At 38.2% G+C, this 72,089-nt stretch overlaps 2 protein-coding genes, 1 long non-coding RNA gene and 1 pseudogene across 3 annotated transcripts; 3 read left to right on the forward strand and 1 right to left on the reverse strand.

Moving 5' to 3' along the window:
* Positions 1-12,755: 12,755 nt before the first annotated feature.
* Positions 12,756-14,247, forward strand: LOC148876738 (uncharacterized). Its single transcript, XR_016105803.1, has 2 exons — positions 12,756-12,862; positions 13,032-14,247. It is a non-coding gene; the product is annotated as an uncharacterized LOC148876738 (long non-coding RNA).
* Positions 14,248-26,871: 12,624 nt separating this feature from the next.
* Positions 26,872-45,863, forward strand: LOC148876739 (uncharacterized). The gene is made up of 4 exons (XM_088966697.1): positions 26,872-27,874; positions 41,591-41,732; positions 41,806-44,685; positions 45,270-45,863. Exons 1-4 carry the CDS (start codon positions 26,973-26,975, stop codon positions 45,660-45,662), a joined length of 4,317 nt encoding a protein of 1,438 aa, XP_088822823.1. The 5' UTR covers positions 26,872-26,972; the 3' UTR covers positions 45,663-45,863.
* On the reverse strand, positions 39,922-41,216 carry LOC148876740 (protein root UVB sensitive 1, chloroplastic pseudogene; annotated as a pseudogene).
* Positions 45,864-64,140: 18,277 nt separating the features above from the next.
* Positions 64,141-70,731, forward strand: LOC148876741 (5'-adenylylsulfate reductase-like 4). The gene is made up of 4 exons (XM_088966718.1): positions 64,141-64,796; positions 67,121-67,308; positions 67,402-67,526; positions 69,879-70,731. The coding sequence occupies exons 1-4, from the start codon at positions 64,596-64,598 to the stop codon at positions 70,322-70,324; spliced, it is 960 nt and encodes a 319-aa protein (XP_088822844.1). The 5' UTR covers positions 64,141-64,595; the 3' UTR covers positions 70,325-70,731.
* Positions 70,732-72,089: the final 1,358 nt, after the last annotated feature.

The raw sequence follows: 72,089 nt of genomic DNA on the forward strand, positions 1-72,089 counted from the left end.
GAAGTGTCCAAGAATATCCTGAATTGTTTGAGGACAATGTACGAAGAGCATAATAGTTCTACTTGGCAAAAGGACTTAAAGTTATTTATGACTACTAAAATGACTGATAGACAGATGGTTCATGACCATTGTTTTAAGATGATGGGTTACATTAATGAACTAGAGGCACTTGGGTCCGAGCTTAATCATGTCACTAAAGTTGATGCCATCCTAAGCTCTTTGCCTTCATCCTTCAATCAGTTTATCGTGAATTATAACATGAATAAACTAAAGGTTAGCCTTTAGGAACTCAATATGTTGCAGAGGGTTGAAGAACTGATAAAGAAAGATAAACCCCTAGCCATGCTTGTTGAATGTGGCAAGTCGGGCAAGAAGAAGAGGAAGGCAAAGAAAAAGCCTCAGAAGAAGGATAACAAGCCTAAAAAGTATAAGGACAATACGTCAGATGCCTGCCACTTCTGCAAACATGCCGACCATTGGAGACTTTTGCAACTCATGCATGTAACACATTGCAGGGGTTCAAGACAAGCAAAAGGCTGAGTAACGGAGAAGTTATGCTCTACTTGGAGACTTTTGCAACAGTTGCAGCTACAGCTATAGGAACTGTAGAGTTAGTTTTCAGAGAATGAATTGTTGTACTTAAAGATTGTCTTTATGTACCAAACTTAAGAAGAATTTTGATTTCTGTCTCAAAGTTGTGTGTGGATGGTTATTCTATTTTATTCAGTAATGTGATTACTATCAAACGGAATAACAAATTCCTCACTTACAGATAACTCAAGAATGGTCTCTATGTTCTTCATCCTTCTCTGGAAACAAACTTAACCGAAACTAAGTCGAAAATAATCTCCAAGAAGAGAACACGTGAAACAGTTAATCCCATGTGCCTGTGGCATTACCGACTTGGCCACATTAACATAAATCATATCACAAAGTTGGTAAAGGATGGTCTTTTGGATTTTCTAACTATAGAAAATCTTCCAACCTGTCAACCTTGCCTTTAGTGTAAGATGACGAAACGACCATTTATAGGTAAGCCTGAAAGATCTACAGGCACACTTGACCTAATACATACCGATGTATGTGGTCCCTTGAATGTTAGGACACAACCAACACATTTATTTCATAACTTTTACCCGTGATCACTCACGGTATGGTTGCGTGTACCTAATGAGACATAAGTCTGAATACTTTAAAATGTTCAAAGAGTTTAGACAAGAGGTTGAGAAACAATTGGGGAGACAGATCAAAGCCCTTCGATTAGATCGATGAAGTGAATATCTCTTTGACGAATTCAAGGACAATGGGATTGTTTCATAGTTAGCTCCTCCTGCTACACCACAATTAAATGGTGTGTTAGAGAGGAGGAACCAGACTTTATTGGATATAGTTTAATCACTTCTCGTACACGTGGAATTACCTACATCCTTTTGGGGGTACGCATTAGAGACTATGATATACATGCTGAACCGGGTTTCAACCAAATCAATTCCTGAAACTCCATATGAGCTATGGACCAATAAGAAACCAAGTGTAAGACACTTAAAGATTTGGGGTTGTCCAACACATGTTAAAAGAATAAGTGCTGACAAATTGGAATCCAAAATCAGTCATTGCCTATTTGTAGGCTACTCCAAAGGCTCTGTAGAATATTTATTCTATGACCTAAGAGAGCAGAAAGTGTTATGTAGTCGAAATGCCCATTTCTTGGAGGAAGATTACAACCTGAACAATCAAGATTAGGAATTTGTTCTTGATGATGAGAGCTTAGGGGTAGTGGGAGATGTCCCACAAGCTCCAGATAATAACCAACCTAGAAGGTCTACCCGGGTATTCAGGCTTCTAGTTCGTTATGGCTATGATCAAGAAAGTTACTTGGTAGAAGCCACAATCAATGAGGAGAATCCCATGACTTATGCGGAAGCTACGTCAGACATAGATTCCTTGAAGTGGGTAGATGCCATAAGAGCCGAGATGGACTCAATGAAGACTAATGGAATCTGAACTCTCATAGATCCACCCCCTAGGGTAAAAGCAATTGGTTACAAATGGATTTATAAGAGGAAGAAGGACCTTGATGGTAAGGTTGAGACCTACAAGGCTCATCTTGTGGCGAAAGGGTATACTCAGAAATAAAGAATTAACTATGAGGGAACCTTTTCGAATGTGGCCATGCTTAAATCCATTAGGATCCTGGTAACTGTAGCAACATACCATGACTACGAGATTTGGCAAATGGGTATCAAAACTACGTTCCTGAACGGAGATCTTACTGAAGATATCTACATGCAGCTACCGCAAGGATTCATTGCTACAGGTCAAGAATACATGGAATGTAAACTTAATCGATCCATATATGGACTTAAGCAAGCTTCTAGGATGTGGAACATCCGGTTTGACTTTGAGAAAAATCTAGATGAGCCTTGTGTTTACAGGAAGGCAATGGGAGATAAGGTTACTTTCTTGGTTCTGTATGTAGATGGCATTCTACTTATTAGGAATGATGTAAAAATGTTAACTATGGTGAAGGTACGACTTTCACAACAATTCTTCATGAAAGATCTTGGAGAAGCCTCTTATATCTTGGGTATTCGACTCTATAGAAATAGATCGAAGAGGATAATAGGATTATCCCAATCTGCTTACATTGATAAGATTGTCAAGAGATACAGCATGGAGAACTCCAAGAAAGGAAATGTTCCTTTCAGGCATGGAGTCACTCTTTTCAAGGGCATGTCTCTCAAGATTCCCGAGGAGAATGGGGGCATAAGAGAGGCTCCCTATACCTTAGCCATAGGAAGCATCATGTATGACATGTTGTGCACTCGGCCAGACATTGCTCAGGTCGTGAGTGTGGTAAGCAAATGCCAGTCTAACCCAGGACAATAGCATTAGACTGCTGTAAAGAACATACTTAAATACCTTTGAAGAACAAAAGAGTTTTGTTTGGTATTCGGTGGTACTTCACTATAGACCATAGGGTATACTAATGCCAATTTCCAGTCAGATCCAAATGATAGAAAGTCTACATCTGGTTACATCTTTACGATGGGGTCCTATGCAGTTAGCTGGAAAAGCTGCAAATAGGGGTCGACGGTAGATTCCACAACTGAAGCCGAGTACATTGCCACAAGTGAAGCTGCCAAGGAAGCTGTTTGGATGGAGAAGTTCATTCAAGAATTAGGAATATTCTCATCCAGCACATCACCCATTCCACTGTTGTGTGACAATACTGGAGCCATTACTCAAGCTAAGGAGCCACGGGCCCACTCGAAGTTAAAGCACATCGAGAGGAAGTACCATGTATTACAGAAGATTGTTGGTAAAGGGGACATCCAGATTCAGAAAGTAGCATCAACGAAAAATGTAGCAAACCCATTAACTAAGCCACTGACACAGAAAGTGTTTAAGAAACATGTGGAAAGTATGTGACTTCGGCTTGTACCCAATTGGACTTAAGTGCAAGTGGGAGCTGTTAGACAGTGTATGCCCTTAGCTCCAATCAGTTTAATGTACATTATGACATTTATTGTAAATGAATAAAATACATATTTGATTCATGTTATATTGGTGTGTTTCTTTGTAATACCCTTAAATTAAACACTTATGAGACTCGTGTTAGTTTAGAATCTTCACAGCTATTGTATAGATCTAGGGAGATTTATCTTGCCAAGGCTGACACTGATGTGTCGCCAAGTTGGTTAGGGTGGCTTGTCTCAACTGTCAGGGTGAGACCTGAGGTACATGTAGTGTGGGATTGCTTGAAACCTTGAACTAGACCAAATTCCAGTATTACCCTGGACTTTGGATACAGATGGGCAAAACTGGAATGTTACACCTGACCCCTAGACTCGATTATGGTACTGCACTAGGTGTCGGATTAGACTATCTTTAATATGCCAATCAGTGAGATCCTTAGATGGGGTCAAAACCTAGGTATGTTGGGGTAGCCCGAGAATTCACCTGAGTGAATGATCATAGTGACAGGATCAACCCCTTTATCGAACAAAATGATCGGGGAATGCACTCTCTCTAATGGAAACCTAAACTGCCAGCAATTGATTTCAAAGTGTTGAAATTTGTTTTGCAAATATGGATATATATATATATATATATATATATATATATATATATATATATATATATATATATATATATCGAACAAAATGATCGGGGAATGCACTCTCTCTAATGGAAACCTAAACTGCCAGCAATTGATTTCAAAGTGTTGAAATTTGTTTTGCAAATATGGATATATATATATATATATATATATATATATATATATATATATATATATATATATATATATATATATATATATATATATATCTACTCACATGGATCACGGGAATTAAAACCTATTGCAAACATTTTGTGAAACTGCATATATATTCACAAAATGTTTGCAATAGGTTTTAATTCCCGTGATCCATGTGAGTAGAGAGTGCAGCATTGTACCTTGCAGCCGCGGGAGAGGTCATCTCTTGTTGAGTAGTGTTTAATCATTATGAGCTGAGAGGTTAAGTGTAAGATCATTTAGGGATAATAAACTTGATGGGCTATTCTCACATCTGCTCATAGTCCTTGGGCCTTCATAAGATGGCTGAACCCAAAGACCATTTAGTGTAAATGTTGGGCCCATTAAGAACCCATAGTGATGGACTCAAGGGTTCACTGTATTCAGCAGTGAATTCGACCAAGCCTTGTAACAAATGATAGGCTGAACCCATGTGACTGATGTGGAGATCAATGATAGGGTCACACGCTATACAAAAAGAGTCAAACTAAACAACATTAAAAGAAAGCGAACCTGAAAGCTTAATGGGCCTAAAGCCCATTTCGAACTGGGCTAATTGGATTAATTAAATAGGAGTGAATCTAGGTAAGGATCAGTAGATAAGAATAAGACAATAACTCTTATCCACTTAAAGAGTCCAGATCCAAATAAATATTTGGATAAGGAAACTTCTAATTTGATTAGGAGTAGTTGATCTTGATCTGCAGATAAGGTAAGGGATTATCCTTATCACTTAAAGATTTTAGATCCAAATAAAGATTTGAATCAAGAAACTCTTAATCAAATTAGGAGATTAACTATTTAAGGGTTATATATAAAGAGAAAGGCAAACTAAAAATGTTACACAGCTTAACTGCTTTCTGCTTCTAATTCTCTCTCTTTGCTCTTGCCGCCTTACCCTATTCGATCTCCACTTCTTAGAGTGACCAAGATTCGATATTGATATTGTTTTTTTGGTGGAAGAAACAATTCTAAAGCTATGCTCACTACCCCATTTGATTCTTGCTGAAGAATTTGAGGTTCTTGGTGAAGAGCCACTTGTTGATCTTGCATTATCTTAGGTTGTGTCATCTTTAGTGAATGGAGGATTTGGTACTCTCTTTGGGCATTAACACCTACATTGGGAGGACTTTTTGCATGGATTTCGTATAAGGTATTCCTCTCCCTAATCTTGGTTTCAGATTTGATCCAACTTATTTCAAGAACGATCATTGAAAAATGCAGTTTTTCTAAATCAATGAATAAGATTCTCGAATGAGAGAAAAAAAAAATTTGAAATTTCACCCAACCACCTTGCATGGTTCAGCGATGCGAAATGAGACCCCTCTAGACAGGAAGAGAGCAACTTGCACAATTCACCTTGTTACAGCCTCTATTAGAACAGAGATTAACTAATAAAATTGTTTATTATTTAGCTTAACATGCCGTATCTTTTGATATATAGACCTTGCACATGGTCAATCTATCTATTGCACAGAGATTTAAACCGAGATGACTGAATTTGTGAAAAACAAAAGAGTTTTTGAATTAGACTTAAATTTGTCTTCTCACTTTTTTTATCCTTTATTTTCTGTCAAAATATACCCTCAAACTTTCAACTCACATTGGTGGTAGATTTATCCGAATACCACCACCAATGTGAGTCAATTTATAAGGCACATTTAAGTCAAAATATACCTCTCTTTCTTAAGGCACATTTAAGTCAATTATATTTATAAAAAGTTAAGACTGTTTGGATTGGAAGGAGTCAAATTGATGATAATCCGTCTCACCACCAACACCAAGGTCCAAGGGGGAAAACTTTTTACTTTTTGGGAAGTCACACTTGCTCCATTCTGAATCTGTATGGAAACAACATGGATGACACCAGGAGTCAGTATTTATCAAAAAATTGCATCGTTTTAACATACATTGTTATTTTTAAAAGAAAAAGTAGGAGATGAGAATGAGAAGCCTCCAAACAACAAAATGTTGAAACAAACAGGATAGCTTCAGCTTGCTCTTTATCTTGCCATCAAAAAATTTTCTGACCAGGCATAAAACATCATCCAACCCTGTTTTCTGTTTGTCACGGTACCTTCAGCCTTCAGCAGCTATAATTGAATTCTCAGATCTTCTATTTTGAAGCATTATTACAGGATGAACACAACATTTCACAAAGATTAATTGCTGTGATAAAGGGAAATTTGGAAAACTGGAAAGCTACTGTGTTTAAATAACACCTATTCTCAGGACATTGCAGCTGCACATTGAGAAGAACCATGAATGATAATATATAAAAATGGAAGATGTTCCCAATGTACAGCTCTAGTGTCCTGTGGGAAAGTGTGGGTAGATTGTTGGTAGGAGTCCGAGCTTGATAAACCAAATATCCAAGGTTTCGTTGGCTGGATTTTCGCTTGACAACTCTGGCCTGGCTAATTCTCGAGTTAGGCCAGGTCTCAAGTTACGGGCCCAACTGTTTTAGGGTTGGAACTAGTTTGTCGGCCAATCGAACCATTCGAAGTTATCGTTTTTTCTGATTTCATTCTTGCTGCAGATTATCGTTTTGCTAGAAAAGGAATGAAATTCAAATCTTTTCAGATTCCCTTTTGTCTGTCCAAGCTCAATTTCTGCAGGGAAAAAAGATGTTTTACTCCATGGCAACACTCACTCTGTCCTCTTAGATAATTTACTATATATCAATTCCGAGTTCTTGTTTCTAAATATTTTCCATGCTAATAGATCCTATAATCTGCCAGACAGGGGATCATTTTGGGGTCCGGTTCCTGAGTCCAACAGTTCAAATGGATGGCCCGTTTTGACAGAAAAATTAAAAAAATTAAAAAAAATGATCAAAAATCGTTATCCGGGTTGACAGTTTACTGACCAGATTAATGATTTTGGAGTAAAATGAAACCAATTAGATGACCAATTCCCAATTTTTCCGGTCTAACTGTCCATCTGATCCGATTTTAAAAAGTTCATAAAGTCGTAGGGGGAGGAGGAATTACTTATTCATTAGGAACCTCCTTCATTCTATATAATGTATTTTGCCCTGGTTGTTAATGTGGTTTGTTTGTTCAGGAAAAAAAAATCCAAGTTGCATCTTTAGTATAACCTTATATGATATTAAGATTATTTGTGGGTTGGGCTTGGGCTAGCCTAAGCCCACATGAGGATTGAATGTTGAAGTCCATGTTTGTGGCCCAAAAATATTTTGTCATTAGATTTTTAAAGCCTAGATAGAGCCATCTTGATTATAGAAATCCAATCCACGTTAAGAATGTGAGCCTGTGATTCATATTTCTAAATACTAGTGAAGAGTTTCATAACAATCCATTTTATCTATTTTTATGCCTTCTTTTATCCACTTCTCCAATACTGTAATAAAAAAGTTCGACTATAATATTAGAAAGGCATGATATTGGAAAATTTTAATGTCAATCAATCGGTATCATAAAAGAAATGATCAATCCGATGATTTTCATCAAAATTCACGAAGATGTTTTGAGTGGTCAAAAATTTTCTGCTATTATGTCTTTCCGGTATCATAGATTTTTCCAATAAAAGAATTCATCTAAATCAAAGTAAACCCTAATAAATGGTGAAGGGTAAAGGAGATTCGATGGACATGAAATTCTGATACAAAAACTTCAAAAAACAGCCATTCAGTTTGTTATTGTGAACATGATATATTATTAGAGACATCAAGGCACGAATTAAGTTATATAAAGTGATTTGATCAGTACAATTGGTTCTCTTTCTTTATAATGTTCTTGAGTGATGCTAAACCCATAGTCAAAGAATAGGCATTGATAAAAGATGCATGGTTTAATACTTTAATTAATCATCAATGGAGACAATAAATCATGCACATGGTGAAATTAGTTTAAGCATCATTCATTATCATTTTATGCGTCCTGAAGAGCCTTGGTGGATCGACCAGCCTGCCCCATATTAAAGAAATTGAATCTCCCCCTCCCCTCCTCTCCCCACCATGTAACCATAATTTGGAAATTTTTTTTTTTTTTATTTTGACATTTGAGAGGAAAATATGATAGATTTCGGTGATTTTTAGATGTTATTTTGGTCTTGAGGATTGGGACATCATCCGTGAAGATAAGGTGCTCTCTAGTACTGTTGATCAATGAAATGAGCCTCAGGGTTATTTTCCAAAACTATATCTCAGAGATATTTCATTATTAAGGATCTATCTATCTATATTAAAATATGGAAGTCTAGAAATATTTTCCTTTTTTTTTAATTTTTTATTATTTTTTAATTCCATGTTTGTTTGAAACAACCAATGATATGCACTTTCCCAATAACGTAAATAATCTCTTCTATTAAAATTTATCTAAAACTACCTCCCCTACTATCCCTCACTTTCTCTAAAATTATCTCTAATTCCTATTTATCTCCAAAATTATCTCTAATTTAATTGAGACTTTCTCTCCTAAATTATCTCTAATTCCTATTTATCCTCTACCCTATTTTTTATATATATTATCTAAAGAAAGTTTGGATTAAAAAATTAAGAATTATTTAAATATTCTAAAAAAATTATATAATAACTTTAAAATATTTATTAAAACACAAAATTAATTTTATATTTTTACAAAATATATCACAAAACTATGTACTAACAATTTAACTTATATTTTTTATGGATTATCATTTTAAATGTTTTTAAAATATTTAATAATATATAATAGCATTAAATAAATAAAATTCAAATAACAAAAAATTTTAAACATTTTATAGATTATTTAAATATTTAAATAACTAAATATTTATCACAACTAGATTATAAATAGTTAAAATAACGATATTATGTAATAAATTTAAAAATTTTCTTCAAAGTAGAAAAATAATTATAACATAATATTGAAATTAATAATAATTTAATATATTACAAAATTAAAAATTAAATTATGTAATAATAGTATAAATTATGATTTTATGGATAATTAAATTAAATAAATAATTAATAATTCAAAATTTAAATATTTTACATATTATTTAAGTATTTAAATAACTAAATATTTTAAATTACAAAATATTTAACATAACTAGATTTTAAATAGTTAAAATATAGAAATTATGTAATAAATTTATAAAAATCTGAAAAGTAGAAAAATAATTATAACATAATATTGAAATTAATAATAATTTAATATTTTTACATGATATTGTAAATAACTAATTTCACTTATATCAAGTAATACTTCGAAAAAATAACTTTCAAAAAAATTAATATTTATTAATAATAATTTAAACTTTTAATCTGTATTTATTGTATAATTATATATACTAGAATTTATATTTATTGTATTTTAGTAATTATTTATTATTTTTTGTGATAAATATATTTCCAATGATTATGTATAAATTTATTTTGTTTTGTTATTTAACAGAAAACTTTCAATAATAATTGGAGATTAAACTACTGTTATTGAAATTTTTAATTTAATTTAATTTTATTTATTGTATTTTTGTTATAACTTATTGATTAATATTTATTGGAGATAAAACTATTATTTGAGATTATACTGTTTATTGACTAATTTGATATATTTTTAGTGCTTATTATACTTTTGTAATTATTGTATTTTTTCATTATCAGTATATTTTCAATAATTGTCAATTTTTGCTATAAATTTTCAATAATTATTGGAGATTAAACTATTATTATTTATCAGAGATGAGACTAAATTTAGCTAAAATTATGAGTGTTCGTGAGTTAGTTCGGTTCGGTCATAGGCTATTTGGCCAACCAAATTGACCTGGTTAGGTTGGGGAGTTGGTCAATTGAAACCGAATGACCTTTTGTGAAAATCAACCCACTCAAGTTGTATCGGTTTGGGTTGATTTGTTTGGTCTAGTTAGTTAGTTCAAAACATTTAAACTTAAAATTAAATTTAATTTTAAAAACTACAGTGCAATTATTAAAAAATAAATTTGAAAATTAGATTTATGGTATAAAACATTTTAAACTAAGAAATATGGTAAATTTCCCACTTTTCCATATTAAAAAATATATTTAAAATATAAAATATTAATATGTATCCATGGTTAGGTTGTTTGGTTTTGGTTGGTTTACAAATGGTCAAAGTGAAAATGATCCAACTTGGTCGAATTGGTTATAGTCTTACAACTTTATCAAATTCGCATTTGAATCCATACTTATGAAATCTGATTGAATCGTCGGGTCAACTCTTAACAGTGTTAGACTGGATTTGAATATACCCTGATTCGGATCCAATCCGATCCATGTACATCTCTACAAATAACCATATTATACTTTAGAGGTGCAAGGTGCCAACCAACTAGTTGGTATAAGGTTCTTGCTGGTTGTAGTGATGACATGGGATCAAATCCCACCTTCACCTCAGTTAGAGAGTTATGGGTTAGCACCCGTTGTGTAGCCACCCTTCACAAGATATCAAAAAAAATGTTGTTCTTTAGAGGTGGGAAAATTTAGCCTCACACGCTTTGTTTAGCCACAAAGAGCCCTACCCCAAACTTCCAGATTCTAGCAGTTTCCCCCCTGAGCCACTAACACTATGGTGGAAATTACTAAATTATTACTTTATTAATTTATCCATTCAATTATTTTTGGAATAATAACAACAAATATCAAAATGATGAACATAATGAGCCCAAAATACAAATTGTTCCAAGGCATTCTCAAGATAAATTTTTTTGAAAGGAAATTTAGAGAAACATGTAAAAATTAGAATTATAGAAAAGATAAGTTAAATTAAGGGAAAAATCTATGCTGAACTTTAGGGGTTTTCTTGACATATGCATTTAAAACTCTTAAAAATGTCAAAATTATAGCTCAAAAGAATACATTATTCATTGTCTTCAACCTTGAAAGAAAACAATGTTCATTATCTTTTACGGCAGTTTATTTTGGAGTCGAAAGTGCCAAGCCAAACGTGGTGCTGGTTCTCATAGATTTGATCATCCTAACGGCCGTTGGAGAAAGTTCGTACATGAACCGGTCTATGTAGTCTATTCAACTTTAAAAAATATTATTTTGGAGTACCCACTTAGACAACGACAAGCCATTAAACCAAACCCATGTCGAGACTACTATCCTTGGGATAGAAAGAATGGATTTCGCCAGGATTTCGTGAAGCTGAACCCAACTCTCATCAGGGGTCGGACCCGAGTAGGGTCCACTGGTTTTGGCCGATCTAAGTATAGAGTTGGTCCCGATATAACGTAACACTATTTTGATTTTGTCTGGATTAGAACCTTCACACCCATGACATGTGGTGGATTGGTGTGCTGTAACTTGTAAGCCTATAACCAATCCATTTTTACCTTACTCATTTTCTGCATTCTGATTCTGCCGGTACAAGGCCCAAAAAAATTGGATTCTCTTCTTTTTCTTTTTTCTTGTTCACACGTGGATGTAGTGGTTGAATCTAGACTTGTTCATGAGTTGGGTCATGTTTTCATTCTGCATTAATAGATTTTTTTAAGGCTCGAGCCTAAATCCGGTCCGAGCATTGAACCTATAACTTGGGACTGAGTCCAACCCTCATAAAAAGCGCAATGCCCAGGCCTGGGCTTAGGCCCGAATCCAAAGTATATAACTCATGCTACTGCTAAAGCAACTGGATAGAGAGAGAAAAATTATAAAGAAAAAAATAAAAAATATATATTAAATCATTAATATATATATATATATATATTATAACAAATATTATATATTTTATGTTATATAAATGAGTCGGGCTGGGCTTTTTTGACAAATCCCAAGCCCAGCCCAACACACAATTGGGCTTAGTGTTTTGGGCCCAAGGTCAAGCCCATGGGCCTAATTACATATCCAAACCCAATTGGGATGCAGGCCGGGCCGTCGAGCTACCCAACCCATGAACAAGTCTAGTTAAATCCAAAAAATTTGCAAGAAATTCTCATAATTTCCGTTTATATGCAAAAACCCTTTTCCCCCTTACTATATAAAGCAAGACTTCTTTGGCTCTCCCACATTCCAATTCCATCCTACAAACTTGAGATCTTCTTATCTTTAATTAATTTGTTGCTTTGTCTTACAATTCATTGAATGTGAAACATGAAGAATCTAGGCAAACCCATTTCCACATTTGGCCTTCTTTCTCTTTTACTTATCATCTTGATGAATGCAACAGCTACCTCTCAGGAAATTGGTAACGGTAGATGCCTAATATCATGTCTCGTTACTTGTCATCCAGAAGAGAGCCTAATATTATGTCCCGCAAGGCCAAAGGAAAAAAGAAAGCATGTTGTAAAAATTCTTAAAAGATAATAAAATCAAAGGATAATTTTGATTTTTTTCAAAATTAATTAATATACTGTTAACGACAGGGGCTTATTAAACACATTTTAGAAATTCGAAATACTACGGATACGTTTTAAAGTTCGTTGACTGACTTAAAATAACCCTTAATATTCAAGATACCGATCAGGAGTCTTTTATATATATATATATATATATATAATTAAAGCAAAGGGATGCTTTCCGTTTGCCCTAAATCAATGACTTGCACGTATGAATAATTTCAGGGAAAAAATCTGACAAATGTCAATACTCCTCTTTTCTTCTTCGACCCTTCTTCCCACTCTTTTTATTCATCTTTTCGTTCTCGTTGTCCATCTATCTCTTCCTCTCTCGCTCAATTCCCATCCCTCTTTCTCTTTGTTCTTTCATAATAGCTTTCTCTACTGATGCAGTGTTTCATCTTTGTTATAGGGGAATACGGAATGGGTGAGGCGAGGCCAGAGTCGATGGAGCGGTCTGGTGAGCCAAGGCAGAGAATGAGTTGCCATGGCTGGAGGCGGCGTTGTGCGGTGCGTGGGAGGAAGGCAAGGGAGTGGAGGAGAACAACAGTTGCAGCCTCGATCCAGCCGTCGGCAAGGCGGCTGTGTTAACCATGGGAACCACGGTTCGCCACTCTCAAGATTGCCTCGGAAGCCGCTTTCCACCTGAAACATTCGGCTCTCCTTCCTTCAGACTTTGGTGGAACCCTAATGCTCTGCGTTCTGGCAGGCGAAAGCGCAGTCCGTCGGGGTTCCAGGAGAAGGAGAGCGGAACTAATCGATGCCAATCGAGCATCATCAAGCTTCCGACCAAAAATCTCGTCATGGGGCAAGTTACGATCTTGAAATGCGAAGAATAGTTGAAATCCGTGACAACCTGTGATGATGAGAAGCAGGCAAACATCGAGAGTGATATCGATTTGGATTTATGTTCGACAGAGCGGCTTGGTCCAGAGCTTGAGATGGTTCCGAAATAGATCCGTCTCACTCATTCGAAGTTCGTCGAGGGTGTGTTTGCGGGATCTACGTTTCTCGCATCTCTTCCCCCGCGTTCTCTCCCTTTCCCTGCCTTCACCAAAAAGGGCGTTCCTAACAAAAATAATGTGGCGACGACTGATCTTCGTCCATTGCTGCGGCTACATCTGTCTTGAGTTGGGTGTAGGATGATGTTTCTAGTCGGAGTTGGTGTCCTAATGCCAGATCTGTAACTCTGAAACTTTCGTTACTGTCGGTAGCTCTGCATATCGGTTTTCCTCTATTTTTTCAATAGGAATTCCGAATGATTGGAGGTTAACGAAGGTATCGAATGAAAAATTGCAGTATATCTTCTGCTTTCATGGCGACCAAGATCGCTTGCACAAATATTAGGTAGCTTTTTCATTTTGGCTTCAGCTTCTGAAATAGGAAGGTAGGTTAGAGTTCCATGTATAGCTCATGTAGTCCCGATTTACTGATGTAGTTCACTGACGTTTGATCAAAGAAGAAGATAGGGATGCTGTTTGATTTTAGTCTCATGTGGTTTAGGTTATGCAGGTTTATTGTATCTGAGTTGCGTTTGGGGGGTTGTATCTGAGAGATCTCTTTGTGCTCCTTTCTGTTGTTGAAATTGAATAAAAGTTGTAGTAATTTGTCTCTTGTTTATCCAAAAAGATGCAAATTTGGTCGTCTCCGAGTTGAACTAATCGAGAGATGCAAAGCTTCCTGTGGAAGGTGTCCTTTCCTATTCTTAGAAGGCTTCCATACTGAAAACCTTTTCTTGGTCTTGGGGTTGCGATGCCCCTATGCCAATGTAATGAAATTTCAAAGTTGTTCTACAAGCTCTCATGGTGACGGACTGAACACGCTTGCCTGGTAGCTATTTTCTCTGGTGCCCATGGTGGATTATGTTTGTAGACAGATTTGTACAATAATTGGTAGGATGATAGAGATGAATCTCTCATAACCAAGAAGATGAAGAAATAGTGTGATAATTGATGGCGGGATATGATGGGTGTTCTCTTATCAGCCGGAATATGGATGATATGCGGTTCATGTGTTGATGGCACTCGGTGATAGTACGCGATCTGGCTATTCCTAGTTGGAAGGCGATCCGAATTCTAATTGGGCGGCGAGTTGGACCGTTTTGCAAAACAGTGGATCAGAGAACTCGATGTAGCTAATCCGGCAAGGCCACTCCGATGCTTAAGTTAGTACTTATGCTATGAATGCGAGTTGAATGCTTGAAAATTTGAGTGCTAGTGAGTAAAATAATCACGTGTACTTTTGCCTTGAGGTTTCATGTCTTTATATACTGGAGTAGTCGTGGGCCTTACGAAAGATCTCCGAGATCTCCAAGTTGTGCAGATAAAGCTTGTTCTTTTTTTGATGGAGAGCAATATGTTGATAAGGTTTATCGTTTTACCTCCGATTCAGGCGGAGTTAGGACGAGTCTTATCTTGACCCCGAGAAATTCGAGGCCCGTTAGGGAGGCCTTTGGAGTTGATCATGTGACGATTCGGCTCTCTAGCCCCGAACTACCACTTCGATTCTTTAGTCCCGAATTTGATTGGGTGTCGAGGTGCATCTACACCGAGGTGGTTTTTTGGGCCGAGGTGACTAAATATTCGAGCTCCGAATGTTGCGAACTGGGTTCGCTTGGCTGAGTTGTCACCCTTCGATCAGATCGAGCCTACGTGTCCCCTTCTTGCCAAGTCGTGCCAAATCACCATTCATCAATTGCCCCCCACTCCCCGTGCCAGGGGTCCCAACCCGGTGCGGGGAGTTCATGGCAAGTCCAGGTGGATTTGGCACGAAGTCTAGATGACTTTAAGGGCGAACCATTGGTCAGGCCTGTTCAACCACCTGGCTCAATCATGAAATGACCCAGGTCGCGTCTCAACCACGCGCAAACGTCACACTGTTTATAAACTCTACGGACGTCAAAACACGTGCTAAATCGATTTCAACCTCGGGGTGTGCAACCGGTTTCGTTAGGGGAGCCATCGGATCGCGTTGATCTTAACGGTTGATTCCCGGATATACTAGCTATAAATAGGGGCCAAAGGGCCCATTTTCCTCGCCGCAAGTTCAAAAATCTACAATTTTTGAGGTTGCGCTCAAGTCATCTAGTTCGGTATCAGCCTTTTCTGGGTCCGAGGTCGCCTTCTTTTCTTCGGTCTTCCTTTTGGTGAGTCCACCTTCCTTTGCTTTTTCGTTTTGATTTGGTTGTCCTTTCCTTTAATATGTCTAGCCTTAGCTTAGATAGCCTTTTAGACAGAAGCGGCGAGTTCGCTAGGGCTGATGTGGATACCTCTGCTTAGACCGTGGATCCTCGTCCTACCAGGGTTGTCACTTCGGGACGGGACGGGGTGCTCAGTCCGCCCAGGGTGAACTCACCTCGGCAAGAGCGAGAGGCCTCTGGTAACTTGGCTTCCACCTCACACCGAGGTTGGCTACCAGACAACTTCGGCCCGTCGATAATGATGACGAACAGGCTCCTAGCCTTAGTAGCCCGGTACAGACTCTCTAACGACCTTATATATAGCATCCATTTAGGATACTTTCCTTGGGATCATGATCACAACGAAATCGTGATTTTCGAGGAGCAGCTTGTAGCCGATCTGCGTCTTCCACTTCACCCTCTTATAATCGAGATCGTTAAATTCTTTAACATTACCATAGACTAGCTACACCCGAACTCTATTCGTAATATCGTATCAGAGCCAAACGTCATGGGCGATATGGAGCAGCTGTCTTCCAAGGTCCATGAACTAGAACACCAACTTGCAGAGACCAGCATGGAGGTACGTGAGGTCAAAGATGATGTCCGGAAGCTTCGATGCTTGCTGGAGACATTCTTAGCCAATAGGGAAAGAAACTCAGAAGGGACCGCCACCAACAACAGCCGCAGTCTGGATTGGGCAGAGGCATCCAGCGAACAACAACTCGCTGCCCCTACAGCTGCAGTTATTTCCAAGGATCAACGCACGGAGGATGAAACTGTAAAGTCTTCTCCTTTGACCAGGGACAATGTCACGAACATTATAGTAGAACCTGCAAAATGCGCTCCTTTGACGGAGACAGGTGGGCTTGGCGATGTTGCTAGGGCTTTACCGAAGGCCTTGGTTCGGCATGGACATAGAGTTATAGTTGCGGCACCACAGTATGGTAACTATGCAGAAATCCAAGAAATAGGAGTGCGCAAGAGATGTAAGGTGGAGGGGCAGGATATAGAGGTAACTTTCTCTCAAGCTTATATTGATGGCATGGATTTTGTGTTCATAGACAGCCCTATGTTCCGCAATATTGAAAAAAATACATATGGGGAAGGCCGAGGGGATATTTTAAAACGCATGGTTCGCTTCTGTAAGTATACCCTGTGCGTTTCTGTGATCCACAACAAAGCACATCGGGGTTGTGGTCCAGTACAAGATTTTTGTTATGTGGATCTTCCACAAAACTACTTCAAACTATATGACCCAGGAGGCGGGGAACACTTCAATGTCCTTACGGCTGGACTAAATGCAGCAGATTGTGTAGTCACTGTAAGCCAGCGTTACACCTAGGAGATGGAAACTAAAGAAGGTGGCTGGGGTCTGCATCAAATAATCCAGCTTTATGCACTGAGATACGGGGCAGTCCCTGTTGTTCATATTGTTGGTGGACTGATAAATAGTGTGCAGCCGTTTGATCCATTCGCAAAGTCCTAAGCCATGTATCTGGAATACGAGCTTGAGGACAAGCTCGTAGTCCGGGAGGGGTGTAATATTATGGGTCACCATCCGGCAGTAGTCATAGGCAGAAGCACGCACAACAGGCCGCACAGCAGTGGCACCATGGCGTGCAGCACACACCGCCAGGCTGCAGCGCGCACTGCACGCACCGTGCACACGCCCGGCACCGCACGGCAGCGGCACCATGAGCTGCGCACACGCACTATGCGACAGCAGCACTGTGCGCACGCACCATGCAGTAGCGGCACCATGAGCCACGTGTACGCACCCAACAGCAGTAGCAGAGCGGGGCCCACACGACAGCTCACAGGGGTGGGCCCACCCTTATCTGGACACATCAAGCCAGCTCGCCGCCAGCTTATCTTATCCCTTATCCCTTATCTTATCTTATCCTTATCTTATTTTATCTTCTTAAGTAAGAGTTATGAGTTTTAGTTTGAGTTGGATTACCCTAGCCTAACCGAATCCAACAAGGAATTCTCTTATGTAATCTCCTATTTAAGGAGCTACGAATTGAAATAAAGGATTGAGTTTTCCAGTCAAGAAAAGAGTAAGGAGAGTTCGGGTGGTCTCTTGGACAAATCACCCCAAGGGAGAGTTCAGGTGGTCTCTTGGACAAATCACCCACTCGGTTTCCGCAATAGGGTCTGGACGCAAGGGAAGGCACAAGGGAAAGCAGGGCTTTTGCACCGTGGATTGACCCATGACTGGATCCTACGCATGGGACCATAACACTGACGAGGAAGAGGAGACCGGTGCTGGTGAGGACCGTATGGAGACAAATCCTCCTGCCGAAGTCTCCAATAAGGACGAAGAGCCCCGAAGTGATTGAAGCCTCTTTTCTTGGACCCCCCCTGTTTTTTGTAATGCTCAATATTCCAAGCCTCCAAGTTGGTCAATTTGTAATCTTTCTCTCTTTTTTTTTGTACTTGAAGTTCTATATCAATGAAATACAAGTGTTTTGCAATTTTTGTGTGCAAAATTTTCTAAGTATAGATTACTCCCGAGCTGGAAAACTAAATCAAATAAGAGTGAACTTTTTTCTAAGTATATGTTACTCCTGAGTTGGTGAGCTCAACACTAGTAGGAATGATCTAATTGTCATTGTATGCCAGGGCAAACAGACACTATAAAGTACATACCTGATTTGTCTATGCCTGGGTCACTCATTTGCCTAAGTGTTGGTTATCCCTAAGTGTCGAGCTAACGAGCTTGACTCCAGGTGGGATTAACCTTACATTTTTGTACGTCGAGGTGAATTAGACACCATAGGGTTTGCACCCGAGCTGTCTATGCCTCATATGCGTCTAAGACTTGTCTGCCTATGCCTCATAGGCGTCTAAGACTTGTCTACTTATGCCGAAGAGGCGACTAGGACTTGTCTGCCTATGTTGAAGAGGTGACTAGGACTTGTTTGCCTACGCTGAAGAGGAGACTAGGACTTGTCGTAGTGCCAAGGTCTTCTGTCAGCTCGACGCCATAGCCCTTAGGCTTCTAGGACTGACTCACAATCCTCTCTCCGGTCAGTCATCTTTTTCGACCAGTTCGGTGGTCACATAGACTTGAAGAAATTTTTCCTTGGAGTTACAAGTTCATAAGTAGTACCTTCTTAGGTGATCAATATTATATTACCTGCTTCCCTTCCAAAGTCTCAAGCTCATATGTGCCTTCCCCGAATACCCACTTTACTCGGTATGGACCTTCCCAATTCAGTTCGAGCTTACCAACGCCGGACTCAGGTACCATAACCTTCTGAAGAACCAAATCGCCGACGTGGAAGTGTCATTTTCTGACCCAGGCATTATACTACCGAGGTACTCTTTGTTGGTAAGATGTGGTCCGAGTGTAAGGCAGGTCTCGTACCTCCTCAACTAGGTCTTGGTTGGTACAGAGATCGTCATAGTTCGTTTCCTCATTATAAGCCCCCAATCATAATGTGGGCACCTCTATTTTCATCGAGATCACTGCTTTTGTACTATACGTGAGATTGAAAGGGATCTCACCCATCACGGTCTTAATAGTAGTTCAGTAGGCCCAAAGGACACTGACAGTTCGTCCACCCACAATCCCTTGGCTCGAGCTAAGCGAGCTTTCAATCCGCAAAGTATCGCTCTATTAGTTACATCTGCTTGCCCGTTCGCTTGGGGTGTTCCACCGAGGTAAAATTTTGTTGAATCCACATTTTGGCACACCAGTTTTGAAACTTAACATCTTCGAATTGCTTCCCATTATCGGATATCAGCACTCGAGGTAGTCCGAAGCAACATATTATGCTTTTCCAGAAGAAATTCTGTATGTTGCGGGTTGTGATCGTTACCAAGAGATTGGCTTCCATCCATTTCATAAAATAATCTACTACTACAACCAAGAACCTCCTCTGCTCTGTTGTTGACGGGAAAGGACCAAGAATGTCGATTCTCCACTACACAAAGGGCCACGGGCTGGTGAGGTATTTCAAATCAACAGCAAGTTGATGGTGAATGTTGGCATGCCTCTAACACTTGTCACACTTTTTGACGAGCTCGAGTACATCTCCTTCACCGTGGGCCAATAATAGCCTTGCCGCAACACTTTCTGTGTGAGAGATTTGCCCTCCAAGTGTCTACCACACAAGCCTTCATGGGTGTCGCGGAGTACATGCTCAGCTTCTGTGGGTCGCAAGCAGTGCAGGTAAGGGAGCGTGAAAGATCTTTTATGCAGTTGTCCATCCATGAGGACGTACTTAGCTTTCTGGCACTCTACCCTTAGGGTCGCGTTGTGTTCCGCAAGTAGGGTTCCATGGAGCAGATAACTCACGAGTGGGTCGATCCAGCTCGGTTCTGCTTGTGATGCGGAAGCGACCTCTTCTGCCCCCCTAGAGAATGTTGGGTCGAGGTAAGTCTTCTATGTACATAGTTCGCATGGTGTTGCTTCTTGTGCTATCTAGTCGCGACAAGGCATCAGCCTCAGCGTTCTCGGACCTTAGAATTTGTCTGATAAAGTTGGAGACGAAGCTGAGCATGATCTCTCTGACTTTGGCCAAGTAAGATGCCATAGTGGGGTCACGGGTTTCATACTCACCAGTGACTTGGTTAACCACTAGTTGTGAGTCACTGCATACGATGATGTGTTTTGCTTTCATTTTCCTTGCTAAGGTTAACCCGGAGAGCATATTCCAACTTCACTTCGCTTGGGCCGTATAGTATCAGTTCTGCACTGCTTCCCTGCTGGTTGGATGAGCCATCGACGTGGAGGATCCAGGGCTCCTCATCCCAGGTCGGTTCCACTCTGACTAGGATTGGCGCCGCACTGGTTGAAGCTCCCGTCGCGTAAGCAAGCTTGGTCAACTTAGGGGTCGCTGTGATGAATGTGCATTCTGCTACAAAATCAGCCAAGACTTGAGCTTTGATTGCTGGCCGAGGCTCATACTGGATATCGTATTTGCTCAGCTCAATGGACCACTTTTTTAATCTCCTAGACACCTCAGGTTTGAACAGAATCTGCCTCAGGGGTTTGTTGGTGAGAATGACGATAGTGTGGGCCTGGAAGTACGAGTGAAGTTTTTGGGCTGCTATGATTAGTGTATATGCTAATTTCTCGATCTTCGGATATCTAGTTTCTGCATCCTACAAAATTTTTCTAACATAGTAGATGGGTTGTTGGACCTGATCTACTTCTTTGATCAGTACCGAACTAACCACTTCATTACTCACAGAGAGGTATAGCTTTAACACGTCCCCTTCTTCAAGTCGAGTTAAAATTGGGGTGGTACCTAAGTATCTTTTCAGGTCGTCAAAAGCGAGCTAGAATTCTTCAGTCCATTCGAAGTCCTTACTCTTTTTTACGGCTTTAAAAAAGGGTAGGCACCGGTTTGCCGATTTGGACATGAAGTAGCTCAAGGCGGCTTTTCGGCCAGCTAGCCTCTAAACCTCTTTTATTTTCTGAGGTGGTTTCATATCTAGAATGACTTATTTTGTCTGGATTGGCCTCGATGCCACGTTGATTGACTATATAGCCTAGAAATTTACCTGAAGTGACTCCGAAGATGCACTTGTTTGGATTTAACTTAATGTTATATCTTCGTAAAATTTGAAAAACATCTTTAAATCATTCAACATAAATTTTGAAAATTGGGTCTTCACGACCATGTCATCAACATAAAATTCTACTTTATTGCCGATTAACGACTCAAAAATCTTATTTACAAGGCGCTGGAATATTGCCCCAACATTTTTCAATCCGGGCATGACCTTGTAACAATATAACCCGAGCTCAATTATTAAAGCAGTCTTCTCTTCGTCAGCAAGATCCATCCTAATCTGGTTGTAACCGGAATAGGTGTCCAGGAAGCTCAACAACTCATGCTCTGAGGTCGTGTCCACTAGGTGGTCGATCTTGGGTAGTGGGAAGCAATCATTCAAGCAGGCTCTGTTCTGGTCGATGTAGTCGACGCACATGCACCACTTGCCATTGGCTTTTTTCACCAGAACCGGGTTAGCCACCTATCTTGGGTAATGGACCTCCCTGATAAAGTCTGCCGTGAGGAGCTTCCCAACCTCTTCATCGACTACCCTCCAACAATCCAGGGTGAGGTTGCGCTTCTTCTGCCTTACTGGCCTAACTAAAGAATCGGTATTAATTTTGTGAGTTATAATGTTTGGGTCAATCCCAGGCATCTCTGTCGCGGATCAAACAAAAATATCTAAATTTTCAAGTAAGAAATTTACTAGTTGGGTTCGGAGTGGTTCGCTGATCGAGGCACCGATCTAAAGAGTCTTGGTTGGTTCGGCGGCAAAGACTAGTATGTGGACCGTCTCTTCTTTCGGGGCAGCTCATTCATTGGTATACTCCACTGGTCACTCAAGCTCGACATCCTCTACTAGCTTTGTTTTTCCTTTTAGGGCAACCACGTAGCACTTGCGTGATTTGAGCTGGTCACCTCGCACGACTCCCACTCCGTAATCAGTTGGGAATTTTATCGCTAAATAGTAGGTGGATACTATCGCATGTAGAACATGCGTGATGGGCCAACCTACTATGGCGTTGTAAGGGGAAGGAGTCATGACTACCAGGAACGTGTGCTCAAATTGCACAATGTTTGGCCACGTGCCAGCTTCCATGGGTACTATGATTCGACCAAGAGGTTTGACCTCCTCGCCGTTGAATCCAGCAAAGGAGTATCTGTTGGTTTCAAGTCGCTTTGCTATAACTATAGTTTATCAAAGGTCTCCTTGAAGAGTATATTTGTTGAGCTTCCTGAGTCTACCAAGATGTGTTTGACCTCGAAGTCCTTAATCCTTAGTTTCACCATTTAGGCATCATCGTAAGGGTACTGGATCCCGCGCGCATTGTTCTGAGTGAAGTAGATCGGTTCTTCGAGCCGAGGTCGCTTTGGCAGGTTCTCCCCTTCATTCTCTAACTCGCGAACCGAGGTCTTCCCAGCTGTTGATGTACATCCGGCGATGATGGACCCCAGATGATCATGGTAATTACCCCGCGGATCGGTCTTTCCTCTAGCAACTGTCGCGGTGGTTGCTCATTCTGCCTATTGACCTTAGGGCCATTTCTCCTCTGGTCCCCCTATCGATCTACCTGTCGGTCTGCTTGTCCCCTCTCTTCTCGCAATATGAAGTTCTTCAGGTACCCGTGGCAGATAAGTTCCTCGATCTCGTTGTGAAGATTCCCATAATTCTCCATGTTGTGTCCATGATCTCGATGGAAATGGCAATAGACATTCGGATTTCTTGTTGTCGGGTCTCCCCTTAGCTTGGGAGGCCATTTGACGAAGGAGAGTCCTTTATAGCCATTAAGATCTCTCCTCGCTTGGCGTTCAAAGGTGTGTAGCTTGTTCTCTCTATAGGTGGGGTCCTAGAGCGTTGACCTGACTTGCGGGTGCGCGAGGGGGACCGACTTCTTGACTTGCTTCTTCACCTGCTAGGGGACTTGCTTTTCTTCCTTTTTTGCCCACCATTGCTTGTTCCTTCATTCTCTCTCTTCCTCTTTTCCGGCGGTGGATTGTCGATCTTTTGGTTGATCTCCTCCTCGGTACCGATGAACTGATCTGCTAACTTAAGAAATTCAGTGATGTCCTTTGGTTTGTTAGCTACCACATGCCACTTTAACTCTTTATGGGTGATTCCCTTCATTGTTGTAGTGAGTCGTACCCCGGGTCGATGTCCAGTATCTGCAAGAAGTTATCGTTAAAGCGCTTTATATAGCTTCGAATCGATTCTCCCTCCCTCTGAACCACGTTCAGAAGGCTTTCTTGCAACTTTGAGCACTTCTTACTAGTAATGAAGTGTGTAGTAAACAGGTCGGCGAATTGGGACCAGCTTTTGATGGAGCCCGGCGCGAGGTTTCGATACCAAGTTCGGCTACCCCCTTAAATGTAGTGGAGAAGGCCACACACATGCAGGACTCATTAGCCCTAGCTAGTTGCATCTGAGACTGGAAAGAGTCCACATGGTCATTGGGGTCAAACGATCTGTCATACTTGTCTAATGGGGGCATCTTAAAATCTTTTGGCATTGGAGTTGCCAAGAGCTCGGGAGAGGGGATGACCGACAAAGTAGTGGAGGTGCAGTATTTGTAGCCACTAAGCTCACTTCTTCCTTTCCTTTGGCTTGCTCTTCTTGCTGGCCTGGCTTCGCCGGTGGGCTACCTCTGGCCGAGGGGCAGCGTGTCTTACGACGCTGTCATTGTTGCTTCTTCATTGGCTCAACGTTGGTACTGCTGACCTCAGTCTGGTCTGGTATTTCAGCATTATTGTGAGGTAGGTCCTGGTTCATTCTCATTGGATTCTCTTGGTTGTGGGGCTCTAACTGGCTATCGCGAGGGACAAAGAGGTCTTGTCTCGAGTTCGCACCTCGAAATCCAAACTGGTTATTATCCGCTCGCGAGCCATCATTTTTCTGCTAGGAGTACCGAGGCGGATTGGTCCTGTTGAGCTGACTATCCCCGGACCCGTTTCTGAGATTTCCTTGTGAGACTGGAGGAGTGTGTTCACCATTTCTCCTCCCACAGAGCGAAACCTAAACCCTGAGAGGAATCGATACTTGCGAGATCTCTTCACCCCAATGGGAAGATAGGCTGATGTTCTGGTTAGTTTTAGGCCGATTCGGGTTTTGGCTCTGACGGGGCCCTGGGTGCCAGGGTGGAACCGGCTGCTGGTTCGGCTATAGTAGAGGGAACTAGTGCTGATACTGCTGGTACAGATAGTACTGCTAGAACTGTTGGACCTGCTGCATCTGGATCTGAATTGCCCGAACGCATTGAACGAGGTCATTGAATTGAGTGCTAGTGAGTAGAATAATCACGCGTACCTTTGCCTTGAGGTTTCATGTCCTTATATACTGGAGTAGTGGTGGGCCTTACGAAAGATCTCCGAGATCTCCGGGCTGTGCAGATAAGGTTTGTTCTATTTTTGAAGGAGAGCAGTATGTTGATAAGATTTATCATTTTACCTTCGATTCAGGCGGAGCTAGGACGAGTCTTATTGTGATCCCGAGAAATTCGGGGCCCGTTGGGAGTCCTTTGGAGTCAATCATGTGACGTTTCGGCTCTCTAGCCCCAAACTACCACTTCAATTCTTTAGTCCCGAATTGGATTGCATGTTGAGGTGCATCTACACCGAGGTGGTTTTTTGGTCTATTGTGGCTGAATACCCGAGCTCTAGATGTTGCAAACTGAGTTTGCTTGGCTGAATTATCACCCCTCAATCAGATCGCACCTACGTATCACCTTCTTGCTAGATCGTGCCAAATGACCCTTGATCAGTTAGAATTCATCAAAGAATGTCAAAAGTCAAAACGCCATGGGACATGATTCCTAGACGAGGTGGGGTACGAAACCAAAAATGATAACATCTCAACTCAACAATGGCTCCTATTTTAGTTGAGAATAGAAAGCTGAAATGGAAATGGTGTCATTCCATGTGGTTTCTGAAGATGAAATTTTGTTCTTTAGCTTAGTGGTGTACTTCTGACAAGACTTCCCCAATTTGGAGCTTGTTTATTCCCTGTGCTTATTTTAGTTTTCCTACTCCCCAATTTCGTTTCTGGGTTGCAAATTTTCTGAGTTCTGAATCGAGAAAATGGCACAAGGCTATGGATTTGAGCTCTACTTTGACCATGCACTGGAAAATCAGGTCTTGAAGGCTTGGAATTTTGCTCGTCGCCAGATCAGCAGTACCCAGCTTATTGAGATGGAATCTCGACCACACATTACTCATTTCTCTAGCCCTACACTCGATCCTCCAAAACTGGAAAATGTCAGGAATAACTTTGCTTGGAAGCCAGAACCGTTGCCTTTGTCATTTCTATTATGGTAAGTGCTCCCTTGAAGATAGTTTCATATGTTGAAGACATTATTCCACAAAACTTGTTGGGTCACAAGATGAATAAGCATGTTTGATGACTTTGTTTGTAAGATGGTTTCATTATGATACATATAAAATTTGTATTTCTTTTGGGAATTATATGTTTAATAACTTTTAAGATCATTTCTGTACTCATGCATATAAAATTTGTATTTTCTTTCTTTGTTATATAATATATATTTTTCATAGATTAATAGGTTCATTACATTAAATACCCAAATTCGAACCCACAACTACAGCTTCTATTGTTCTTTTTTTATTCACCCACTTACTCCTTATTAGTCGCCCGTTCTCTCCTTATGTTTGGTTTGAAAAAAAAGATAGAAAAAAAGAAGAGAAAGATATGAAAATCTATATAAGATTTGTAAAGACTACCTTACATTTCTCTTCCTTTTCATGCACTTTCTTTCAAATCAAGCATAACCTAAAATTAAAGACAAAATGGTTTAATAAAATAAGGATAATTTGGGTCTTTAAAATATTTAAAGGTTTATTACATGAAATTAACGGACGGAAATACCAATGAGTGGCATACGCATACTGCTCCTTAATCCTTATGGAACGCACCTCACACCGACCTCAGATACACATATCACCATGTATTGAGAATATCTTTCCATACGGAGCGCACCTCACACCGACCTCAGTGACACATATCACCATGTATCGAGAATATCTTTCGTAATTAATTCATAATGCACGGTGGGATGTGTCTGTCAAGTACGCTTTGTAAGATCGGGTTATCCTCATGGCTCGGGATTTGCTGCTCGCTCTGGCTGTCTATCACTTAGTACAGAACCAATCACAAGCGAACACGTCTGTAACTGAAGGCTGACGCTATGGCCCGTTGCACGTCTACTAACTTACTGCCCTGTCGTGTCAGAGATGACCTCATTCGATAATCACTTGGGTCAACCTGCTGGTTCAACCATTCAGACCGACATCGCCTGTATACTATTGCTTCACTGTATGTATAAGTGAGTATAACTTCAGCGTCAAATTTCTATGTGTGATGTGTCCCATCTGATCAGAGAGCTAATGGTGTGGATCGGCTGATCGGCAATAAATCATTAAAGTTCGTACTACTCGCTGTACCAAATGTAACTAGCTTCCCGACGTTCCCGTTCTGGTTGAACCTCACGTGACATCTAGTACACTGCCACGCGAAATTAAAAAAATTAAAAAAATTAAAAATATCCTGGGAATTTCAAACACCTTGAACCTTCATCTTCTTCCTCTGACCTCGACTTCTCCTCGTTTCGCTCCAAAAGGAAGCTCCACCTCCTTTTCATTCACCTCCCCTTCCATGGCGAGCTTCACAGTCGATTCTTCTACTAAACCCCTGCAACTCGAATCCATCCAACTTGTCGATCTCCGCTTCTTATCTCAATCGGAACTCAACTCGTTATCTCTCTGCTCCGACGACGCCTTCGACCTTCGCCGTTGTGATGACGTTGTAATCCCTAAAATCGACCGTTCCGTCTTCAACGAGAGCGCCGGAAGTCGAAAGCAGACATACTCTCGTCTCCGCCTCGCCCCTAGCAAACCTGAAGTGACGAGCATTGGTCGTCGCAGGCGCCATGCCGCCCTTCTTCCCGTCCCTAAACCCCCGCCGAACCCCGTCGACGATCCTGAACGGAAAGAGAACAAACAGATCGTTTCTATACTACGGGAGCTGTTCGGTAAGGACAATTCGGTTACCGAGTTAATCCCTCTTGAAGGAGACCATGGAGAGCCGCTCTCCGAGCCCTTGAAGATGGAGAATGGAGTTTTTATGCAACAATTTCCGGTTGCTTCTGTCGACGGGGAAAGGAAGAGGAAGAGAGGTAGGAAACCGAAGCCCAAGGTAGAGGGAAATGGCGGCGGTATGAGCAACGCTGTTGTTGTTTACGATAGCATATCCTATGTGCAGAATCGGCCTATGGAAATTGTAAACCGGAATGGTGTGGTCGTTGATGCTGCTTCTTTGGCTAAAATTGATGATCCTTTCGGTCCTGAGTTGAAGAGGAGAACTTCGGGATTGCAGACAGAAGCAGAATTTTTAGGGTTTCTGAGGGGGTTGAATGGACAGTGGGGTAGCAGGAGGAAGAAAAGGAAGATAGTTGATGCCAGTGATTTTGGAGATAACTTGCCCATAGGTTGGAAGCTTCTACTCAGCCTCAAGAGGAAAGAAGGACGCGTCTGGTTAAATTGCCGGAGATACATAAGGTCTTATTACTACTAATTTTATTCTTCCTATTTCTTCCCCTTTTCTTTTATTTCCATTTTGTGTTATGTTTAGTAATTGGTCGTGTACATAATATCCTACTTGTCAGCTTTCAGCCTAATGGAGAATCTAGTTACTGTTTGGTTTCAAATGACTTCTTATGTAAATGAACCTATTTGGGGTGCACTTTCATGTGAATGTATGCACATGAACAACCTTGCAATAAATTCATTTATCCATTGGGAATCCAAAGGTATAAGCAATGCATGAAACAAAAGCTGTCAAATCTGATCACTTTCATTCCAATTTAATCTACTGCAAACCCTTTGAATGACTTTTATGATACTAGTTGATAGGTTATAAGTTTTTCCGGTATCACAGTTGAACTCAATTTAGAGAGGTGGGATTTTAACTGTTTGTTTGAGTTGCCTCATTCAAGTTAACTAGCGGATCTCAATGTGTAATTTGCATCTTAACTGTCAGCTCCTCAATTTAGGTCTGGAGTTTGATGTATGGAATGTTCAGGATGGAGAAGGAATAAGGATGTAGTGTGGGGGTTAGTTAAAGGCTCATGAGTGTTATGTTCTACTTTTTGAAGCTTTCCTCTGCTTCGTGAAGATACAAGACAACTGTTTTTGTTAAAAAAGATAACCATTTTTTATCAACAACAAAAATGTTATTCATTAATCTAGAATAGAAAGTACAACAAGAGGTGGTGAAAAAAAATAGCAAACCCAAAAACCGTACCAAATTTACAAATAGGCCTAAAACATGGATTGTCTCTGAATTCCTTGTTTAGTTAGGCCATCAACAACATGGATCTTCTAAACCATCTTAGTCTCTCAATCCCCATTTCTTTAGCCTTCTCCACCCCATAAACTGCTGCCATTAGCTCTGATCTCACCACATCACCTTTCTGAATAGAACCTGAATACATTGCTAGGATGTTCCCATTTTCTTCTCTAATTACCCCATCTCTACCCGATGGGCCAGGATTGCCCATACAGCTACCATCAAAATTCAATTTTCTTCCACCCAGCACATGGGGGTGACTAGGCCTCTATAATTATTTGTCTTTTGGAGGAAAAAACAGCAATTGAACTCCACGAACTGAAAAAATCTTCAACTTTAAAATATGCAAAGAGCTTTAAAATTTTCACCCAATGAGCGACCTGCAACCCTTAGAGTTATTGCTTCTATCACAGCTTCCTTACTTCTTTCCCTGTCTTCAAAGATTCTTAGATTCCTTTCTTTCCAAAGTGTCCAAACCACCGTTGCTCTAGTGCATCTCCCCAAATCCTGCCTCTTCTTTTAGAGCAAGTAAAAATAAGAGAGCTAAATAGTCCCTCCAAGCTATCAAGGGGGATCTACAACCAAAAAGAGAAGAGAACCACTCCCAAATGGAGAAATTTAAAGGACAAGAAACTAAGAGGTGAAAAGTAGTCTCACCAAACAACTTACATAAGAAGCACCAGTTTGTTCTTTTCCGCTAAAGCAAATCACAGGTATTAATGGAGACATGAAGCACTACCCGACAGAAAGTGCTAATTTTAGGAGGAATGGGCTGAAAGCATTTTTCCTTCACAGGGAAAGAAGGGTGGGAGGTGGCTACAAGAGAGTTCAAAAAGGACTTGCAAGAGTATGAACCTGTATGATCAAGGACCCACACTCTAGAATCTGAATCACTACCCCCCCAAGACCACTGAATTCAACAAGCTAAACAAAGCAGTAGCACTGGAAATTTCAGACTCTCTAAGATTCTTAATAAGGCCTAAATTCCAATCCAAACCTGATTGGGAGGAGGAAGAGCTGACAAATCCAGACACAGGTTTTCCTATGAAATATAAAGTTCAAAATAGAAGGAAAGGCCTCAGATAAAGAGGACTTCCTTATCCAAATATCCTCCCCAAACCTATTTTGTTGACCCATACCCAAGTCATACCTAATGGGAGTGAGGAATACAGGAAAATTGTCATGGATAGCCTTCTAAAGAGCAGCCAAAGTAGCTCTGTGCATGCAGCATGCGTCCCACCCATTGTTTGACAATCCATGGATGCTTGTTATAACTCTATTGCTATAACTTCTCATTTTCTTCAGGGAATCTCCAAAGCCATTTACTCAACAGAGCTGTATTCCTCAGCCTTATATTCTCAATACCCAGGCCCCTCCTAGGGTTGTCAATGGGTTGGGTCTGACCTGACAGACCTAATGAACCTGAACCAATTGGGCCGGTTCTGGTTCATTGGTTCTAAGTCCTGATATAGTGTCCCGATTATTATCGGTTCGGAACTGGTTCCACCCAGTACCAAACTGATTCAGACCTGATTCGAGCCATATACATATAATAAATATGTATTAAACACACACACACACAAACACACACATATGCATATATATATATATATATTTATTATAATCGGATCCATCAGATTAGACCCAATTGTCTCGAGAACCAATCAATTAAGTTCTGGGTCTAAAAATTACAGACCCTATCTTGTCCTGGTCCTCGATATTTCATGTCGGGCCGGTTCTGATTCTAGCTGGTCCCAACCCAGACCCGACCCATTGACAGCCCTACTCCTTTCATCCTTCAACTTCATCACCTTTTCCCATCTAACTAAATGGTCTTTCTTCCCTTCCCAGGCTCCCAAAGAAAATCTCTCATAATCTTTTCAATTCTTCTTACCACTGCTTGGGCATCCTAAAAACCGACATGAAGTACACAGGAAGGATTGCTAGAGTGGATTTGATCAGAGTAATTCTCCCTCCCAACGGGATAAAATTCCTCTTCCAGCTTGCTAATCTCTTTTCAAACCTTTCCACCACTGGGGTCCAAAAACTAATGGCTCTAGGGTTGCCACCTAAGGGTAAACCTAAGTAGTTCATGGGCCAATTTCCTTTCTCACAGCCCAAAGGTTCTGCCATTTCTCTCAGATCATCTTCCAAATTGATACCAACCAACAAACTTTTAGACTAGTTAATTTTCAAATTGGATATCCTCTCAAAGAGTTTCACTACTAGCTTCAGATTTTCCACCCTACCTCTGCAATCCCATCATAGAAAACAAGGATATCATCTGCAAACTGCAAATGGGATACCAGGAATCCGTCTCATCCTATTACCCATCCCTTAAACAGCTGCAAGGAATTTGCCTTAGAAATCAACTTGCTTAAGACCTAAACTACCAAAGTAAAGAGAAAGGGACAACGTGAATTGCCTTGTCTAAGACCTTGAAGTCCCTCAAAGAAATCAACTACCGAGCCGTTAACAATAACAGAATAGTGGCTTGTTTGCAGGCACCCTCTAATCCATTTACACCACAAAATCCCAAAGCCACACCTCCTCATAATCTCCATTAAGAAATCCCAGTCAACTAAATCATAGGCTTCTTCCAGATCCAACTTGATTGTTACTCCCTTCTTCTTTAACCTTTTTTGGGGCTCCACACATTTATTAGCAATTAAAAAAAGATAACCATTTTTGTCATTTATATTCAAGATCTTTGTTGTGTTCTTGTAAAAAATCTGACATTAAACAGCCCAATCACAGAGTCTAATTGTTGGCAGTTTTTTTTAGCTTTTGACAATAGTTTTAGTTTTTTTATAATGGATAATTTTGAAAAGTTTAATTTCTTTCCTTCAAGGAAGTTTAACTAATTTCTGTAGAGTGTTGTTTGAAAGTTAAGAGTATTCTGGTGCAATTTGGGGAAATTTTTGAAACTTGAGCTTCTAACAAGAATACAAGATTGAGACTAATGTTAAATACAAAATTCAGACCTTGTTATTAAGGTTTCTTTGATTTTTCAGCAGGAAGAAATACCCATTGGAAAACTTGGGATCAAATGGCAAGAAGGTCTGAAAACGTAAATTGCTTACATTACAATCTAACAGAACATGGCTCTTGATAGAGCAAAATGGTGGGACAGGGTTCACAGAAAAAAAAAAAGGAGTTTGAAACAAAGTTGCTTCTAGTTATGCATCAAGACTTAGGGGAGACAAGAGATTTCCCACTTATAAAGTAATATAGTAATAGGAGAAATTTTCTATCTTTTGTTTGGCCCTGAAAAGCCCAGAATTCCTCTCTAAACTATTTTTTGAGAACTTGAGTTTTTCTTAGTTTGATCATTTTATATTTTTGATAATCATATTATTTCTACCTCTATAAAACAAGGACTATGTTTTCAAATTGGGTGCTTTACCCAAGTAAGAGTCTAAGAGAACATGCCAATTGGATTGAAACAGATTAAGAACAATGTTCTCATTTATGTTTTGAAAATTACTCTTCAGGTATTGTTTTGTAGAGTTATAATTTGTACCTTCAAGCAAACAGTAAATTTTGTTGCATTGGAAGTTGTAGCTTGAGTTTTTATCTTTTTCTGGTCTTTTCTCAGATTATTTATTGTGATTATAGAATTGGTTATAAACTTATAATATGTAAGGCATGAAGTTCACCAACAATACTCTTTCCTTAAGTACTTTTCTCTCATGGTACCTTATATTTGCTGTTATGGGTCTCACCTATGCATGTGAGATGTCTTCTAGATGAGTTATAAGTCTAATCTTAAATTTTCAGAGCAAGGAAGAAGTTAATATGTTCCTAACTGAGACTAGAATACTCATTCATGCTTAACCATTTTCATCTGATGATGTCCAAACAAATTCTAGACCTTAGAAAAGTTATTTGGGTGTTTTTGGGAACATAAGCTCACATGCATATGCCTCTGCTTTTTTCAGATAAAATTGGTTATAGGTTTAGTTCCATGTCAGCTGCTACAACCTTGGTATTTGTTTTGTTTGTTGATGACAAAAAGAAAAAAAAAAAGATTTGGTGGAAGTCAAAGTCCACAAAAATTAAATGGTTGAAGTAGTAAGGAAACACGGGGGATATTATTTAACAAAGAAATATGGTCATAGATAGAGTAGATTTATGGAGTAGCATTTTATAGTGGGTTCCAAAATAATTAGGTTAAATCCCAATTGCCCTCTAGGTTGTTTGCGCCATACACAAACACATATATGTGTATGTAAACATAACAAAGAAATTTATCAAAAAGTAAAAGAGAAAATTTTAATAACCTACAATGAAGGATATGAGAAAAGAAGTGTTGGAAATTTGACTCTTCAGAATTTGCCAATTTCAACTCCACTAAGAACCATTTCTGAACTATTTTTTGGCATAAACTCCTTGTATCAAGTTTTTTGATACATTGAAACAAATAGTTCATGGGATTTCTTGTCAGCAATTAAACTGGATGGCTTGAAAATAAAGAAATACTTCTTATTGGCATTGGCCGCTATGAAAGCGGTTTCTCAATTGAATCCAGTTTTTCTTTTTTCATTCCTTGGTGGAAAGATGACTTTCTGAAATTATGGTAGAATGAAATGAAATTTGATTTTAGCTTTTGGAGTTAAAATGTTGTCTCTTCTACATCCTTTGCTTTTTAAACGGAAACATTCATACTTTTTGGTGATAGGTAGTTCTAAGGAAAGGAAAAAGAGGTAGTTCATATTTGATATTTTCTCATCTACTTTTCTGATGTTTTTCTTTTCTCATCTATTTCTTATTGCTTTGCAAAAACACGGTTAAATAACCACCTTTTCATCAAATGTAGTTCCATAGTTCAAATTTGGAACTTCATTCCTTTTCTTTTCTTCTTTTGATAGATAAATCCCTTCTTTCTTTTCTTTCTTTTTGTCTTGTTGGTGCCCAATTCTTTGCTTCTCAATATGCACATTACATTCTTGAGAATTGGTACTCAAGCCTCTTAAGTAAGGATGATCATGGACCAGTCTGGGCTGAGCTTCCAGGCCTATGACTTTAAACATATTATATTAAAAATATATGATGTTTTATGTTATATTTATGGAATATATGTTATACTTTATATGATATAAAATATTATCTGTAACATATAATATTTGTCATATTATAATATTTATATATAATAATATTAACATAAAATAAACACACACACACGTACATATAAAAATATATTGTAGGCCATGCTGAACCCCACCCAGGACAGGCCTAAAATATGGGCCCAGGCATGACCTTAGCCAGCCTGCAAAGATCAACATCAGTTGGATGCTGGCAGTCATCTAATTTGCCACATCACTTTCAGCCAAAAGCATTCAAGGATTATTGATTGCAATCTCCACAACATATGTCAAATGCCCATACCCTACTTATCAAAATTGCCTAGATAATTATAGACCATGCATCTACTAGCATTTGGATTTTATTTCTCTTTTTGCCTTTGTAGTAAATGGTTGTGTGATGCTCTACTTACATTTCATTGCTCTCTATTTGTTATTATTGTAGAGAAGATGGGCCGAATGGCCCATAGGATGTTTATCCTTTTTTATCTTTTATGTTCTTTGCTGTAATGGGCCTTAATCTGGGCCTATTCTTTCTTATGTTATGTCTTTTTAATTTTCTGCCCAACTAAGGGCTTCTTTGTAAATTACCAAAGTTTAACTTAATAAAATAGAATTAAGGGTGTAAGAGAAGAGATTATGTTTGAAAATCTCTCTCTCTGAACCCAAGTTGCCACCACTTTCTTCTTCATCTTCTCCCCTCTTGAACTATGATTTCTGCTACTTTCTTTTGATTTTTTGCATATTTCTAAACGGTCCTTTCTTCTCAAAAGGCTAATTTTCTTCTTGGTATCAGAGCAGGCTCGTTTTTCCCTTTTTTTTTCAATTTTTTTCCCATACACAGTGTATGGAGAACTAAATCGTATGAATAGTTGAAGATACCTTTTTCAGCCCAGTTGTTAGTGGTTTCTGGAGAGAAGAGGACTGATTTTTTCACCCCCTTGACAGATTCAAATGTGTTGCCCGAAACCCTAATTTTTTGGAGAAATCTAATTGCGGGCCCCACAGGGAGTTTGACCTAGGCGTTCAGTGACCGAAGGCTTTCTCATTCTCCTCCTTGAAGATCGAATCAAGTGGATTGGTGTTTTGTGAAGTTTACAAGGAGCGGCTGAATTTTCTCTGTTTCTCCCAGCTTCCGGGTGTGACGCAGATTACTGGTACGACTACATAGAGGTTGACTCACAACACAGTTTTGTTTTGTCTTCATTTGGTGTTTTTCGAAGTGGTTTGAAATCATTTTTGAGGTGTTTAAGAAGATGAACTCTTCAGACATTGAAAACAAGCATGTTGCTGAATCTGGACAGGTTTTGGGAGCCTCTGTAGACTCTCTATTGGCTGTGACTACAGTCAAGCTGGATGGAACTAATTATCTGGCTTGGTCAGAATCAGTAAAGATTCATATTTGTAGTAGAGGCAAGTGGGGTTTTATCTCCGGGAGCAAAAAGGCTCATTCGGAAGATGATCCATCGTATGAAAAGTGGATGCAAGAAAATTACACTGTTATTGGGTGGCTTGTGAAATCAATGCAACCACAGATTAGTCAGCACTATTTGTGGATGAATTCAGCAAAAGAAATTTGGGATAGTGTTGCTGAAACCTATTCCCAAAAATTAAATGTGGCCAAATCTTACAAGTTGAGAAGTGATGTGAAGAATTTAAGACAGGGGGAGAAACCATTAGCTGTATACTTCTCAATGCTGAAGTCTTTATGGCAAGAAATAGATTTGATAGAAGTTGTAACCTGGGACACCACTAATGATGCTGAGACCTACAGAAAACTGGTTGAGAGAAACAGAGTGTTTGGGTTCTTGATAGGACTAAATCCAGAGTATCACATTACAAAACAAAATATTTTATCCAAGGATAGTGTCTCATTGTCTCAGGCATATGCCTTGGTAAGTAGCGAAGAAAGCAGGAGACTTGTCCAAGTTCAAGGGGCTGGTCTAAATGATCACTTTGCTAATATGGGAGTAAAACCCAAGGGGGTTGCAGGGACTCCAAGTAGCTCAGGGAAGAAAGAAATTGTCTGTGAGTATTGTAAAAAGCTAAAACACACTAAAGACAAGTGTTGGAAATTGCATTCTAAGCTCCTACCACTTCGGTTTCAGAAGAAGCCTGATAATAAAAGGGCAGGGAGTGCTAATGTTGCTGCTAGTCCAGATAGTGACAGATACCAAACTGAAGAGATGACAGCTAGCGTGCAGTTAGCAGCTATGAAGGCAGAATATGAGAAGTTTGGGAGGATGATCAGTCACCTAGAGGGTGTGACCTCTTCTTCCAACCCTTCAGAAAATTCAATCTCTTCTTTATTTGCTCATTCATGTATACAAGCTTCTGCCAATCATGCAACCATTTCAGGTAATCGTGGGATCCCTTTGATTATTGATTCTAGTGCCTTTGATCATATGACCAGCCTTTCTACTTTGTTTGTTTCATATGATTTACTTCCTGGGCGTGACAAAGTCACCCTAACCGATGGCTCTCTTGCCCCTATCTCCGGCAAGGGAACCATTAAGGCTACAGACTCCTTGGTTATACTTTCTGCTCTTCATGTACCTAGACTAAATACAAACTTGTTATCTGTCAGTAGTCTAACTAAGTCATTAAACTGTTGTGTAGCCTTCTTCCCTTCTTACTGTGTTTTTCAGGATCTGGAATCTCAGAAGGTGATTGGGAGTGGCCGTGAGGTGAATGGAATATACTTGCTAGATACTCCTGGACAATGCCATGAACAACCTGAAAAAACTGCTTTTGGGTCTACATTTATAGAGTCCATCAGTCAAGTCATATTATGTCATTTTCGTTTGGGTCATATTTCTTTTTCTGCATTAAGTCATTTATTTCCAGAACTGTTTAAGGGAAATAATTTGTCGAGTCTTCATTATGAGTCTTGTGAACTGTCAAAACATTGTAGAAACAATTATCCTTTGAGTAATAAAAGATCTTCTTCTCCTTATAATATTGTGCACTCTGATGTTTGGGGCCTTACCACTTACCCTTCATGGGTATGTCATTTTCGTTTGAATCATATTTCTTTTTCTGTATTAAGTCATTTATTCCCAGAACTGTTTAAGGGAAATAGTTTGTCGAGTCTTCGTTGTGAGTCTTGTGAACTGTCAAAACATTGTAGAAACAATTATCCATTGAGTAATAAAAGATATTCTTCTCCTTATAATATTGTGCACTCTGATGTCTGGGGCCTTACCACTTTCCCTTCATGGGTGGCTACAAATATTTTATCTTGTTCATTGATAACTTTTCTCGGTTCACTTGGATATTTTTTATGAAGTCCTGTGATGAAGTTCCTAGGCTTGTGAGGCAATTCCATGAATTTGTCCTAACCCAGTTTGATACTAGGATTAAAATTTTCAGATCCGACAATGCAAAATAATATTTTGAGAAAAACTTGACCTGCTTTCTCACTGATTTAGGGGTTATTCATCAAAGCTCCTATTTTAGGACCCTATAACAGAATGGAGTTGCTGAAAGAAAATATAGACATATTGTTGAAGTTGTAAGAAGTATTCTATTTGCCTCACATGTCCCTACAAAGTTTTGGGGTGATGCTGTTCTCACCTCATAAACCGTATGCCATCTAGGGTTTTAGGGTTTAAGTTTCCCTTCAGTCTCCATCCGGACAAGAATCTTTTTCCTATTCCTCTTCGTGTCTTTGGCTGCACCTGTTATGTACATATCCCAAGTTTCCAAAGACATAAATTTGAACCAAAAGCCCACAAGTGTATCTTCCTTGGTTATTCCCCCACACAGAAGGGTTATTGTTGTTTTGATCCGAAGACTGGAACTTGATATATCTTAATGGATGTCACATTTGATGAGCTTTCTTCCTTTTATGGTTCCTCTCTGGAGAGACATTGTCCAAAGGGGGAGGATTTGTCACAGGTGTTTGCTCTTCCTCTTCCTGTCCCAGTTGAGTCTTTTGTTGAGTCTCTTCCCCCAAATGAATCAAGGGAGGATCAATCACTTCATTCTCATTCTAGTGTTCCTATTCCTCCCCCTTTACCTCCTCGCCCTCTTTTTAATCCCAAGATGTATCAAAGGTAAAGAACCAGAAATGAGCAGGTTGTTTCCCCTATTACATGTGAGCCTCATGCACTTCCAATTACAGATGAGACAACAGGTACTGTTACAACCCCTTTGGAGCCATCCTTCCCAGACCTTGATATCCCCATTGCTATTAGGAAAGGAAAAAAGAAGTGTATACTGCACATTGCATTTCCAAACACTTTTCTTACAATTTGCTCTCTCCTTCATATTTTGCCTACCTTTCTTTTGTTGCCTCTAACCCAATTCCGAGGTCTGTGTTAGAAGCTTTTAATATTCCAGAATGGAAGGATGCTATGAGAACAGAAATCGATGCCCTACACAAGAATGACACCTGGAAAGTAGTTGATTTGCCTGAAGGGAAGGATCTAGTAGGCTGTAAGTGGATCTTTACTATCAAATATCATGCTGATGGCACCATTGAAAGGTACAAGGCTAAGCTGTTTGCAAAAGGCTATACACAGACATATGGGATTGATTATCTGGAGACCTTTGCCCCTGTTGCCAAGATGACTTATGTGAGAGTTCTTCTATCTTTGCCTGCAACTCAGACTGGCCACTTTATCAGCTGGATGTAAAAAATGCATTTCTGAATGGAGAATTACATGAGGAGGTTTATATGTCTCTTCCTCTAGGGATGTATGAAACAAATATGAAAGGAAAGGTCTGCAGGCTGAAGAGATCTCTTTATGGACTCAAACAGTCTCCTAGAGCATGGTTTGAAAGGTTTAGGGCTGCCCTTGTCAGCTTTGGCTATGTACAGACGTAGTCTGATCATACACTCTTTGTGAAGAGGAGATGATTCTTGGTTGTTTACCTGATTGTGTATGTTGATGATATTGTTGTGACTGGTAATGATGTCTCGGGAATTAATGATCTCAAATCTTTCCTTCATATAGAGTTTGAGATCAAAGATCTAGGGGAATTGAGAAACTTTCTTGGCTTAGAAGTTGCTAGATCCAATGATGGGATTCTTATCTCTCAAAGGAAGTATGTTTTTGATTTGCTCTTTGAAACAGGGAAGATGGGTGCTAGACCAGTTGCTACTCCTATTGATATGTGCCATAAACTCTCTGCTTCAGATGGAATACTGTTAGAAAACAAGGGAGTCTTCCAGAGACTACTTGGAAAACTTCTTTATCTATGCATGACTCGGCCAGACATTGCATACGCTGTCAGCTGCATCAGTCAGTTCATGCATGCTCTCAGGGATACTCATATGGCAGCAGTAGAGTGGATTCTGTGTTATTTGAAGGGCTCCCCTGGAAAGGGAATTCTATTTGCTAAGCATGGCCATATGAAACTTGAAGCCTACACAGATGCTGACTGGGCTGGAAACATTGATGGCCAAAGATCTACCTCTAGGTACTGTAACTTGGTGGCAAGCAACATTGTCTCTTGGAGAAGCAAGAAACAATCAGTTGTTGCTCGATCTTCAGCCGAAGCAGAATACAGAGCCATGGCACATGGAGTTTTTGAACTATTGTGGCTTAAATCATTGGAGGAACTGAGTATTGAGCATGATAAGCCAATGATGTTATACTGTGATAATCAGGCCCCCATCAACATTGCTCACAACCCAGTGCAACATGACAGAACTAAGCATATTGAAGTTGACAGACACTTCATTCGAGAACGAGTGGCTTCTGGTGAAGTGTGTCTACCTTTCATCACCTCTAAAGGACAATTAGCAGATTTTCTCACCAAGGGCATTCCCAAGGCTAAACTTCAGCATAATACTGGCAAGCTTGGTATGATTGACATCTATGATCAGCTTGAAGGGGAGTGTAGAGAAGATGGACCGAATGGCCCATAGACTGTTTATCCTTTTTTATCTTTTATGTTCTTTGCTGTAATGGGCCTTAACTGGGCCTATTCTTTCTTATGTTATGTCTTTTTAATTTTCTGCCCAACCAAGGGCTTCTCTGAAAATTACCAAAGTTTAACTTAATAAAATAGAATTAAGGGTGTAAGAGAAGAGATTATGTTCGAAAATCTCTCTCTCTGAACCCAAGTTGCCGCCACTTTCTTCTTCATCTTCTCCCCTCTTGAACTCTGATTTCTGCTACTTTCTTTTGATTTTTTGCATCTTTCTAAACAGTCCTTTATTCTCAAAAGTGAGCAATAGACTTGCTCACCATTCCTTGAGCTTCACCCTTTGCAATCACCTCAGCAAAATTCCTTTGAGCAGCAAAGCCTGCATGGAAACAACTCCTGGTTGCAGCCTGAATCAAAGCAGCAGCTGAACGACCAGATCCAGCAACTGCACCTATTAAAACAAAGAGATGAGGAAATGCAGGAGTTAATAACTCCGTCCCAAGAGCAGCATTTTCCAGAAGATCTGCAAATAACCTCCATCCCTTAGGGTGCACATCAAAATGGCTGCCATACTTTGACAACATAATTTTGCTGAGGTACCCAATTCCATCCTTAAGCACCCAGTTAACAGCAGCCGCAGTTGGAATAGCACCTTTTCCCAACCCAACAGCATAAAGTAATGCCTGGGTGGCAAGGACGCCACTGATTTGACTAGCGATACCTTGGACCCCTCTCCAGAGAGAATACTCCAAATAATCGCTGCTAACACTTTGGGGATATCCCTCCGGAAGCATTAACTGAAGGAAAAGATCCCTGCACTGCAGCCACAACTTGGGTCCAAGAGACAAGGATGACTAGGGGTCACCGAGTTGTGTGGACGGAAACGTGGATGACGATATTCCAGACATGACAAAGGAATCCTTTGAAGGATCGGAATCAGGGACGAGCCTCATCCACTTGCCACCTCTTATTTCCCAGACGACCTCTGGAGAAGCTCTTGCAAATGCAAATGAACCCAATTGGAAGTACCAGAAGGAACCCAATGCTGTCAGAAGAAAGAGGAATATTTCCCTTTGAATCGAAGCCAAACTCATTCTGTCGCTCTGGCAGTCCAGCACATGGGAGCAGAAAAGGTATAAGGGAGCGAAAGAGGACCAATCCCACCATCCATCAAAATTGAAAAAGTTCCACCCATGACCGTTGTTGTTGTTGCTGCTGCCGCCTCCACCACCGGTGCCATCGCCGGCTAGTTGAGGCAGTGCCAGAAGGAGAAAACGATATACAAAGGAGTCTGTGTTGGTGGTGGGAGTGGAGAAAAATGGTGCAGTAATGGTTGTGGGCGTCCAAACTCCATGGAAAAGAAATTTGGACTCGGATTCCTTAGGGGGAAGTGAAGGAGGTTGGAGGGGTAAATTCAGAGAGAGTCGACAGATAGAAGAACCTCTTATTCTTGGTACCGGTAAGGGTGCTTTGCCATTTCCATAGCAGTAGCAGCAGCGAGAGTCCTGAGATGGTGCACAAGTAAAAGAGATAGTGACAGTTGTACCAGCAAATCCCCACTCCAAATGGAGAACGACCAAGGGGCCATATCTCTGTTCTCTCTCTCTCCAAGTGCTTCTCCTGCTCCATTACCTCGCCATTTATTTTATTTAAGGCTGCGTTTGATTTCAATGTAAACGCAAATATGTACACAGCAGGCCAGCCTGCAAATATCAACATCAGTTGGATGCTGGCAGTCATCTAATTTGCCACATCACTTTCAGCCAAAAGCATTCAAGGATTATTGATTGCAATCTCCACAGCATATGTCAAATGCCCATACCCTGCTTATCGAAATTGCCTAGATAATTATAAACCATGCATCTACTAGCATTTGGATTTTGTTTCTCTTTCTGCCTTTGTAGTAAATGGTTGTGTGTTGCTCTACTTACATTTCATTGCTCTCTATTTGTTATTATCCAGCCCAAGTGGGCAGCAGTTTGTGTCCTGCAAGGAAGTCTCTTCATATTTGATCTCTGTTTTTGGACCTCAAGATGCAAGCAAACTCATTTCTGGTCACAATGATGAAAGCACTCATGTAGCATATAAATTAACCTCTGGAACTGTAAGTCATTGTTTATAACATTCATTTGGTTCACCACATATCTGTTCTGTTATATTTATTGGATATGCTACAGACTGCAGGTTTGACCCACAATGATGGAAACACAGGGAAAAGCCCCAATTTCTGTTCAATTTCAACTGTTGCAGCTATATCTAGTGACCATGACAAACAAGTTGCTTTATTGAGAGTTGAGAATTTGGCAGAGGTCCAAGTACGGGACCTTTTAGAATGTCAAAAATGCAATATGACTTTTAATGAAAAGGATGCATATTTGCAGCATTTGTTATCATTTCACCAGAAAAATGCAAAGAGGTACAGGCAGGGTTCATCAATTGCTGATGGGGTAATAATTAAAGATGGAAAGTATGAATGTCAGTTCTGCCATAAGATTTTCCAAGAAAGGCATCGGTACAATGGTCATGTTGGTGTCCACATGAGGAACTATGTCAGGAGTCTTGAAGCATCACCAGGTGAGATTACTATGCAAAAGAGTATTGGTCCTCCATCCTTGGGTGTAATTCCTTCAGCAGTCCCTAAGATGGATGCATTGCTTGACATTGACAAAGTTCCTATTCCAGAAACTTCAACTGCCAAGCCTAATAATGCTCTGAATGTTGGTTCTCCTCATAGTAAAACGGGTGTTGTTTTGACTTCAGAAACTTGTACTGCTAAAGACAACTATGAGTCAGGTGTAAATTCCTTACATAATAAACAGGCTATGCACAGTAATAAGATTGACAAGTCCATGGTCAATGAATCTTATGATAAGCTGGATGTTGATCCTAAGATAACTGATGATAAATCAAGCACTTTGCACAAGGACATAAAGACCACATCTGTTGAAATTAATTCTTGCTTGGATTATGGAAGTGCATTGCCTGCTAAGGTAGAAAATGTTAGCTCTGAAGCTTCTTGTGGAAAAGATGGTTTTGCAAGCAATATTGTTGAAATTGATAAGCCTGCTACCAAGCAAGAGAACTGTCATATGAGCTCTTTACTTGTGCCATCTTCTAATGGACAAACTTGCATGGTGGTTATTAATTCTGAAACTCTATTATCTAATGACAAGGAAAATGTTATATTTGAAACTGCTTGTGGAAAAAATGGTTCTGCAAGCTCTAATGTTGAAGTTTATAAGCCTTCCGTTGAGCCAGAAAGGTCTTCTCAAAGCTGTTCATTTACTCAGTATGCCGATGAGCAAACCTGCAGGCTCAAAAATAATATAGATAAGGTTCTCTTAAGTACTGCTGAAGAACCCAAGCTTGACAAAGTTGAAAATGTTGGAAGTATTGATATAGGAAGTGGGTTTAATGACAAGCAAGCTAAATCAGGTAAAGATTCTTTAATAGAAGCTAATGAGAGCACTGTTGAAAATAATGTAATAAACAGTAGGATGGTTGAACCTTCACTGCAGCAATCTGATTGCCTTCCCACCCTTGATCAGATGGGAAGTGCTGGAAGTGAGACAGATGTTGTAATAAAAGCTACTGGGGACACTAATGAAAATAATTCAATGCAGAATGGAAGGGAAAAACCTTCATCACTGCCATTAATGCAATCATCCTCTAATTGCCATCCCACAATTTGTGAGATGGTAAGTGGGCCTGATGGCAGTCAGGAAGAACTAGGTAAAGATGTTTTAACAGAAGCTAGCAGGGATGCTGATGAAGAAAATGCAGTGCACAGTGAGGCTGTAGAACCTTTGGTGCCATCAATGCAGTCATCCGGTTGCTTTTCCACACTTGATGAGATGGAAAGTCAGTTTGATGGCAACCAGGTTGGACCAGCTAAAAATGTTGTAACTGAGGCTACTGGAGGAACTGTTGAAGAAAATGCAATTCAGGGAATGCAAACCTCTGATAGCTTCCCTACACTTCATGATATGGTAAGTGGGCCTGATGGCAGTTGGGAAGAACCAGGTAAAGATGTTTTGACAGAAGCTACCGGGGATGCTGATGAAGAAAATGCAGTGCAGGGTGGGATTATAGAGCCTTTGGTGCCATCAATGCAGCCATCCGATTGCTTTCCCACACTTGATGAGATGCAAAGTCAGTTTGATGGCAACCAGGTTGGACCGGGTAAAACTGTTGTAACTGAGGCTACTAAAGGAACTGTTGAAGAAAATGCAATTCAGAGAACGCAGTCCTCTGGTTGCTGGCCCACACCTATTGAGATGGGAAGCGGGCCTAATGGCAATCAGGAAGAACCAGGTAAAGATGTTTTAACAGAAGCTACCAGGGATGCTGATGAAGAAAATGGGATGCAGAGTGGAATTATAGAACCTTTGGTGCCATCAATGCAGTCATCTGATTGCTTTTCCACACTTGATAAGATGGAAAGTGAGCTTGATGTCATCCAGGTACAACCAGGTAAAAATGTTGTAGCAGAGGATATTGGAGGAACTATTGAAGAAGATGCAATTCAGAGAATGCAGTCCTCTGGTTGCTGGTCCACACCTATTGAGATGGGAAGCGGGCCTAATTGCAATCAGGAAGAACCAGGTAAAGATGTTTTAACAGAAGCTACCAGGGATGCCGATGAAGAAAATGCAATGCAGAGTGGAATTATAGAACCTTTGGTGCCATCAGTGCAGTCATCTAATTGCTTTCCCACACTTGATGAGATGGAAAGTGAGCTTGATGTCATCCAGGTACAACCAGGTAAAAATGTTGCAACAGAGGATATTGGAGGAACTATTGAAGAAAATGCAATTCGGAGTGTCACTACAGAACCTACACTGCCATTAATGCAGCCCTTTGATTGTTTTCCCAGCCTGGACGACATAGGAAGTGGGTTTGGTAGCAGTCAGGCTGGACTGGGTCAATATGATGAAACAGAGGCTATTGAGGGCACTGGCAAAGAACATACAACGCAGAGTGGGATGACAGAAGCTTCATTGGTCCTGATGCAATCATCTGATTGTTTTCCCACCCTTGATATGATCCCAGATAAGGTATGCGGCATCACATGTTATCTCCACCACAAGATGTTAATAAAAAACTATAGGAATGTCATAATAATTGTGGACACAATAGAGGAAATTGTTCTCCATCTATGTTTGTTTAGTTGTCATGATTATCCATATGGCCCCTAAAAGAGAAAAGAAATGGAAACATGATAAATCCAAGCGCATTTGTCTTCCTACTAAAAATATGAAGGGACTTGATATTCTGTGAAACCAACTTCTTTTTATGGATTTCATTTTTTCTTTAGTATTTTATATTTTTAGGGGTCGTTACTTGGTGCAATGGTAAAATGTTGGGCTGTCAAGCATGAGAATGTGGGTTCAAGTATGATAACAACCACTTTGTGCCAGAAAAAACACAAAATGTTAGGACTGTATCCAGTCCACCCCTCCCAAGGCCCCAGATAGCTGGGACTAGCTTTGGGTAATGGCCTTTATTTTATATTTTTATTTTCATTTTTAATGCCAAATTCTCTAAGTGCAGTAATTTGGTTTTCGTGAAGTGGTTTCAGTGCTCGTCTTACTTCTGGAAGAATAAATTAACTTCTCCAATTTCTTATTTCAATGGACAGGAAGGTGATGACTTCTGCAATGTCAACCAGAAGCTTGACAACATATCAAATTTTGAAGAGTTGAGGTTTGATGAAATAGAGCATCCAGAGTTAAGTTTTGTTAATGGGCAAGAATCAAGCTCTCTTCCAGGGGAATCCATGGACTTGACATATGATGTTGAACTGGAACAAGGACTCGATGCCTCTGATCAGTTTGAGTGGGAAACTGTCTTACCAAATGTTGCTAGCAGTCGGCTTACAGCTGTATGCGTATGGTGCAGAATAGAGTTCAACCATGAGTCAATCACCTCTGAAACACATGTAAATTCAGTTGGTTTTATGTGTCCAACCTGCGAGGCGGGTCAATTGAATGTATTGGACAATGGCTTGTCTGTAAATCCTGATCAACTGTGAAGAGGGGCATGCTTCTTGTATTTCTTTAAATGTCTTTTCAGATGTCGGTGATTTCTATACTTCCAGGGAAATGTTATATTAGATGATAATTCTGCAGATCAACTCTGATATCTGTTTGATGTTCTCATCAATTGCTGTTGACCGATATTAACTGTTCCAGGGGGAATTCAGTAAAAAGAACTATCTGTGTATTAAGTTTTCTATGGTTTTTCATTAATAAAAGGAAAAAATAAATAAATAAGACTTTATTATTCTGCACAAAAGAAATCAATGAGTTTTCTAACCTCATATGAATCTGAAAATCGAAATTCATGTTGTTTCCTTTTCCATTCAAGAGAAAAAAAAAAAGAAAAAAATGCATGTGATTTCTAAAACGAAAATAGAGATTTCAGTTGTGGACAAAGTTTTTGTCTTACAATAAAACCTAGATCATTATGCTGCTGATATTAAAAAACCTCAAGCCTCACATGTACTCGTGAAGAATAACTTTTTCTGTCCTATATCTACAATGATTGAATTAAGAATAAGTGATGAAATAATGATTTTGATAAAGAGGAAAAGTTTAAAACCAAGTAATGTGGTGGAAAATGAATTTAGGGCTTCCTGAGAAGTTAGACTTCAAAAGACTCCTGATAAATAAGAAATATGATTCACCGACTCCGAAGAAATAATTCAAGTGGTGTTTACTAATACTCAGAGAACGGGACCGGCCACAAAACTGGAGAAGGGAGAGGTTCATGGGTCAGAGGTGCAATCAGGGTTGAATGGGAGTTCAAACTATGATGATGTGGCATATACATGCATATACTATGGGTTATATAAATACTATATATAATATATTTTATAAAATTTTGATATATTTAAATATGATAGATAGATACAAGCTCCTTAATTTTTAAAGGAAATGGTTAGGGTTCAAGTCTTTTAATTTACATTTACTTTAAAATACATGTATAAGGTCTCCTGTTAATCGTAACACAAACTTGGGATCGAATTCCCACACCCGGGTTTGGGAGTGTTATGGGTTGGGGGATGGGCTACCCCCGTTGTGTATCCCTTCAAAAGATATCAAAAAAATATGTACAAGAAATAGTCATTAATTAACATAAGTAAATAAGTGGATTAATGGTAATTAAGCAAAATAAGAGGTCATGGGTTTAAGTGTTATTAAACACATTTTAAAATTTCAATTGTTTAAGGACCCGGGTGGTTTCATAAAACTGGGACCAATCACTGGTTTTCCGATTAAACCTAACAGTCAGCCAGTTCTTATCGGTTTTTTTTTATCAAATGCGGTTATTGGGGCATGACTGACCAGCCAAGGTCCTGAGTCACAATCAACCAGTCCGGTTTTCTAAACATTGGTGTTTACTAAGATGTTCCAAATTCTGGAAAAAAGTTGTTGGCGATATCTTTAAAAGTGGTTGCCTCCGCACTTTTTCATGGTTATGCATGATTTTTTTTTTTAATTTCTTTTGAAGGGTTATACAACGATGGATAGCCCACCCCCCAACCCAAGTATTAGGAAGATCCAATCCCAAGTCTCCACTATGACCAATAGGAGACCTTACCAACCAGCTGGTTGGCACATGAAAAATTATTGCTAGGAGGCTGGATTGCTTCTAGCTCACATATGGATTGCTACTGGCATGAATTGTCTTCATTGTTGTGAGTTCCAAACACAAATTAAAAGTCCTAAAATGTGTTAGAAAAAAAGCATTGATGTTTCTAATCAGTAACTAAATAAAACTTACTAAGTGATGGTTAGGGGTGCTTAGGGTTCAATTAACTTGGTCTTTTGTTTTTTTGCAATATTGTGAACTAAAAATGAAACCAAATCAATTGGTTAATTGGTTCTTTCTTTTTGGTTTTTTATATTTAGGGTAAATTGCATATTAGTACCTTAGACTTTGGAGGTAGTCTCACTTTAGTACCGAACTTTAAAACATGTTTCTACTGTACTTGAACTCCCAAAAACTGCCACATTAGTCCAGAACTATTAACAGATAGGGAAAATTCCACTTTAGTACTCTGAACTTTGGGGGTAATGTCAAGTTAATACCCAAACTTTCAAAAAGTGTCAAATTGGTCCTTACGACCATCAGTTATCTGTTGAAATGTCAAAACCATCCCCAAAAGAAGACATTATTCATTGTCTTCTACCTTGAGACTGAACCGGTTGAGGTATTTGAGATTCTAGACTCAATTAAAATATCTTAGAAGGGAGTTAGAACCGGAGAAGACGAAGGCAACGGTTGTTCCATTTTACCCAGTTCCAAGCTATCGGTACCAATGACCATGCAGCATTTACTACTCTCCTACACCTCCTTTGTACCACAACCTGCACTACATTTTTCCACTTATGCAAACTGTACCATTGCTGTAAAGAGCTAGATTAGGATTCTATCTTGGTCTAATTGTTTTGAGGAAATAATTTCATGGGTGCCATTGTTGTTTTCTGAATTCCATAACAAATTTTAATAAATGTTCATATTTTCCATTTTTGGTCTTGGGCCAAAGTTGAGAAAGCAGGCTGGTTTCTGGGGAGGAAAGAAAGTGAAAATCTGGGCATTGATTCTTGGGGTGAAAGCTTGATTAATGAAAATTAAGTGGGGAAGAGGAAGATTTTTGTGGATCTAATCACAAGAATCTTGTTGGGAAGCGGGAATTCAGGAATAAACAAAGAAACCATGGAGTTGAGATTTTTGAGAGGATTAGATTTAATAAAGAAACAAGAGTTTTATTTTAATATTACAGAGATGAAGCAATGGGAGAAGAGGAAGGAAGCCATGTTTGCATGAGAAGAAAAGGAAGAAAGCAACATACAACGAGGTTGTTGTCCCCTGGTTTGGATACCCACCTTTGTCCTCACTGGCTTGAAGGAAGTGATGATCGGTTTCTTGAAGTGATGGCGATCGACAAAGCTTGGAAGTGAGGAGAAAAAGGAGATCGATGGTTATATGGGTTGTGAGGAAAAGAAACATCTCTCTGTTTTAAGTAATGGAAAAGAGACTGAGAGCTCTCAGACCCACCTCTCTGAAAACTGATCCACCTCCATTTGTGGTCTCCAACCCCGAAGAGCTCTTAGACCAAGGTGGAAGTTTGGGTGGAGCATTCTCAACCCTTGAAGTGTTCGAGAGAAGCAGAGAATCATAGAGGAAAACTGAAAAAAAAAAGAAAAAACATCTTTATTTCTGTGGATCCTCTTCTAAATCTAGAACTTGTGGAGCCCGTTTAGATCAAACTGTGCTGCTGCTGCCCTGAAGTGTGCATGCTAATTTTTAATTTCTATTTGAACTTAAAATTCTTGTGGACGTGAAGTTGGCCCCCTGACAACATGAAAGCAAAACCACTTGCATGTTGCTCGGGCTAGAGACTTCAGATTGACAATGAACACATTGTCCCCGAACTTTAAAACAAGATAGTTCAGTCTGAAGGAAGATAATGAACAGTATCTTCTTTAGAAGGATAGCTTTGACATTTTCAATAGATAATTAATGGTCGATTAATGGCAGGGATCCATTTGATAATTTTTGAAAGTTTAGATACTGCAATCACACTTTTGGAAGTTCAGGTATTAACTTGACAATACCCCTAAAGTTCAAAGTGTAGTAAAATTACCAAACTGCCATTTATTCTTCTTCTTCTTCTTCTTCTTCTTCTTCTTCTTCTTATTTATTATTATTATTATTATTATTATTATTATTATTATTATTATTGTTGTTGTTGTTGTTGTTATTGTTATTATATTAGCAGTTGGGTGATCTCTTGGGATTGCTTCCAATAGGTGATCTCTTGGAATGCCATAAATTCTGCCATCAATCCAGTGAGGGAGTTCACAAGCAACAGCTTAGGCTTGTCAAGTGGTGTCATAAAGCTAACTCGCAAAGAATTCATGAAGGTTGATTTCACTATCGCTCGGTTCCAGAAGAGTACAAATACAAATATGTATTGTACAAATAGATATAAAATAATATAAAATACACACTCTATATTTTTTCATCTGTGCTCCTTACTATGGGATTTATTGGATTCCTCTTTCGGCATATTTTTATACTCACCAACAGCATCATTGTTCGATCTTGTTAGGTAATTTGGAATTATTAGTTGTGAATTTTGAACATGATGTTTAGCATTGATTCCATTGCTCCAGAAAACAGTGATACATCAGCACTACATTGGAAAAATCAATGCTCCAGAAAATGATAACAAATTTGGAACTATTTTTCTGTAAAAATGGTGTTCCAAACCACGCTTTGGAAATCGAGAATGTGTGATCTGGGGAAACATCGAATTCGACATTTTCTCAATTTGGAACTCATTATTGTCAATGAGGACATGATGTGACAGTGACATAAATTTCCTATAATGGGTACCAGTGCTGAAAACAAATAAGGAGAATGAGTACCAAACAGAAGGTGCTGCTGTTGCCCCAGGAAACGTCCTACCTAGTGGCAACATTTCCAAAAAAAACATTGTTTTCTCAGAAAACAATGCTTCCAACACACATATATGGAACACCGTTTTTCTGTATATGCAGCACCGATGCCAAATACATACAGAGATGCTTCATATATATATATTCATATTCTATGACCAAGATGATTGGACGACTGGAAGAATGTTTCATTTTTTGGTTGGATTTAAAAACATAGTCTTTTATGCTATTAAAATTACATGGTATATCCATTAATGAAAAACAAAAATGCCCTAAGTATGGGATTTAATGAGAAAATATGTGAGTTAATAATCTAATGAAAGGAAATCAGATGAAATATAAGTGGTGATGATGATGACAATTTTAATATTCTTATAAAAACCTATTTAACAAAGATCGTTGAGTTTAAATTTGGTGCCAACACAAATGTGCAAACTTGGTTGTATGATCAATCACGAGTAAACACATAGGTGTTCCTTTTGCATATCACCCATGTGAGATGTGGGCCCCTGTGTATAGATCACTGGCATATTCACTCGTGATTGATTACACAGTCAAATTCATATATCTGTTTTTGAAATAAAAATCTGATGGCAACAAAATCAAGTAACTAGAGAGATTATTTTAAATAAACAAGTTATTCAAATCATTTTATTAAATATTAATGAAATACAATAGCAAATTCATTTTAGTTCTCATTAATAATATATAACTTTTTTATCATTTCGAATAAATTCTATGGGCAAGATCTGAATGGAATTTGAATATAAATGAACAAAATTTAAATTAATTACCTAACCTACATCCATCCTATTCAATACGTTTGTAGCCCTAAAACACTCCTGTGGTGTTGCACCGCTGAACATTGGAAAATGAACAAACAAATCAATTTTGTCAGTTGATCCTATTCTAACTGCATGAATTTCTTTTTTAATAAAAAAGCTATAACACTTTAAATTAAGGACTTAAGCTCATTTTGGAAAGAGTATAAATATAAATATCTAGATTGCAAACACATACAAAATGATACAAAATGCAAGGCTTTGCACTCTATATATTTGGTATAAGGGAATAAAATGAAATACAAATATGTAGAGTGACAAAATTTTATGGAGTAAATTCAAAAAGAATAGTATTTTGGTCAAAAAATATTTTAGAAATCATGGGGAGCTATCCCATATTTTATATTATATATATACTCGCGAGGATTAAAGATAAACAATAGAAACATGTAAGAGTATACAATTATTTTATATTGTAACTAATAACGATTTATATTTTATATACTACTTTTAATTTTTTTACAATACAAAAAAAAACAATAATTAATTTTAGATAGGGTTGTTTATCAAACTTAGGGATGGCAATTTTCCCCATTTCCCGGATCCCGTGGGGATTTGCCCCGAATGGGGCGGGAATGGGGATGATTTTTCCCCTACGGGGATGGAAATGGGGAAATTTTCATCCCTATTGGCAGAGACGGGGAGAGCACTCTTTGCCCTGCATGGACCCCAATCCCCATTAGTATATATGTATATATGTACACATATGTCTATATGTAAATATTTTTAAAAATATGGTTGAATATGTTTGAATGTTTTTTAATAGGATTGTAAATTTTAATTATTTTATTTTTATTTTTTAAATAAAATAAAAAACAAAAATATAATGATTGACATTATAAAGAATCATAGGGAGTGAGGATCCTTGCCAGGATGGAGATGGGGGTAACTTTATCCCCATTAGCAATGATGGGGACAGGGATGTGGATGAGAATTTTTGCAGGGATGGGGATGGGGATGGAGAGAGGGTCCTCGTCCCCACCCTGCCCCATTGCCATTCCAAATCAAACTAATGAAACTGACCAACTCGATTTTTAGTATTTCCAGTCGGTTTTGGTTCAACAATTTTCCAAGTCGATTGGGTTGGACCAATTTTTCTTTGGCCATTTGTAAACTAAATAAAATTGAACGACCCGACCAAATATATATATATAGTTTATATTTTAAATATACTTTTTTAATATGGGAAGTGGGAAATTTTCAATATTTCATAGGCTAAAATAGCTTATATCATAAATTTAATTTTTAAATTTATGTTTTTCATAATGCCATTGTAATATTTTTAAATTTAATTTTTCAAGTTTAAATTTTTTGAATCGATCGACCAAACAAAAAGTTGATCCAAATCAATATAACCTAAGTGACCAACCCCCAACCTGACCAAGTCGATTTGATTGGCCAAACAACCTACAATTGAATCAAACCAACCCATGAACAATAGTTTAATCTCCAATAATTATTACAAATTTATAGCAAAAAATACAAAATAAATTAAATTTAAGAAAATAAAGAACAACAGTTTAAACTCCAATAATTATTGAAAATTTTCTATTGAATAATAAAATAGAAATATTGAAAATATATTTATAAAAAAATAATAAATATTAATTTTAGTATAGATAAATATATAATAGATAAAGATTAAGTTTTTAAAATTATTATTAATAAACAATAACTTTTTTAAAGTTATTTTCTAGAATTATTAATTGGTATAAATGAAATTAGTTATTTATAATACTATTTATTTACTGGAATAATATCATTATTTAAATTTTAAAATATTAATTACTTGTTGAATTTAATAATCCATAAAATTATATTACTATTAATACATAATTTTGTTATTTTAACTATTTAAAATCTAGTTATGTTAAATATTTTGTTATTTAAAATATTTAGTTATTTAACTAAATATTTGAAATCTTAATCGATTTATTATAATTGAAAGTTATTCAGTAACTATTTAAAATATATTATTAATTGATTTAAAATATTAATTTGAATATTTTTATTTAAGATATTTAGTTACTAAAAGGTTTAAATAATATTTCATTTTTAATGTTATATTTTTATTATTTGAATAACATTTAGATTGAATAATCCAGAAAATCTTAATTTAGATTGTTTGTACATAATTTCGTGTTGAATTTGTAAAATATATATAATTGTTAATAATATGAATACTATTAAATCGATTATAATTACTTTTTGTCTTTTTAATAAATATTTTAAAGTTATTATATAATTTTGTTAGAATATTTAAATAATTTTTAAATCTTTATAAGAATTAGAGATAATTTTGGAGAAAGTTGGAGATGGTGGGGGAGGTTGTTTAGGAGAAATTTTAGGATATTAGATTATTTAGATTATTTGAATGTGGGAGAGAGAGAGAGAGAGGTTTTAGGAAGATTCTTTTGGGGAAGGGAAATTGTCTAAAACTCACCATGAGTTTTCAGCATTTCTCTAAACTCACCACAAATTTTCAAAATGTCTAAAACTCACCATGTCAATAAGTTTTTATTTTCCAAAACTCACATTCCGTTAGTGCACCATTAATGTTTCTCAACAGAAGTGTCCACGTCAGCATAAATAACAATTTTTATGACCAAATCACCCTTGAATGGTGAGTTAGAGGAAAATGGTCTTTTTCATTTTTCAATTTCCTTTTTTTTACATTTTTAGTGTTTTGTTATAATTTTTAATGTTTTTTATAATTTCTGTTTGTTTTACATTTTTCTATTTTCTACCATTTATAATATTTCCTGTATTTTTTGTTATTTATTAGCAATTTCTGTGTTTTTCTATAATTTGAAAATATATTTTTTATTTTGTGTGCAATTTTTATAATTTTTTTATATTTTTGTAATTTCTGTGTATTTATATTTGAAAATATTTTTTGAACTTTTTCCTTTTTTCATGTCTAAATATTAAAATATATGTATATATTTTATATTTTTCTATGAATGTTAAAATGGTAATATATTAACAGCCGTTAGTGTCTTTAACGTCAAGTTAGTGACATGTGAGTTTTAGACATTTTGAAAAGTTATGGTGAGTTTAAGAGAAATATTGAAAACTCATGGTGAGTTTTTGACAATTTCTCTTTGGGGAAAGTTGAGTTTCTAATTGGTAGTTTCAAAAATGGCATGGATTAAAAAATTAAAAATGAGAAAAAAAAAAATATATATATATATATATATATATAGATAGATAGATAGATAGATAGATAGATAGATAGGTAATAGATAGATAGATAGATACTTGGGGACCCTTGTGATGCACAGGATTTGTTAAGCAAAAGCTAAACAACAGAAACACATAGAGTATACAGTTGTTTTATATTTATAACTTTTAAATACTTAATAATTATTATATTTTATATACTATTTTTAATAATTTTTGGACAATACAAAAATAACAATAATTAATTTTAGCTAGGGTTGTTCATCAAACTGATGAAACCGACCAACCTAACCAATTCAACCCGAGTTGGTCAGTTTTCTAGTATTTTCCATCGGCTTTGGCTCAACAATTTTCCAACCCGACCAAATTGGATTAGTTTCGCTTTGGCCATTTGTAAATCGATCAAAATCGAACAAACTGATCATAAATAAATGGGAAATTTTTCATATTTCTTGGTCTAAAATACTTTATATCATAAATTATTTTTTAATAATGTCACTATAATTGTTTAAATTTAAATTTAATTCTTTTTAAGTTTAAATCCCTTGAATTGACCAACCAAAAATTGACCCAAATCGATACAACCCAAGCTGGCCGGCTTTCACCTATGGTTAGTCAGTTTCGAGTGACCAACTCCCCAACCTAACCGGGTTGATGTGGTTGGCCAAACAACCTACAACTGAGTCGAACCAACCCATGAACACTCCTAATTTCAAGTAAGTTAATAGTCTAAGCCCTAATAAATAACAATAGTTTAATCTCCAATAGTTATTAAAAGTTTATAGCAAAAATACACAATTATTAAAAATATATTGATAATGAAAACACAATAATTACAAAAATTACAAAAATACAATAAATACTAAAAATTATATTAAAGTAGTCAATAAATAGTTTAATCTAAAATAATAGTTTAATCTCTTATAAATATTAATCAATAAATTATAACAAAAATAGAATATACTTATTGAAAACAAAAATATACTTAATCTTCAATAATTATTGAAAACTTTCTATTAAATAAAAAAACAAAAATAAATCTATACATAATTTTTAAAAATATTCTTATCACAAAAACAATAAATAATCACTGGAAATACAGTAAATATTAATTTTAGTATAGATAAATATAGATTAATATTTAAAAATTATTATTAATAAATATTTATTTTCTTGAATGTTATTTTCTAGAATTATTAACTGATATAAGTGAAATTAGTTATTTACAATATTATTTAGTTATTTTAATAATATCAATATTTAAATTTAAAAATATTAATAATTTATTGAATGTAATAATCCATAAAATTATAATTTATACTATCATTACATAATTTGGTTATTTGTTTTGTAAAATATTAAATTATTATATATTTGAATATTATGTTATAATTACTTTTCTACTTTTAAGAAATTTTTAAAATTTATTACATAATTTCGTTATTTTAACTATTTAAAATCTAGTTATGTTATATATTTATTTATTTAAATATTTAGTTATTTAAATAATATATAAAATATTATTTTTTTAGTTATTTGAATTTTTTTTTATTTTAAAGTTATTACATAATATCAAATATTTTGTTATATAATTATTTAGCTACTTTTAATATTTTGTTATTTAAATATTTAAATAACGTTTTCTTTTTTTAATGTTAAGTTTATATTGTTTGAATAACATTTAAATTGAATAATCTAGAAAATCATAGTTTATATTATTAGTACATAAATTCCATGATGAATTTTGTAAAAATATATAATTATTAATTATATGAATTTTATTAAATTTATTATAATTATTTTTTGTGTTTTTAATAAATATTTCAAAGTCATTATATAATTTTCTTACAATACTTAAATAATTGTTAATTTTTTTACTTCAAACTTTCTTTCTCAGATGATGAAGATTTATGGTTAATAGGATTTCATTAACGAGATTTGCTGAAATGGAATTTTAACTTAATAGTAGATTAAATGAGAGAATCTTAGGGTGAAATTTGGTGGGTTGGAATTTTTGAATGTCTTGAATCTAATAGAAGAGATGAATCTTTGATTAAAAACATGATTGAAAGATTTTTTTAAGCCAAAGTTTTAGCTTGTGGCTCATCAACTGATGAGAATATTTGAAATGAAATATAGCTTTTAATGGTCAAATAAATGAATTAGGTAGTAAAACTTGACGTAGTGGGATTTTTTTGGGTCTCTAAACACATTTGTGAGGTCCATTGGTTAAATAAGGTTTAAATGATAGAGATCTACAAGTTAATATGCTTTAATCAATGAGATTTGCTAAAACAAAATCTTTCTTTATTTTGAAAGGAAATTAAGGTTGAACTTAGATTATTGGGTTATTTTGAGGATTTTGAAGTTAATAAGAGGGGTTTGGTTGCTTTGGTTTACGATTTCTTGTGTAACTTAATCATAAGTATCAAATTAAAATCTTTATTGATTGGAATGTTAAACAAAGGAATTTTGAGTTGAAATTTGGAATGTGGACATAAATTAAGATGAGGAATCGTGTAAAAAGTTTAAATTTGAGAAAGAATTTGTTGATCTTAATTGTCTAGTTTATTCATCTAAGGTCGTTGAAATAATTAAGTTATAGTTCCTTAAGTCTAGGGATCATGTCTAATGGGGGTACTAAAGCTTATGTAGTGTTAGATGTTAATCTCAATGTTCTCGATAATTTTAAATTTATTTATGTACTTTAGGCGAGTTTTTAACACACGAGAGTGGGGGTTTGAGTTATAACAACTTTTAGGTTAGCATGCTTATCTTTTTAAGTTTTAGGTCTTAAAAGAGATAAGGTAAAGGAACCAAGCAAAAATTGGGTGCTAATAAATATGCCATTGAACTAATGCAAAGGAAGCTAAATGAAAAACCTTATAACAAGGACTAATTCTAATTCTAGCACAAGATCTTTTTTCTAGTATTTTGGTAATATGTCTGTATCCCCCATAAGGGCCGTTTGAATAGTGCAACACCACACTAATAACACCCTCCCCAAGGTTAGTGATTGTAGGAATTGAATGTATGTATCTATTGGAACAAACTAGTTAACGTACTAATTGAGCTACACACTTGTTCTAATGCCAAATTACTGATAGACTGATGTGTGGCTCATTGTGACACTAGCAAGTGCACTAGCCGTTCAAGTAATAAAGTAGTGAGTGAAGTATCGTTCCCACGAGGATTTAGGAAACAATTACCAATACTAAATTGAACATTTCTTATCTGATCAACAAATAAATCAAAACTCTAATGAAAGCTAAGAAATCCTAAATTAAAATCTATCTAAATCATTGGTCCAATTGCCTTCAATTCAGGTTAGAAGAGTAAGCAGTAAATGTCAATCTCAGAATTCAGCAATCTATCAATTTGGATCATTCGAATGAATCATGATTGAGCCTTGGTTTGGTGAAACCCCAAGGTCATGAACAGCCTCTCTCAAGCGCATGTTCATCCTATGCATGAGTGACGGTTCTTCTATCTCTAGCAAGAATCTAATCCCCATGCATGCATTTCTTCAAACACTTCTAAGGCATCAATTCAAATCTGAATTGATCACCAACTGAATTGTGCAAGTTATCTCTAACCTTGCACTCAATTCAGTTCTTGAATAGTAGATCTGAATTCCTAGAGTCTCTCTCAAGCACTCTAGGAATTCCAAGCTGTAGATTAATTCGCCCAATCTGAAATTTGCAGATCTGAATTCTCTTTCAAGCAATTCAGATCTTGCAATCTCAGATCTGAGAATTCAGATCTGAGTTTTGAAGGTTAGTTGGCCGAATTGATCTGCAATCACACCCTTATTCAAGAAACTTCAAGTACAATGCATGATCATTTGAATGAATCAAAAAGAATTAGATTGCTGAACTGAAATTTTACAAGCTGAAATACATCAAGGAAGAATGGAAACAAGGAGAAAGAAGAAAGAACATATAACTAAGAAACTGAATTCAAATCAAAAGAGAATGAAACTACAAATGATTTATTACAAAAAATCTTTGAATCACAATCCCTCAATTCGAACTCACCTTCTTCTTCTAGCTTGCTTGTCTTGAACTTCCTTCAGCCCTTCTTCTTCTTCTTCCTTGCGCCTAGCCTTCTTCTCTTCTCTTCTCTCAAGGTGGCTGAACCTCTAAGAGTGGGAGAGCCTTTCTCTCAAGCAATTGAACAACTTTCTCCCCTCCTAGAGGCCTCCTTATATAGTTTTTCAAGGGGCTCTTGCCCCTTCTTGAAGCCTCTAGAATGGGGTGTATTACACCCCTCATGAACCTTCTAGAGTGCTCCCTCCTTCTCTTCAAGAAACTCCTAGAAGTTGCCGCCCCTAGCTCCCTTTGGGCTGCTATTTGGGCTACAACTTAGCTTGCTTTTGAGCTCATGTGGGCTACACTCTAGGCTGTTATTTGGGCTAAAAATGGGCCTTCCTTGCTGGGCCGAATTCTCCTCATAGCTAGGCTTTATTTTCTTGGGTTTTCTCAAGGAATTCACTTGCTCTTTTTGGGCCGAAGTGCTCTCTCTTGCTTCCACGACCGGGCTGGACTGAAATTGGTCTTTTTGAACCTTCTTTTCTTGCCTTTTTCCTTCATTCTCTTGGATTGATTATCCCTGAACCTATTCTTAGCATTAAGCTAAATTAAGGCAAAAATTAATAAAACCGGCATAAAAATCCATGCTAAAGTCCTCAAAAATTATAGATAAATTGTAAGTTCATCATAGACATACTAAACAGAGATAGACATGATACATCTTGAAAAGATTGTCCACCTACTTCAGCCTTTTTGGATCTTACTATTTGGTCTTGCTGGGTCCTTTTCCTACAATACCACCTGGCGTTTCAAGATGTTGCCACAATGTGAGATGATTTTCAGAATGCCTTCTTAGTGTTGCCAGAAAAGAAGAAGAATGGGCCTTAGGTTGTGAAAGGGCCTTAATGAAATGAAGAGATGCAAAAGTGGTTCCTAGTGAGAGAGACACAACCAACCTCCTAATCTAAGTTTCTTTCCCCAAATGTACTCCTTCCACCCTTTATAATAGAGTAGGGAGAAAATGAAATTAAATAATATTTTAGAAAATGAAATAAAATGTGATATGATGATCATAATGATTTTTATAAGAAGAGTAAGAAATGCTCAAGAGATCATTTCAACACATTTTCATGCAAATGATCAAAGTCTCATTATGGCCCTACACTACCTGTGGGTCATGTCAACCCTCTAGGGCACCACAAATACGGTAAAAACCATTATTTTATTTAGTGTATGGCAAGTGGCATCCTTCCACATCAGCCATATTGGTGGCGGGATCCCCAACTTGTGGACTTGTCTAAGACAGGGACAGTAGGGCATCCCAACATGCGTTTAGTTGCTCTCCATCATGTGAACTAACCTTTGGGGCATGTCTTCCCAACCTCCAAATTAACCACTTTCTCCGTAAAAGGTAAATGAGTAGATGCCAACTCATAAAAAAGCTAGCATAGGGCATCCACCTTGGCTTATTGGGTAACCAAGTTGAATTAGACCCATAGGTTGAAGGTTTCATGTTGAGGTCGGTATCTAGGTCGAAGATTCCAGGTTGAAGTGGGATTGGACCTTAAGGCCCAGTTTGACTCTAGGTCGAACTAAACATCTAGAAACACATTGTTAGGTCTGGATAAGTATAAAGGTCCCAAATTATTGAATTACGAGGGTCTATGCCAGCTCCCTTTTGTCTTCTTGAAACAGAGTTATACTCATGGCTAGTGTGCCAAAAATATGTACTACAATTTAAAAAAAGAAATCAGAATGTTCTGGCACATATAGGTTGTGTTTAGTGGTACCATTGATGTTTGTACTTGAAACGTTTTTTGGGTTGGTCAATACAAATTGGGAGATATGTGGTCACATCACATATGAGAATTACTTTAACTAGAATGATTAGACTTTACCATCTCGGTCAAGAAACGCCAATTTGATTTTAGAAACAACCTCTCATACATGCATTTTTAAGATATAACTATTTTAATCATAAATAACCTCAAATAATAATTGTATAGCAATTTATATTGATCACCAGAAAATGTTTTTAATAGAAATAACAATAGTATTGATGTATCATTTTTTTTGGCTAAGTACCTCATCATCTCGTCTGCTCCCAAGTGGTCGATGACTCAGAGGCTGAAGTGGAGCTCCCTAGTGTAATGCAACCCGGATGCTCCTTACAGGAGATGATCTGCTCATCTTTGTAGACGGCGGTAACTGAGGAGCCCATCTTCCCTGCAAGAGATGATCTGCTCATCTTTGTAGATGGCAGGAACTGAGGATCCTGCAAGAACTGGATCAGAGAACCTGCGGGTGTTTACTCGGTGAGGTCACTCCGATGGCTAAGTTAGCACTTAATAGTAAGCTAAGAATGATATTAGAGAATGAGAGAGCTAGAGAGCAGGGGTTACCATCCTCTCTTCGCTCCTGGGGAGGTGAGGCCTTTATATACTGGAGTCCTCATGGGTTTGGTGGAGCAATTCTTGGATTCCCGTTGTGATGGGACTTGCTTTCGTGTTAGGTGGGCATAAAGCCACCAACAAGTAAGGTTGCCCATTTCTGCCTAAATCGGGGAGTGGGTGAGCTAATATAGCCGTTATAAGTCACAATCCCATAAAACGTGGGGTACGGTGGTGAGCTCCTCAGGGTTGTCATGCGGTGGTCGATCTGACTAGGAGGCGAGTTGCCCGTAAGTGGCGAGCTGCCTGTGCAATGCCGAGTTGTTTAAGTTGCCAGGCTACATGATGGTGAGCTGCCTATAAGTGGCGAGTTGTCTAGTTGTCATGAGGCTGTCATTGGAGGGCCAAATCCGCCCTCATCATTTTCCCCCCACTCCCAAGCTGAAAGTAACTCGACGAAGGGAGTAGATTTCTCCTTTTGGCTCGTAATTCGACGAACTCGTAAACACTGATTCAGTTTCTTAGGCTCTAGGAACTGCTTAGAAACGAGTTGTCCGTAAGGTGTCGAGGTCTCTGCCAGTTCGGTACTGTAGCCCTTAGGCTTTGGGGACAACTTATAGTCCACTTTTGTTGATTTTGTCCATGCCGAAGAGGCGATTGTGTCTTAAGTGCCCATGCCAAGGAGGCAACTGGGACTAGCTCGTCCATGCCGAAGAGGCGACTAGGTCTTAAGTGTCCATGCCAAGGAGGCGACTGGGTCTTAAGTGCCCATGCCGAGGAGGCAACTAGGACTAGCTCACTCATGCCGAAGAGGCAACTGGATCTTAAGTGCCCATGCCGAGGAGGTGACTAAGACTAGCTCGCCCATGCCAAAGAGGCGACTGGGTCTTAAGTCCCATGCTGAGGAGGCGACTGGGACTAGCTCACCCATGCCGAAGAGGCAACTGGATCTTAAGTGCCCATGCCGAGGAGGCAACTGGGACTGGCTCGCCCATGCCAAAGAGGCGCCTGGATCTTAAGTGCCCATGCCAAGGAGGCGACTAGGACTAGCTCACCCATGTCGAAGAGGTGGCTGGGTCTTAAGTGCCCATGCCGAGGAGGCGACTGGGACTAGCTCACCCATGCCGAAGAGGCAATTGGGTCTTAAGTGATGAGGAAGTCTTTTATTAGTTTGCCAGTTCACGCTTGGGCCAGGCCGCCAGGTTGCGCCAGGTCGGCGCATGTGCCAGGCTGCTAGGCCGCCAGGTCGCGCACAGGTCGTCGGGTGGGCGCCTTAGAGCTATGATTGCGCTGCATCAGCCTCGTAATGTCGGTCACCCACTCCTACAAGAAGCTACTAGGAGCTTGACCTTCAAGGGCAGCACTACTAATTTTAGGTCACCATCTCACATGGGAGCCTTGGAAGGCTCGACCAGCAACGACACCCATGTAGTCTGTTGGCCGCCAATTGCCACGGGAGCCACGAAAAGCTCATCTTTGTAGAGGGGACCTTACGAAGAGAACTGATAAGGTTTTATCTAAATTGAAAGTAAAGTTGGTAGAGCTGCTTAGTCTGTTAGATCCCTTCATAGTCTTTGAGTTCATAAAAAATGGAAACTATAAAGGGAGAGCTTCAGTTTCTAAAAAGTGAGGACTTAGCTTTCTGGGAGAAGAGGACTTAGCTTTTTGTAGGATGATAACTTAGCTTTTTGTAGCATTTCCCACAGATGGCGCCAAATGATGTATCAATTTCCAGTCACGTATCATTTTTTTTGGCTAAGTACCTCATCATCTCATCTGCTCCCAAGTGGCCGATGACTCAGAGGCTGAAGTGGAGCTCCCTAGTGTAGTGCAACTTGGCTGCTCCCTACAGGAGATGATCTGCTCATCTTTGTAAACGGCGGGAACTGAGGAATCCATCCTCCCTACAGGAGATGATCTGCTCATCTTTGTAGATTGTGGGAACTAAGGATCCTGCAAGAACTGAATCAGAGAACTCGGGGGTGTTTATCCGACGATGTCACTCCGATGGTTAAGTCAGCACTTAGTAGTGAGCTGAGAATGATATTAGAGAATGAGAGAGCTATAGAGCAGGGGTTACCATCCTCTCCTCGCCCTTGGGGGGTGAAGCCTTTATATACTAAAGTCCTCGTGGGTTTGGTGGAACAGTTCCTAGATTCCCGTTGTGATGGGACCTACTTTCGTGTTAGGTGGGCATAAAGCCACCAACCAGTAAGGTTGCCCATTTTCGCCTAAATCGGGGAATGGGTGAGCTAATATAGCTGTTACAAGTCACAATTTCGTAAAACGCGGGGTACGGTGGTGAGCTCCTCAGGGTTGTCATGCAGTGGTTGGTCTGACTAGGAGGCGAGATGCCCGCAAGTGGTGAGCTGCTTGTGCAGTGCCGAGTTGTCTAAGTTGCCAGACTACATGATGGTGAGATACCCGTGGTGAATTGCCCGTAAGTGGCGAGCTGCTTGGTGGCGAGCTGCCTAGTGGTGAGTTGCCTGCAAGTGGTGAGCTGCTTGTAAGTGGCGAGCTGCCTATAAGTGGAGAGTTGCCTGTGGCGAGCTATCTAATTGTCATGAGGCTGCACTTAATTGTCATAGTGTCATTGGAGGGCCAAATCCACCCTCATCAAGTACCAAACACAACCATAATTACTAACAATGTATGTAAGAAAAATAGGAACTTGGGCTATCAAATACTAATCCTAGTATGGATTTCCAGCTATTTACTAGCACTATATATTGATGTTAGGCTATATTCGGTTTGAAAGAAAATGTAGGGAAAAGAAGGAAAAGATAAGGAAATTTTTACAAAATTTGTATAGATTTTTATACCTTTTGCTTCCTTTCCCTACCTTTTCCTTCAAACCAAACATAGCAAGGCTTTGGTGTTGATTGAAAAACATAATCATACATTTGAAGTTTTGTACCCGGCCTTTGCCTGCCGGCTGGGAGGCCAGGACTACTATCTGATATTTGGGTTTAGAACCCTACCCTATTTCGTCTGTAAACCAAGCATCCAGGCCTTTGCCGTCCGATTATTTTAATCCAACTACCCCTCTCACGTGATTGAATCATTTTCCTCCTGAAATTTTGAAAAAATATACCTTATCACAGTCTGGATCTGCTCTTGTTATTATTCCCTCCGCTGCATGTCAAAGATTTTAGTAATCACGTTAAATGAATGCTTGATAAATATTTTGATAATTATTAAAAATGGGTATTAATAGATTACGAGTATTTTAAGAAACAGGTATCAAAAAAATTTCTTACAACGTCGTACTTATCCGACCTGTATGGAAGACTTACACACTTTCAGAGGCTCAATTTGGAAAAAAATATAAATATAAATATATACAATATAAATACATACAGAATACGATGAATTTATACTCTACATATTTGCATTTATACTCCTTCCAAACCAACCGTACAATCCTCAGTCCTGATCCTCCAATCTTTTGTTATCGTGGAAATGTAATAAAATATGGGGATTTAATCCAAATCCAATGGCTATCAATTCACATAAAGTTTGACCCAGGTGGAGCAGCAGCAGCAGGGGCCAGGGGGTCTTCTCTTCTTTCCGGTGGTCCCCTTCTTTAAAGGTGTGAAACGTCGTCCCGCTCCTACTTTTTTAACTTGATGGTTGTTGATACACGCTCCGTTTGGTTCATCTTCGACCTGCACTACCCTACGCAGTACGCATAATGCACCATTCGTTTTAAACTTATCGTCAACCATCAGCCAAACGTCACACCCACACCCTCTGGATCGAATCAACCCCCCCTCCCTCCCTCTCTCTCTTTCTCTCTCTCGTACAAAAATCTAAAGAGCCGGCCCGGCAACCGAGCAACATGAACCCACCTCTTCTCCGTCACCGTCTTCTACCATAACGATGATGAATTGCCGGAGCTCCAACGCTAAAATGTGCTGGGCTCTCCCTGTTCCTCCTATCCTCCGATTCTCACCACCTTTCCTCCATCCTCCGCCCCTTCTTCTTTAGGGTTTCTTTTGCCCCTCCTAATTTCGCTGCCCGCTCTTTTTCCTACCTCTGACCAATCCATGGCCACGACCGTTTGGCAAACGGGTTTCGCCCTTCTACTGGTCTTCGGGAGGTTAACATGCGCTGAGCCCGTTAGGGTTTCTTCAATGGAGGTCTGCCCCATGCCGTCCCTGGCGGATTATCTTTTGCTGTCTCGAGATTTATGTGTGGATTCGAGTTGGCTATCAAATGGTGCTGGAGATCTTATCGGTGTCACGGAGGTATTTAGGAGATAATTTCTTTTTTTTCTTCCTTTTCTTATTGGAATCATTTAATTTTCTTGATAGCTATTTCCATAATCGATTGTCAATTATGTGGGGTCTTGATAGCTAGTTCCATAATTCTTCTTCTTATGTAGTGGTTCCTTTGTTGCTATCGTTGTTAAAAATCAGACATTCAGACTAGCATTTCTTGAAAGAGACGATTTTGGAAATGATGTTTGTGATAGTTCATGAGCGCAGCATTTCAAAGACAATGCATCCAGGAAACCCAGGGGGATGACTAAAACTCCTCGTTTGCACTGCCTCTTTTAGCTATCATTATCTGATGGTGTGATGGATTCTAATTAAACTGATCGGGAAATACTTAAATCGAACTTCTCGTGTAAAGATATCAGTATTTCTGTCTTAAACTCTACTTAAACAAGCTATATAGAATAAGTTAGGAAAGAACCACCTCTCAGGGACTAACCCCCTTTTGACATGTTCAGAATAAAAGATATTAGGGTTTTCTCAAAGGAGAGAGAAAGAAAACAGAAAAGCACATTAAGGGGGCGTTCTACAACATGAATGCTTTTGTTTTTATTTGTTTTTGGAATTTTCACATCAGCAAAAACACAAAAACATCTTCTTGAACTCTGTTTTTGTAAAGGGAAAAACAAGTTGGTTTTGTTTCAAAAAACAATACATGTTTCTGGAACCAACAAAATAATGGTTTTTAAAACAAAAACAAATTTTCTAGTATAGAAATTATATGGTTTATGGAATACGTTTTAAATAATCAAATGAAAACATTTTTTTAAAACCAGATTCAATAACATGTATTAGGTTTCAATTTTGAAAACAAAAAACACATACACAACCAAGAACATGTTTCTTGTGTTTTTTGTTTTAAGAAACAATCTTTTTTTTAAACAAGATTGTTTTGATATGTTTTTGGAACTGACAACAAGAAAAACGATTCGTGTTGTAAACGCACCCTAAATTAGAAGAGAAGAAACAATTTGATAAATTGATAAGAAATAGAGGAGTGGTGGCTTGTTCCCATTGTATTGTATTGCAATGTTAGATTAGTTTTTTGTAGAACAATAGTTTTTTTTTTTCTTGTAGAACAATAGTTGTAACCCATTTTTTAGGAAACATTAATTTTCTCAAAATAGGGTTAGTTTCTTTTGTAAGCTAAATCTTTGGCCAAAGATTTGGTTGTAAATAGATTACAAAAAAAAAATTAGAAAAAAGAGATTTAATATTTAATCTCTAACTTTTGATTGGATTAAAGTTCAATTAACCTAGTCATTTGGTCATTGACCAAGTTAACATTTTTTTGTAAACAAGTAGTTTGGTGGTGAAATGGACCTGAAATCTTGGTCGAGTGATGGGTCAATTGATCCAACTAGTCAATTTGACTGGGACTGAAGAATACTGATAAAAAAAATGTTCTAAAAACTGATTGGAACCACATTTCCCTCACATATCATTTTTTTATAAGCTTTCCTAACATATCATTTTGCTTTGGGCTGGAGTGATTCCGTTGCAGAAGGGGATCGTCAAGTGATTATTATATTGGTTGGACAGTGGAAAATTTAAAGGGATCTTGGACTCTTAGACATTTCACTAGAGAAGACAGGGAGTTTACTTCTAGGTTGAACAGCTTGTTTGGATACTACCTAACCAGGCAATGACCTTGCTGGCTGTCCAGCAAGGAGTGGATTTGGAAGAGACAAGGTAGATTGGGGGCCCGGGGGCTTGGTTGCAACAAGACTATTTGCCTTTTATTCCTTCTGGTATATTTTGTTCTTTTTTTTTCTTTTGATAAGTCCGGTATATTCTCTTATTTTACCCTAATATGTTACAAATGAAGGAGAATAGACTAAGTCTAGAAGTGTGATATATTGCAAGTTGAAGGGTCTAGAAGACCAGAGGGACAGACCAAAAAGGATGTGTTGAAGTGGTAGGAAATGATTTGAGGGCTTAGTTTAAAAATGGACATGGCACTCAAGAGATGGCCAACCATTTAGTTAAGTTCTGTTTTTGTATGATTAATTGATTATGTATTATCAACTCTCAGCTGTGTAATTTTCTGTGCATAGATACCAGTTCTGAAGGCAGCTATTATTATATGTTTTCTAGTTGATTAGACTACTTTTGCTTGTTTTTGATGATAAAAAATATCCTTTACATTAATATTGTATTTTACTGTCTGATGCTCATCTTAAGGAAGTTATGACAACCCCATGCTTTGTGAACATATATGGGCATGTTCCAAACTTCCAATTTATCTGCCACCTGGTATATTTCTGATCAATCTTTATTTTTCTTTTGTTAAGGGGGATGAGGTCTCATTGCAGAGAGCACTCAATCTGGTTCACAAGAATGGTCATGAATATATATCTTTGCTTTTCCATGCATCTTGGTGCCCATTCTCTAGAGCTTGTAGACCAACCTTAGGCATTCTGTCTTCCTTGTATCCTTCCATCCGCCATCTTGCTGTTGAAGAATCTTCAATCAGACCAAGGTTTGGGCAAAAAAGAAAAAAGAAATCTTGTTTAATATTTTTTGAACTCTACTCGTAGAAACATATGCATTGACATTGACAGACTTACTGCAGCATACTCTCAAGGTATGGAGTTCATGGATTCCCAACCCTCTTCTTACTGAATTCCACCATGCGGGTGCGGTATCAAGGTTCTCGGACACTCAAATCTCTTGTTGCTTTCTACAATGATGTTACAGGTTGGACTGGTTCTTCAACTCTTTTTGTTCAGGTTTTTTAATCTCTTATAGGTTAAAAAATAGCTCATTTTGTTTCCTATTTTCATAAATAAAGTCTTCAGATATTTGGAATTATTAAATTTTAGATGCCATTCTTGGAACATGAACCATTTATATTAAGGCTCCGTTTGGTTCATGGGAATAGGGGTCTGGAATCAGAATCGGAATGAGCTATTCCGATTCCAACTGTTTGGTTGGGCGGAATTGAATCCCATTCCCATTCCTGCTGGAATGGCATTGGGATAATAGCATATAAGGGCAACTTTTGAGGTTTAATATCAATAAAAGTAATATTTAAAAAAAATTCAAAAATAGATTAACTTTTTAAAAATAATATCAATAAAGGGCAAAAACACTGTTCATTATCTTCTTCTTGCCATTTGTTCATCAGCGCTGCCATCCACTGCCTCCGCCCATCTCTGCCTCCGGCAACATTGCCGGAGGTGACCGGAGGCAAAGGTGGCGGCGGCATCGCTAGTGGTCATTTCTCTGCCCAACGTTGCCACCTCCGCCCACCTCCGCCTCCGGCAACGTTGCCAGAGGTGGGTGGAGACAGGTAGAAGCGGCAGCGCTGGGCAGAGGAATGACCACCAGCACTGCCGCCACCACCTCTAGCAACGTGGCGGACGGCGGTGCTGGTGAACAAATGGCAAGAAGATGATGATGAACAGTGTTTTTGCCCTTTATTGATATTATTTTAAAAAGTTAACCTATTTTTGATTTTTTTTAAATATTACTTTTATTGATATTAAACCCCAAAAGTTGCCCTTATATGCTATTACCCCAATAGCATTCCCCCATTTGAGGGTATGGCCATTTCCTGCCCCTCCCTTGGGAATGAAATCCCATTCCTGCTCACTCCCATTTTCATTCCCATTCCTGTCTGAACCAAACAGACTATGGGAATGGACTATTCTGACTGTGAACCAAATGGATCCTAAGATCAAACTTTCATCTGCCGTGTGGAACTCAATGAGCACATTCAAGTAGGGATGTAAGCGGATCATATCAGATTCCGACACTGTTCATGTTGGATCCAATCCGATCCGAAGATCTGATAAGACTCGATTTGAATTCAAATCCTATCAGTAAGTTGGATCTAATCCGATCCAACTTGTATTCTTTAAAAATTAATAAATTATGAAAAGAAAAATAAAATATACTAATTTAAATCAAGTAAAACAAAAAAATATAAGTATTTTTTAATTATTTTCATCACATATATACATGTTTTTTATAAAAAATAAATGATATAATAAATTTATAAAAATATAATATAAAAAAATATTTATAAATAAATAAATAAATAAATAAATAAATAACATATATATATAATATACATCGGATTGGATCTTCTCAGATCGGATAGGGGGTGATCCGAATCTGGTCTGTTTTATCATTTTATCTGATCCGATCCAAAGATCTGAACGGGGTGACCCGAATTCGACCAAATATATGATCCGATCTATTTGCACCCCTACATTCAAGTGTTTGTTTAGAGCAGAGAGGGTCTCTTTCTGATTACTAATTAGGCTATGATTTTGGGCCACTTTCAATTACTTTTGTCAACTTCATGGTTTTCAAAACCGGACCTGACGGTTGGACTGGAAAAACTGGGAACCAATCAGGTGATTGGTTTCGGTTTTCCCCAAAACCGTTGATTTTGGTCAGCAAACTGCTGACCCAGGCAGTTAACGGGTTGAACCGTTTGAACGGTTTTAACCCTTTTTTTATATTTTTTGTCAAAATGGGGTTTGAATGGTCAGACCGTTCGACCTGGTAACCGGACCCCTGACCGGTTCGGTCTCCGGGATGTTTTTAAAAACCATGGTCAACTTACTATCATGTGCCACCATCTGACTACTACCTGCCTTGCTTAATGGTGTTGAAGAAATCCACATGTTCTTTTGTTAAATATTTTATTCTTTCTGTATATTTTGGTTGTGTGTTATCTTTCTTGTTCATATTGTTACTTAGGCTGTGTTTGGTTGCACTTTGCAATAGTACAAATGCATGGAAGTGTAAATGTAAAAAATGCAAATTCTTGTTTAATTTTGTTTTGGATTTTACTTTATTCTGCTTCATGTCTTAATTAACTTCATTTATACTGCAATCAAACAAAATAAGCTAAAATTTGAAACAAAAATAGGTTAAAGATTTTACACTCAAATCATTTGCACTGCCATGGTTTTGCATCAGTGCGAATTTATTTGCATTGCAACCAAACACAGCCTTATAATCAACCATAAAAAAAATATTGTTACTTCTAATCATTTCCCTGAAAATTGATTTTGTGCATGTGCTTGAATCTAGGCATTAAGCTAGCATCACTAGATGGAACATCCTTGGAAAAAATTGAGAACCCATCAAATCTTGCATATCTTGAGGACCCTGATCTGGAAGGTTGCCCATTTTCATGGGCAAGATCCCCAGAGAATTTGCTTCGACAGGAGACGTATCTGGCACTGGCCACCACATTTGTAGTCCTAAGGTTGCTTCACTTCCTTCTCCCAACACTGCTGGCATTTGTTCAGCATGCTTGGAGAAGGTACGTTCAGAATGCTAGTTTGATGAGCTTGTGGAAGTATCCCCTGGCGTATTTCAAACAAGCAATACATGTATTTAACGTACCAAAGGAGCCTTGTAAGAGGAACAATTTGCAGGAAGGAGCAATGAGTGCCAGGGCATGGGCATCAAAATCACTGGCATCTGTTTCCATTGGTGATTCAAGTTCTAGCAAGGGATATTTAGGGAAATAAAAGGTATTGAGAACCCTTCAATTTTCATGTGTAATTGAGATCCCTACAAATGTGCTTCCTTGCAATATCTACTATGGTGGCGAAGCTTTTCTGGTTCGAGGTAGAGATGGTTGCTCCAATTGGGACTGGGGATAAAAGTTATATTTTTTCCATTGTAGTGACTAAGTTTTTCAAATGTGTTTATATATGATCATAAAGTTCATGTTCATGAATAGGTTATATGGAATACCGTGTTGGCAAATGAATTTTAGGCTCTGGTGTTCCATTTTCCCAACCTTGGACGTGGATATGTTTATGGGGAGTATATCCAACACGGGTAGCAATTTAAACTTTTCATATTTTCTGGTTCTTTTCAACTAGTATCTTATTATTTTGTTACCGATATTATTAGGGAAAATTCCTGATCAGTATGTTGTACTTTGGCTTGAGTAACAATTTGGTCATCGAGTTTTAAAGTGCAACAATCCAGGGCCCAAACTTTCGAAATGCAGTAATCTAGTACTTGTCGATAATAGATTGTCAGTTATGTATATCACGCGACCTCATGTGCTATTTAAGATTTTTGAAAATGTCAAAATTGCCCTTGGAAATAAAACACATTGTTCATCTTCTCCTCAAGAAGATGAAACAGTCTAAGCTCTTTGTCACAAACACTTGCAATGACTGCTTATCTCACAAAGTCATTGTAAGTCTTTGCTAAGAACAAAACATTTCAAGTTTTATACAACTTATTTTTATTTTTCTTAACACAATATTTTGTTCTTACAGGTAAAAGAGAGAACAATTGGAAGCCTTGTCTTGATCAAGGTTCTAAATATTGAAACATAATGGCCTGCATTAGTGTTTTTTTGTGTTTTATTTATTTATTTTTTCTAAACCGGTTCAGAGGGGTCGGTTTAAGTCCCAGCTATCCTCTGAATCATGACTTGACTCGATACATCCCCTATAAGGAAGGCCCAGATACGATACATATCAAATGATACGAGCCGATATATAACTATTTTGAACCTTGGTCTTGATACTTGAGAAAGAGATTAGTGATGGTGGCTGGAGGCTTTTCTCCCAAAAATTGCTTTGGTTTTGGTCTGAAGATGAAATATTTAGAGAAGAAAGACGAAAGTGTTGTGCAGGGATGAAAACTTTGACGGTTGGTTTTGATTTTAGCGGATGGTTGATAAAGAAAATAAAATGACACTTGAAGGGCATTTTTACCTTTTCACATGCCACTTAACGAGTGGTCGAGTGGTACTGATCGAAAGTTCAAGTACTGGATTGTCACGTTTCGAAAGCTCAGGTATTGGATTGTCACATTTTAAAGTTTGGGGACCAAATTGTCATTCCATCCGAAGTATAGAGTACTGATTGAGAATTTTTCCATGTTATCATATCAATTCACCAATGTTAACAGTCTGAACTGAAGTGCCATTCAATTCACTATGATTTTGATTCCAGCAGGGAATTATGCCTCCACTCGAAAAGATTCTGACTCTAGTTGCCCAAGATGCTACTGGCCACAAGACTACAACCACACATCAGGAACATCTGATGTCCTTTTTGTTGTCAATTCATTGGGAGATGTTCCAAATGTGAGGCTGCAGTATATTGTGCACAGGATGTGGCAGGTGTTTGTGTCTCATTTTTAATTTCTATTTTTTGCCGATCGCCAAACATGTTTCAATTTTCATCATGCACAAGAGACATTTCTTATGGTTTTGCTTGGTAGGGATCCGCTGCCAATAAACGCTACCAATCCTATCGCAACAGG

The sequence above is a fragment of the Nelumbo lutea genome, chromosome 1, assembly GCF_056320005.1.
Source record: "Nelumbo lutea isolate HS-2025 chromosome 1, American lotus-T2T, whole genome shotgun sequence".
Lineage (NCBI taxonomy): Eukaryota > Viridiplantae > Streptophyta > Magnoliopsida > Proteales > Nelumbonaceae > Nelumbo > Nelumbo lutea.

What these genes read in the sequence shown, in the direction of transcription:
- LOC148876741 (XM_088966718.1), top strand. Translation starts at nt 64,596, where the DNA reads ATGGCCACGACCGTTTGGCAAACGGGTTTCGCCCTTCTACTGGTCTTC. An exon ending in ATCTTATCGGTGTCACGGAG is followed by an intron (nt 64,797 to 67,120) that starts GTATTTAGGAGA and finishes TCTTTTGTTAAG; the next exon opens with GGGGATGAGGTCTCATTGCA. An exon ending in GAATCTTCAATCAGACCAAG is followed by an intron (nt 67,309 to 67,401) that starts GTTTGGGCAAAA and finishes GACTTACTGCAG; the next exon opens with CATACTCTCAAGGTATGGAG.
- LOC148876739 (XM_088966697.1), top strand. Translation starts at nt 26,973, where the DNA reads ATGGCGAGCTTCACAGTCGATTCTTCTACTAAACCCCTGCAACTCGAA. An exon ending in ATAAATTAACCTCTGGAACT is followed by an intron (nt 41,733 to 41,805) that starts GTAAGTCATTGT and finishes GATATGCTACAG; the next exon opens with ACTGCAGGTTTGACCCACAA. An exon ending in TTGATATGATCCCAGATAAG is followed by an intron (nt 44,686 to 45,269) that starts GTATGCGGCATC and finishes TTCAATGGACAG; the next exon opens with GAAGGTGATGACTTCTGCAA.